The sequence below is a fragment of the Ornithorhynchus anatinus genome, chromosome 3, assembly GCF_004115215.2.
Source record: "Ornithorhynchus anatinus isolate Pmale09 chromosome 3, mOrnAna1.pri.v4, whole genome shotgun sequence".
Taxonomy (NCBI): domain Eukaryota; kingdom Metazoa; phylum Chordata; class Mammalia; order Monotremata; family Ornithorhynchidae; genus Ornithorhynchus; species Ornithorhynchus anatinus.
The window spans coordinates 17,606,239-17,658,227 of record NC_041730.1 but is presented as its reverse complement, the minus strand read 5'-3'; the positions used below and the strand labels follow the sequence as shown (position 1 = coordinate 17,658,227).

General features: G+C 52.7%; 1 protein-coding gene across 1 annotated transcript; it reads left to right on the top strand.

Annotated features, from left to right (window-relative positions):
- Nucleotides 1-23,418: 23,418 nt before the first annotated feature.
- On the top strand, nt 23,419-51,273 carry CD5 (CD5 molecule). Its single transcript, XM_029059497.1, has 10 exons — nt 23,419-23,595; nt 36,821-36,859; nt 38,254-38,595; nt 38,801-38,863; nt 42,767-43,069; nt 44,590-44,880; nt 44,979-45,104; nt 47,022-47,075; nt 49,350-49,496; nt 50,809-51,273. Exons 1-10 carry the CDS (start codon nt 23,544-23,546, stop codon nt 50,895-50,897), a joined length of 1,506 nt encoding a protein of 501 aa, XP_028915330.1. The 5' UTR covers nt 23,419-23,543; the 3' UTR covers nt 50,898-51,273.
- The last annotated feature ends 716 nt before the right edge of the window (nt 51,274-51,989 follow it).

The following is a 51,989-nucleotide window of genomic DNA, read 5'->3' as shown; positions in this document are numbered from 1 at the left end:
CCATGTGGAACAGGGATTGTTTCTGACCTAATTAACTTGTACCTATCCCAGCTCTTAGAACAGCGTTTGATAAATAGTAAACCCTAAACAAACACCAAGAGCTTCTGCACATTCAGCACTCAGTTGCCTCATCTGTAAAATGGGGATTAGGGCCGTGAGCCCCATGTGAGCTCCGGAGAGCAGAGGGGAAGCAAGGTGGGAAGGGGGCTGGGTCTGGAGGGAGGCAACTGAGAGATGCTCGGGACTCCGGGGGATTAAGTAGAGACCCAGCATGGCCTAGTGGATGGAGCACAGGCCCGGGAGTCAGAAACTCACCTCCTCCAGCAGCCCTTCCCAGACTAAGCCCCCCCTTTTCCTCTGCTCCTCCTCTCCTCCCCATCGCCCCGACTCCCACGCTTTGCTCTACCCCCTCCCCGCCCCACAGCACTAGTGTATATAAGTACATATTTATTATTCTATTTATTTTACTGATGTGTATATATCTATAATTCTATTTATTTATATTGATGCCTGTTTACTTGTTTTGTTTTGTTGTCTGTCTCCCCCCTTCTAGACTGCGAGTCCGTAGTTGGGTAGGGATTGCCTCTATCTGTCGCCGAATTGTACTTTCCAAGTGCTTAGTACGGTGCTCTGCACACAGTAAACGCTCAATAAATATGATTGAATGAAGGAATGAAGGACCTGGATTCTAATCCCTGCTCTGCCACTTTTCTGCTATGTGACCTTGGGCAAGTCACGTCACTTCTCTGGGCCTCAGTTACTTCATCTGTAAAATGGGGATTAAAATTGTGAGCCCCGTGTGGAATAGGGACTTTGTCCAACCTGATTAGCATGTATCTACCCCAGTTTAGAACAGTTCCTGGCACATAATAAGCACTCAACAATTACTGTTAAAAAAATACCATTGATTGATTGATACAGGGAGCTGCTCCGAGATGTCCCTCTCCGGGCTCCCGGGCCTCTAGGTCTGTGAGTTTGAATTTGCTGGTGACGCCTTTAATAACTGTGGTATTTGTTAAACGCTTACTATATGCCTGGCCTGTACTAAGCACTGGGGTGGATACAAGCAAATCGGGATGGACGCAGTCTCTGCCCCACTTGGGGCTCACCGTCTCAATCCCTATTTTACAGATGAGGTAACTGAGGCACAAAGAAGTGAAATGACTTGCCCAAGGCCACACGGCAGACAAGTGATGGAGTCAGGATTGGAACCCATGACCTTCTGACTCCCAGGCCCGTGCTTTATCCACTAAGTCATAACGTTTCCACGGGTGCAAGGAAGAAGAAACCATCTGATACTGATTTTCACACGAAGAGAATTTGCCAAACTGCCTCAGGAAGCTCTATTTCACAACCCTAAGGTAAAAAACACATTTTGAGTTGTTAGAAAGGTCTGGGCAGCCTCCTATTTCACCTGCTACGGTTAAGTACCTTTTCCCTACTGAGTCAGAACTCTTTCCAGCCAACACTCAGTCACCAGGTCCATTTTCCACTCAGGAAATATCGAACCCTCTACCGAAAATACAAAAGAAAAAAAAAATCCCTCGGGTCTCGACCGATTCATAACATTCATTACATTTTGATTCCAGAACAATCAGTTCGGGGTTTTCCCATTTTTCCTGGTTTCCTGGCAACCGCCAGGTAGGGACGAGGGAATGAGGCTGACTGCATTTCATCTGAAATCCAAACCGTGTTCTCGGAAGCTGGGTTTTCTGGCATTGTTCCCCCAAGCTGCCGCGACCGACATCAGAGCCAGAAAAGAAATGCTTTGTCACCTTCCACCGCCGGCACCCTGAGCAGGCTTGGGCCTCTACTCGTTGTCTTAGAGCGTCTCCTCTCTCCCGTCAAAGGATCCCCAGCCTCTGGAGACCATGGACAGTGCCCTGCTCTCTCAGGGGCTCCTCAAGAAGGCAGCAAGCGCCTCAGGTGAGAAGCAGATCTTGGAGTTAGAACCCTGCTCTGTCGCAAAATCCACTTTGTCCATTTGCAATCAAGCTTCCAGTCCTTCCTGCTTCATGCTTCCCACTGGGGGGAAGCTGCCCGGACTTCTTGGACCTCTCAGGAGGAAGGAACAAGGAGCCAGCTTGACCTAGTGGAAAGAGCACGGCCAGAGGACCTGGGTTCTAATCCCAGATCCACACTTTTCTGCCGAGAGACTTTGGGCAAGTTAACTTCTCTGGGTCTCAGTCACCTCATCTGTAAAACCGTGACTGTGAGCCTTGCTTGGGACAGGGACTGCATCAACCTGATTAGCTTGTATCTGCCTCGGGACTAAGTACAGTGTCTGGCACATAGTAAGCACTTAACAAATACCATTAAAAAACAATGGGGGAATTTCCAGCCTCGTGATTGAATAAATGGGTTTCACTCAATCACTGGTATTAACTGAGTGTTTACTATACGCAGAGCACCGTATTAATCGCTTGAGAGAGTCCTAGAATAGTGCCTGGCACATAATAAGCACTTAACAAATGCCATTTTTAAAAAATACAACAGAATTAGCGGACGTGTTCCCTGCCTTTAACCAGTTTACAGTCTAGAGGATGAGCTTACAGCCTAGAGAGTTGGACCCTGGAGCAGAATGGGAACTGAGCTCACGGCTTGAAACCCACCTACCCAATTCGGACAGGCTGACCAAGTCGTGACTGCTGGTCCAGGGGGTTTGTGGTAAGACGAGACCCCAGGGGTCCCACCATAATATGATTGCCCAAGGGAAGGAGGCAGAGATCGGGGCTACCCCTTTCCAGGTTCAGGCCGCTGCTCCCCAAAGCCGGATCAGCTCTAGCCGACAGAGCAATGGCTCCGGCCCCAGGAGCTCGGTTTCTCCCACGGTATCTCAGAGGACCCACTGTTCCGTCATTCAATCGTATTTATTATTTATCGCACTATTCTAAGCGCTTGGGAAAGTACAGTATAGTGTGGTGCTTACTGGGTGCAGGGCACTCTACTAAGAGAAGCAGCGTGTCTTAATGGAAAGAGCACAGCTTGGGAGTTAGAGGACGTGCGTTCTAATCCCAGCTCCGCCACTCGTCTGCTGTGTGACCTTGGGCGAGCCACTTAACTTCTCTGTGCCTCAGTTACCTCGGTTACCTAAAATGGGGATGAAGACCGTGAGCCCCACGTGGGACAACCTGATTACCTTGTACCTACCCCAGTGCTCAGAATAGTGATTGGCACATAGTAAGCACTTAAAAAATATCATTATTATTACTACATAGTAAGCACTCAACAAATATCATTATTATTAATTGTTCTGCTGTACGTTCCCAGGCACTTAGCACGGTGGTTTATATACAGTAAGCGCTCAGTAAATGTGATAGAATGAATGCATGATTTTATCAGGGCTCCAAGGCCGGACAGCTGGGCGGTGGGCAGCCGGGTTGGAAGGACCTAGATACTGCGAGTCTCTAACCCCGGCTGCAGCTCCAGGAGCCATTTCGTTGGCACAGTCGGGGAGAGGGGCCGCGAGAAAGGGCAACAGCCTCCCCTTCAGAGCCTGGGAAGTCACAGAAAGACGACAGGAGATTCAGAAAGGGCAACCGGGGAGAGGATGGGGTCGGGGCTCACGGGCCCAAATGGAGGGTAGGAGGGCAGTGGCCCGGGGCCGGGACCCCTGGGTCCTCTTCCCGGACACCCCAGGTACAGATGATCCAAGTGAAGTCTCTCCAACCCGGACAAGGAGAGCGGATAGAGCAAAGTCCTGGGAGACGGCAGGACCTGAGTTCTGATCCCAGCTCCACCATTTTGCTGTATGACCCTGGTCTAGTCGCTTGACTTCTCTGCGCCTCAGTTACCTCATCTGTAAAATGGGGATGAAGACCGTGAGACCGATGTGAGACAGGGACTCTGTCCAACCCGATTTGCTTGTATCCACCCCGGTGCATAGTTCAATGCCTGGCACATAGCAAGCGCTTAACAAATGCCACCGTTATTATTATTAGCCTGTCCCGCGTGCGTGGCCACCATGGGGCAGACAAGCCCACCGGCTCTGATGCCATGGGGAGCCCGGGGAAAGCTGCCCAGCCTGACCTGATGGGGTGGGAGGGGGCTGGGCGGGCGGGTGAATTAAGCCACGAATCTTTCCATCCAGCCACTGAAACCAGACAGGATTCGGTGGTCCAGAGGTGTCCGGCCTGGCCCAGGTCCCTCGAGAAGCTGGTCGGTAAAGCCAGTTGGGACCGGGGACTGAGACTCGGCCAGTTCAGATCACAGGTGGCCGGAGCCCAAATCCTTTGTCTTTCTCACTGCTATTATGAACTGCGTGTACACGTCTATGTGTGTCTGTGCGCACGCAGGAGAGAGACAGAGATGGATGGAGGGAGAGAGACACAGAGAGAGAGAGAGAGAGCGAGAGAGCAATGAGCCACTTCCTGCGGCTGCTGGCGGCTGTGGTTGCCGTGGGGAGTCAATACGCCCACCCGAGGGTGTGAACTGAGAAGACGGCAGCGGCCCGGGCCCGGCCCAGCTCCGCTGCAACCGAGGGAGACGCGTCTATGTGGGAAGCAGCGTGGCCTAGTGGCCCTTAGCCCGGCCTGCCCGGCCTCAAAGCTCTGGGACCCGGACGGAGCTCTCCGGAACCCCCCGCCCTGGGCCCCCGGAGCTCGTCCTCTGGATTCCCACGGGCTCTGCGGCCCCCGTTCCCATCTCCACAGGGAAGGGAGGCAGTCGCTCGGAAGCCTAATGTTCGAGAGGGCACCGGGGCAAAAGCTAATCACCCCCCCGTTGAGGCATCACAGTCAGAGGGCATGACACTCTGAGTCAACCCCAGCATCTCTCCAACCGGGACGAACAACAGTCCAGAGCAAGCGGCCTCACGTAAAACCAGCGAGCGTTGCGGGGGTGGAAGTTGTTTATCTCGCGTTGTTGGGACGGGGCCCGCTGTCTCTAGCGCACCCACCCCCCACCCCCCGCCCCATCTCCCCCGTCGATGGGTGGAGGTGATTTGGAGAAGGCTTCCAGGAAGAAGTGGGTTTTGCAAAGCGGGTCGGGCCCAGGGGACAGCCCCAGGCGGAGTTGAGTGCTGTCAGCCATGGGACTTCCGTCTCTCTGGGTGAAGGATAGGGATGAGGACCCCCAGCCCCCAGGAGTTGGGGGTGAAGGGCTTTGCGATTCCAAGGAACAATTCCTTGATAGCCCCCTTCTCCCCACCCCTTGCTCCTGGTTCCCCACCAGTCGGAGAAGCAATAATGATTCCATTTGGGCCTGGTCTAGAAGTTCCCCAAATTTTGAATAATAATAACAACGTTAATAATAATAGTGGTATTTGTTGTTAAGTGCTTACTGTGGGCCAACCACTACACAAACCCCTGGGTTAGATACAAGATAACCAGGTCGGACTCAGTCCCTGCCCCACAAAGGGCTCACAATCTAAGGGGAACGAGAACTGGTACTTTATCCCCATTTGAAAGATGAAGAAAGCAAGGCTGGAGAAGTGAAGTGACATGCCCAAGATCACCCAGCAGGACTGTGGCGGAGCGCGGGCCCTGGACTGAAACGTTGGGCCTAGCCTTATTTCTTTTGGCTTCCTCTTTCTCACTCTCCAGCTCTTTGATCCAAGCTCACTGTGGGCAGGGAACGTGTCTGTTTTTCGTTATACCGTACTCTCCCAAGTGCTTACCAGAGTGCTTTGCACACAGTAAGCGCTCAATAAATATAACTGAACAAATGAATCAATGAATCCCATTTGTTGAGTGTCTTCCGTGGGCAGAACACTGCACTAAGTGGTTGAGAGCAGACAATAGACTCCCCCTCTAGACTGGAAGCTCTTGTGGGCAGGGAATGTGTCTACTAACTCTGTCGTATTGTGCTCTCCTGAGCGCTTAGCACAGAGCTCTGCCCACTAAGCGTTCGATGAATACCACTGATGATTGCTGCCTTCAAGGAGCTTACAATCTAGCAGTGAAGACTGACCCCAAAATAATTTATGGAGGAGGCTTTCTTTTGCTGTTTCATTTGGAAAGTTTGAAATCTGACCTTCAAAGAAATAGGCGGCGAGCCAAGGAGGGAATCTCCGCTGTGCCCCGTAAGCGCACAATAAATACGATTGATTGACTGACCTCGCCATTTCTGCGGGGTTGTGGGTCTGCCGCCTGCCAGCCGGAAGAGGCAGCAGGGCGTAGTGGATAGAGCCACGGGCCTGGGAGTCAGAAAGTCAGGGGTTCTAATCCCGGCTCTGCTACATATTTGCTATATGATCTTGGGCAAGTCACTTAACTTCTCTGTGTCTCGGTTACCTCATCTGTAATTGAGGATTGAGACTGTGGGTCCCACGTGGGACAGGGACTGTGATTTGCTTGTAACCACCCCAGTGCTTGTAATGTGCTGGGCACATTAACAAATACCACAATTATTATTAGGCAGACAGAGGGACAAACTGACCCACCTTCATCACGTCACCCCCTCCCCATTCCATCCCTCCCTTTTCTTCCTCCCTCCTCTCTTCCCTTCTCCTGCCTTTCTCTCCTTCCTCTCTCCCTGCCTCCCTCCTTTCTAGCTGCACATTTGCTCATAGCTGGGAATATCACACCAGAGAAATGACCAGTGTGAGGCAACCCCAAACTACTCACCCCTCAAAAGCAAACTCAGTGGTTCCCCAGAGAGCAGAGCCTTATGTCCACTTGTCTCCCCCATTAGGCTGGGAGCTCCCTAAGGTCAGAGGCCATCCCCTAGGAGAAGCCGTATAGCCTAAGAGAAGCGGCATGACTTAGTGGATAGAGCACAGCCCTGCGAGTCAGGAGGTCATAGGTTCTAATCTCAGCTCTGCCACTTGTCTGCGTTTGTCACTGTCACTTGTCACTTCACTTCTCGGTGCCTCAGTTACCTCGTCTGTAAAATGGAGATTGAGACCGTGAGCCCCGTGAGGGACAGGGCTTGTAGCCACCCCAGTTTTGCTTGCATCCACCTAGTGCTTAGTACAGTGTCTAGCATTCATTCATTCATTCAATAGTATTGAGCACTTACTATTTTTTTTTTTTGGTATTTGTTAAGCGCTTACTATGTGCCGAGCACTGTTCTAAGCGCTGGGGTAGACATAGGGGAATCAGGTTGTCCCACGTGGGGCTCACAGTCTTAATCCCCATTTTACAGATGAGGGAACTGAGGCACAGAGAAGTTAAGTGACTTGCCCATAGTCACACAGCCGACAAGTGGCAGAGCTGGGATTCGAACTCATGAGCCCTGACTCCAAAGCCCGTGCTCTTTCCACGGAGCCACGCTGCTTCTCACTTACTATGCTGCTTACTATGTGCAGAACACTGTACTAAGCGCTTGGAATGTACAAATCGACAGCAGATACAGTCCCGGCCCATTGACGGGGAACAAATACCTTTATCATTATGATTATTATTCCGTGTAGGCTCCCCAGGTTCCTCTGCTGGGAGGAGAAATCCTGGGGGCGGAAGAGATGGCCACAGCTTCATCTTATCTCTTCTCAACTTTGCTGAGAGATGGCCCCACTCCACTCCTGCAAGTTTGACTCCCAATTCTTTGCCCAGTTCTGGTTTTGGCACAAGCCATTCGCCCTCCTGAAGACTGCCCAGGAGTCTCATGCCTGCCTGGAAGGCTGCACGGAGAAACAGTGTAGCCAAGCAGAGTGGCGAAGCAGGAAGGACTAAAGGATAGAGCCTAGGCTTGGGAATCAGAAGACCCAGTTTCAGGAATGTGTCTGCTTACTGTCATATTATACTCTCCCAAGCACTTAGTACAGTGCTCTGCACGCAGTAAGCTCTCAGTAAATACAATTGAATGATTGAATGAATGAATGAATCCCAGCTCCACCATTTGTCAGTCAATCAATTGTATTTATTGAGTGCTTACTGTGAACAGAGCATCATACTAACTGCTTGGGAGAGTACAGTAGAACAATATAATAGACACACTCCCTGCCCAAAATGAGCATACAGTCTAGAGGGGGAGACAGACAGTGCTATAAATAAATTAAATTATAGATATGTGCATCAGGGTGACGTAGAAGGTGGGGGGGGGGGGGAGAAGGAAGGAGGACTGAGTCAGGGAAGGCCTCTTGGAGGAGATGTACCTTCAATAATGCTTTCAGGTTGGGGAGAGTCATGTCGGATATGAAGAGGAAGGGCGTTCCAGGCCAGAGGCAGGACGTGGGCAAGAGGTTGGCGGCGAGATAGATGAGATCTATCTATCTATTTGTCTGCTGGCTAACCTTGAGCAAGTCACTTCTCTGTGCTTCCTTTGCTTCATCTGTAAAATGGGGATTCAGTACTCCTTCTCCATCTCCTACAGACTGAGCCCCGTGGGGGAGAGAAACTGTGTCTGATCCGATCAACTCGTAACTACCCCAGTGCCTAGTAAACACTGAACAAATATGATGATTGTGATTATCAACGCATCCCCTTTGTCGCTGACCCCATTTGTTTCGCCTCCCCGTTGTCAGCTGAGCCCAAAAGCAACCTGGAGTCCCAGCTCCCTGCTTCTCTCCTGCCCCACCAGAGTCCAACTTGGTCAGCTCTTCATTCATGCATTCGTTCATTCATGCGGTGACTCTAATACATTCCAAATCTCAAACTCGGTGGGCAGCAGCCACAAGAAATCTCCCTGAATCTCTGACATCAGGAAGGCTCCGGGCCAGGTCTAAGTTGGCAGGTGAGACAGCATGGCCTAGTGGATAGAGAGCAGGCCTGGGAGTCCGAAGGAACTGGGTTCTAAACCCAGCTGTGTGACCTTGGGCAAATCACTTCACTTCTCCGGGCCTCAGTTACCTCACCTGTATTATGGGGATTGTCCCACATGGGACAGGACCTTTGTCCAACCCAATTTACTTGTAGGTACCCCAGCACTCAGTATAGTGCCTGGCACAAAGAAAGCACTTAGCAAATACCACAGTCATTATTATTGTTATTATTCTTATGCGAAAGTCAAGAACAGGGGGCTCTAGGCTAGGGGATGCGGTGGAACTTAATGATGTCACGGCTATTCTGCGTCAGCTTACTGACCCTCCAGAGGCTCCGTACGGATGGGAGGATGGAGGCCCAGTGCCTGGCAAATGTTAGTCTGGTCGGCCTGCAGAAAGTCAGAGGCAGAGTGGGAGTGGTGAAGAATCCAGCAGGGGCCCCCTCCAGGTCCCCAGATGCCCACAGTTTGAACTCCCCTTCTCTCTATGGCCAGTCCCCTCTTCATCCCCCCACCCCTTCCCCACTCAGCCCCCGGAAGGCCCAGGAATTGGCTTCTGGAGAAAAGACGGTGAAACAGCACCACAGAAAGCCCAACAGCCGACCTCACGAGTGAGAGTAAACCCACACGGTCATGGGGAGAAATTCCAGATCACGGGCCATGCCTCCCCCACCCCCTCAGCTCAGGCTTGGTTTCACTCCTGCCGGAACACAAATGACACGAGCTCCGTCTCTTACACTCTGGGAAGATTGTAGTGTAAAGAATCAGAAAGCCATCTCCTCTGGGTCCCGTTGGCCCATTCTTGCTCCAAGGGCCCCAGCCAATAGATTGTGAATTCCTCCACTAGATTGGAAGCTTCCTTGAGGGCAGGGATCATGCTCACCAGTTCTATCGAAATGTGCTCTCCCAAAATATTTACATAATAAATGCTCGATAAACACCACCAATTGATTGATAATGACACAGTCCAGGGAACTGGTTACCTTAATAAGAATATCAGTTGTGGTATTTGTTATGTGCTTACTATGCATCTGTTCTCAGCGCTGAGGAAGATGCAAGATAATCAGGTCAGATACAGTCCCTCTCTCCCACTAGGCTTGCAATCTAAGAAGGGGAACAGACATTGAATCCCCATATGACAGATGAGGAAACTGAGGCACAAAGAAGTCAGGTGATTGGCCCAAGGTCCCACAGCAGACAGATGGCGGAGCCAGGATTAGAACTCAGATCATCTGATTCCCAGGCCCGGTTCATTCCACTAGACCATCTTGCTCCTCTGACTTTCCCTATCTCACGGGGGACAAAATAATAATTATAATAACGATAATTTTGGTATTTGTTAAGCGCTTACTATATGCCAGGCACTGTACTAAGCACAAGCAAATTGTGTTGGACACAATCCCTATCCCACGTGGGGCTCATGTTCTCAATCCGCATTTTACAGATGAAGTAATGAGGCTCAGAAAAGTGAAGTGATTTGCCCAAGGTCAGCCAGCAGACAAGTAGCAGCGCTGGAATTAGAACCCAGGTCCTTCTGACTCCCAGGCCCATGCTCCATCCACTATGCCATGAGCTAAATAATGTGAAAGTGCTTAGGGAACAAAAATGCCTTATAAAATTAAGGTGTTTTCAAACTGGGACGGAGCGATCCTTCCAAACCCCGCGGGTTTCGAGTCCTCCCAGGTGTACCAGCCGCGTTCATTCCGCCTAAACTCATCTCTAGTCCCTAAGCTCGTTGAAGGCAGAGATTGTGCCTGTTCCTTATTGTACTCTCCCAAGTGCTTAGAAAGGTGCTCTGCACACAGTAAGCACTCAATAAATGCGATTGAATGAATTCAGCCGCAGGCCTCTCGGGCGGTGAGCTGGTTCTCGTGTTCTCCGTTGGTTGCTAAATATGTACACAGCACTTGGGTACCTATTTTTAAACTCTGTTGCTTCCCCCTAGCTGTAAGTTATTTTGGTGCCTGTCTCCCAGGCTAAAGTGTAAGCTCTTATTAGGCAGAGGTGGTGTCTACTAATGTTACTGCATGCTCCCAAGCCCCAAGTACAGTGCTCCGCACAGAATATGCACTCAGTAAATTCTGCTGATTTATGATTGAATGATTGAATCGGTGAACCGGAGGCTCCTGCCTCTTTTTTTCTTCCTTCTTTATGGTATTTAAGTGCCTACTCTCTGCCAGGCACTGTACTGAGCGCTGGGGTAGACACAGTCCCTGTCCCACTTGGGGCTCACGTTCTTCATCCCCGCTTTACAGATGAGGTAACCGAGGCACAAAGAAGTGATTTGCCGCTGACCCTCCAGAGATCAAATCAATTAGTCAAGAGTATTTGTTGAGCTTTTACTCTGTGCAGAGCGCTGTACTAAGGTTTCGGGAGAGTACGATGCAACAGAATCAGGACACGCGTTCTCTGCCCATAGTGTCGAATGAGACTCGGAGCTAAATGTAGCTGATTTGCAAAAGAAGGTGAAGAGCGAGGGAGATCCCCGGGGTCTCTGTAGCATGGGCAGGAGGTAGGATGATCCCAGCTCCCCCGGGGAGAGAAGGCTTTGTCCACTTTACCGGAGAACTGGTTTTGGAGCTGGACCAGACTGACCTGTGGATGACTCCTGGGAAGATTTGTGTCCGTGCCCCTGGAGTTCTGGCTAACCCTAACCCTCCAGTTACACCCCAGAATCAGAGGCCTGGTTCTTTCTGGGGGGCTTGTTTGTCTGTTTCTCAATAGTATTCTTTTAGTGCTTGCTATGTGCCAGGCACTGTACTAAGTGCTGGGATACAAGGTTGGACACAGTCTGTGTCCCACAGGGGGCTCACGGTCTTAACCCTCCATTTTACAGATGAGGTAACTGAGGCATGGGTAAGTTAAAAGACTCACCCTCTGTCACACTGCAGACAAAGCGGAGGAGCTAGGATTAAAACTCTAGTTGACGGTGAGGTGATGAGGTGAGCAAAGAGGCTCGGCTTTGGCCAACTCTCACGTGCTCTCCGAAAGGGTGAAGCACCATTCCCGGAGCCCCGTACGCTCCCGACACCCGCTGAAGCCACACCTGGGAATCCAAGATCCCAAAGGAGCCCAGACGGCGCTGGTCTCCGGGGACCTCGGGGCTCTTGGCTCCCCGCTCACGTAGGCCCCCCGGGGCGGGTCCCAGGCGGCTAGGACGTGAGTTTCGCATCTGGAACACTGTCAGAATACGACAGGCAAGGCACTCTCGAGAGTGGGTGTGTAAACCACCCTTAGCCGCGAACAGGGAGCAGCACCCCCACTCTGGTGCACGGGGCTGGGTTGCACTCACGCACACCTGCAGGGATGGTCTCACGATCACCTAGGCAGTTGCACCAGCCCCAGCAGAGCCTGGCTCACCCCAGGCCACGCGGGCATGCACACGGGCCCACGTGCACCCAGGGGTCCCAGCGCGCATCCCAGTACCCCACTGGCGACCTATTTACGAGGCCCTTGGCCCCCGGGGCCGCGATCCGGGCTGCACGGGCTGCAGGCTGAGCTCGGTCTCTCAGGGGTTACGGTCCAGACGGGGAGCGGGGGCGGGGGAGAGCAAGCATGTGGCTGCACCCCTGCTCCCCAAAGGAGCTGGGTGGGTTTTCAGCGTGTGCGTCGTTTGCTTCAACATAACAGTTAATGGCAGCTAATGGAGCTGATTCACAGTTCTGTTGTACTCGCCCAAGAGTTTAGAACGGTGCTCTGCACGCAATAAGCCCTCAATAAATGCCAGTGATAGATAGATTAACCGATAGGAGCTGCAGCCTGAGCAGAGGTCGTCGCCTAATCTCACCGTCGTTGCTGAGAGGTGTGCTCCTGGGGCTGGGGGGAGGGAGTGGGGGAGCAGAGCCCTGATCTGAGAGTCCCCAACTGCAAGGCCCGGGAACCCAACTGGAAGCCGATGAAACGACACGTAGCTGAACACGGGTTTTCTGCAAAGGCTGTTATTCAAACCAAGAAACCGTGCTCCCAAAGACGACCAGATAACCAAGCCCAAACGGGGCTTGCCCCCGCCCAGGGACCACCCCCAGGGCTGTGCAGTTTTCTATCCAAATCGCAGGCTTTGGGAAAAAAGCAGGCAATGAAAATACTTTGAACCCACAGAGCCGAGCAGCAGTGCCGCCCCCACCCCATCGAACGTCCGCGTGGCCGGTGCGGGGGGCCCATCCTGGCTGCGATCGGAGGTCGGCGGCCTCGGTCTCCGCTGACCTCCAACGGGTCAAAAATAGGGCCTTCCCCGGGGCCTCCGCCAGCGTCACTCTGAGGGAACTGGGGTTGGCAGGGGTTCCCGGGCTGGGCCGAACTGCCCCGGGGCACATAGGGCAAGAGGAAGCCTTGGGGATGCCCGGTGGATACCCCAACCAGCCACCGCTTTGAACCCCGTCCAGCCAACCTTTCGGCCCGGACTCTGAAGCCAGAGGGAGATGTCGGCATTATGGCGGCCTGGAGCCGTGAAAACCGAGCTGTTCCCCTCAACCCCGAGAAGCGGCGTGGCCTAGTGGAGAGAGCACGGGCCTGCGAGTCAGAAGGACCTGGGTGCTAATCCCTGATCAGCCACTTGCCTGCTGTGGGACCTTGGGCAAGTCACTTCACTTTGCTGGGCCTCAGTGACCTCATCGGTAAAATGGGGATTGTACAGATCTGTGAGTCCCATGTAGGACATGGACTGTGTCCGATCCGATTATCTTGTAACTAACCTAGCGCTTACTACAGTGCCTGGCACAGAGTGAGTGCTTAACAAATGCCATTAAAGAAGAAAATTGATTCCCCGAAGGGCTCTCGATCTACTGAGCCCCTCTAGATTGTGAGCTCGCTGTGGGCAGCGGTTATCACCGTTCTGTTTTATTGTACTTTTCCAAACACTTAGTACAGTGCTCTGCGCACAGTAAGCGCTTAATAAGTATGATTGAATGAATGAATTGAATGAATGAATGATTCCCAGGCTTAATTTTGCTCAGCGGCTGAGTGGAATAAGCTTCCCCTGGGTAAGAGAAGCAGCGTGGCTCAGTGACAAGAGCCCGGGTTTAGGAGTCAGAGGTCATGGGTTCTAATCCCGGCTCTGCCACCTGTCAGCTGTGACTTTGGGCAAGTCACTTGACTTCTCGGTGCCTCAGTTACCTCATCTGTCAAATGGGGATTAAGGTTGTGAGCCTCACGGGGGACAACCTGATTCCCCTGTAACTACCCCAGCACTTAGAACAGTGCTCCGCACATAGTAAGTGCTTAACAAACACCAACGTTAACTTTGAAACAAAGTGACCTTATCCTGGCTCTCTCCTGGAATGGCTGTGTGACCTTAGGCCAGTCACCTAAATCCTCCCAGTCTAGTTCCCTGAGGAGAACGCTCCAAAGGTTTACGATTATTATTACTGTGCCTTTGTTAAACACCCACAGTGATCTAGACAGTGTTCCAGGGTCTCAAGTGATCTAGGCAGTGATCTAGAGATCTAGCAAGATCAGAGTGATCTAGAGAAGCAGCATGATGTAGTGGATATAGCACGGGCCTGGGAATCAGAAGGACCTAGGTTCTAATCCCAGCTCTGTCACTTGTCTACTGTGTGACCTTGGGCAAGTCGCTTCACTTCTCGGTGCCTCAGTTCCCTCATCTGTAAAATGGTGGGAGCCCCTCGTGGGAAAGGGACTGTGTCCAACCTGATTTGTTTGTAACCACCCCAGTGCTTAGTACAGCTGGGCACTTAGTAAGCTCTCAACAAACAGCACAGTTATTTTTATTATCAGACACTGTATCAAACAGGCAAATCCTCAGGACCAGCAGGGCCTAGTGCAAAGAACACAGGCCTCGAAATCAGAGGCTCCTCCACTTGTCTGCTGTGTGACCTTGGGCAAGTCACTTAACTTCTCTGGGCCTCAGTTCCCTTGTCTGCAAAGTGGGTATTCAGAACCTGTTCTTCCTCCTACTTATACTGTGAGCCCCATGTGGGACTTGATTACTCTGTATCAACCCCGGCACTTAGATAAGTGCCTAACGAATACCACTATCCCCATCATCGGTCAGGAGAGATCAGTGAATAAGCTGTACATTACTAACCCTAAGTACGCGTGTTTATTGCGCAGGTGGTGGGACTACCTCTCTCCCAGAGAAGGGGCGGGTCAGGCCCCGGTGTGTGACACAAAAACCGCAGTTCTCCATTGGACCTGGGCTCTGACCCATCACCTCCAGCACTCAACCTATCCCCATCGGCTCAACCCCGACCCTGACCACTCTGCCAGTCTGACCCTCCCCCAGCAAGCACCTGGAACAGCTTTTCATCCCACCCAAGACCACTTAAAGGCCAGAGCCCCAGCAGAAGGCCTTTAGGATGATCCCCAGATCTCTCTCTCCAGCCCTGATCTCTCTCCCTCTGAAGTCTGGTATTTCCTCCTGCCTTCAAGCCATCCTACTTGGATGTCCCCCGGCACCTCAAACTTAATATCTAAAACAGAACTTCTTATCTTCTTACCCAAACCCCATCCTCCCCTGCCCCTCCCGACTCTTCCATCACTGTAGATGGCACCACCATCCTTCCTGCCTCACGGAGCCCGTAACCTTGCCGTTGTCCTCGGTTCCTCCCTCTCATTCAACCCACATATTCAATCCATCACTAAATCCTGTCCGTTCCAACTTCACAACATCGCTAAAACCTGCCCTTTCCTCGCCATCCAAACTGCTCCCACGTTAATCCAATCGCTTATCCTATCCCTCCTTGATTATTTTATCAGCCTCCTTGCTGACCTCCCATCCTCTTGTATCTCCCCACTCCAGTCCATACTTCACTCTGCTGCCCAGATTATTTTTCTACAAAAAGGTACAGAACGTGTTTCCTCACTCCTCAAGAAACTCCAGTGGTTGACCACCCACCTCCACATCAAACAAAAACTCCTCCGTATTGGCTTTAAAGCACTCCATCAGCTTGCCTCATCATAACTCACCTCAGTACTCTCCTACTACAACCCCGCCCGCACACTTCGCTCCTCTACTGCTAATCTTCTCACTGTGCCGTCTCCTCTATTTGGCCACTCATCACTCACTCATGTCCTGCCTCTGGTCTGGAATGTCCTCCCTCCTCCCATCCAACAGTCAATTACTCTCACCCCACTTCCAAGCCTTATTGAAGGCACATGCCCTCCTTTCCTCTTCTCCCACTCCCTTCTGTGTCACCCTGACTGGCTCCCTTTATTTATACCCCTTCCAGCCCCACAGCATTTATGTGCATATATGTAATTTTTAAATTTATATTAATGTCGGAATCGCCCTCTAGACTGTAAGCTCACTGTGGGCAGGGAATGTGTCTGTTTATTGTTTAATAATAATAATGATGGCATTTGTTAAGCATTTACTATGTTCCAAACACTGTTCTAAGCTCTAGGGTAGATACAAGGTAATCACGTTATCCCACGTGGGGCTCACAGTCTTAATCCCCATTTTACAGAGGAGGTAATTGAGGCACAGAGGAGTTAAATGACTTGTCCAAAGTCACACAGCTGACAAGTGGAGGAGCTGGGATTAGAACCCACAACCTGACTCCCAAGCACTCTGCACACATGGAAGCAGCATGGTATAGTGGATAGATCACGGGTCTGGGAGTCAGGTCATGGATTCCAATCCCAGCTCTGCTGTGTGACCTTGGGCAAGTCACTTCACTTCTCTATGCTTCTGTTTCCTCATCTGTAAAATGGGGATGGAAACTGTGGGCCCCACTTGGGACAGGGACTGTGTCCAAACTGATTTTCTTGTATCCAACCCAGTGCTTGGTACAGTGCCTGGAACAGAGTGAGTGCTTAAAAATATCACAAACATTATTATTATTATTATTGTTATAGTAAGCGCTCAGTAAATACGATTGACTGATTGGTCAGCAGTGCTCAGAGGGGGAAGGCAGGAAGTAGTCAGAATCCCGCCCCTACCCCTCCGTGAGTATTAAAGCATGGGAGAGATTGGAGAATAGATGGAGGTAGGAGAGGAGCAAGGGGCAGGAAAGGGGACTTCCCCAAGATCCTGGAGACTGTTGTGTACACCTAGCTCCTTCTACTAATCAATCAATCAATGGCATTTATTGAGTGCTTACTCTGCTCAGATCACTTGGGAGAGTGCCACAGTGTGACTCTTCCCCAGTGTCCATTAGCATAGACCTCAAGACAAACTCACCAGGAACCCTTCTGAGTCCAGGTTTCTCATCTAGACAGTCAATCATATTTGTTGAGCGCTTCAATAAATTCTGTATGCAATAAATACTTTGCTTAGAGCACACTCATTGCCCATAACAAGCTTATGGTCTAGAGGTCAGTCCACAGTCTACTAAAAGGATCGTCAAATTTATTCCTCTTCACCGGGCTGGGATGCTGGGAGGCGATGTCCGTTAAAATGAATTAAATGCAAGAAACGATCACTATAAGAATGGCAATGCTCCTCCAGTTTAATTATGCATTTAATTGCTATTACTATTACTATACTCTTCTGTGCCTCAGTTACCTCACTGTGAAATGGGGCTTGAGATCGTGAGCCCTATGAGGGACAGGGACTGTGTCCAGTCTAATTTGCTTGTATCCACCCCCAGGGTTTAGAACAGTGCCTGGCACATGATAAATAGTTAACAAATAATACAATTATTATTATTACTATTACTGTTACAAGAGCTGAGATCTCACCTGCCAGTAGGTCAATCTCCCCGGCACCAAGAAGCAGGGTCTCTGTGAGGAGATGGTCCCGTCTAAACCTGCCTTTCTGTTCTGGAGAACCAGACCCTGTCCTCCTCTCCGGCCCCCGAGGCTGCCCAGTGCTGGGCCCTGTTCCGATCAATCAATTAATCAGTGGTATTTATTGAGCACTTACTGTGTGCAGAGCACTCTGCTAAGCACTTAGGAAAGTACAATACAATAAAGTTGGTAGACATGAGGGAGACCTGTCCTGGATTGGATTGCGAGCCCCATGTGGGACAGGAACTCTGTCTGACCTCATTACCTCATACCTACCCCCACCCCCCACCGCCCGGGCAACGGTGTTTGGAACACAGTAAGCGCTTAACAAGTGCCATAAAAAAAAGCTTACAGTCTACAAAGGGAGACAGACATTAAAAATAAATCAAGGAGAGGGGAAATAGTAGACTATAAGAATATTTACAGAAGTGCTGTGGGGCTGGGGTGAGTACGAAAGTACTTATGGGGCACATAGCGGAGCGTAGAGTTATAGCAATGGGGAGAGCTGTTAGGGGAAATGAAAGATTGATTCTGGGAAGGCTTCCTGGGGGAGATAATAATAATAATTACTATGGTATTTATTAAGCACTTACTATGTGCCAGGCACCGTATTAAGCGCTGGGGTGGACACAGGCACATCGGGTTGGACAGTCCCTGTCCCACATAGGGCTCACGGTCTCAATCCCCATTTTACAGAAGAGGCAACTGAGGCACAGAGAACTGAAGTGACTTAATAATAAATATGGTATTTGTTAAGCGCCTACTATGAGCCCAAGGTCACACAACAGACAAGGGGTGGAGCCAGGATTAGAACCCATGACCTCAAGACTCCCAAGCCCATCCTCTCTCCACTATGCCATGCTGCTTTTCGGTGGGTTTTGAGCCTGGATAGAGTGGTGGACTTTCAGATGCGATCAGCCCAGGAAGCCCAGGCTGCAGAGAGCCTACCAGAAAAACAGGGGGGTAGCAGGGGCAGAGAGTTATTGACCCTTGTTTGTCCTGGAAGTCAGGGTTACAGTTTCCCCCAAGGCAGTCCCAGCCAGCCATAGCAATGCCCCATTCTCTGCCCCACATACTGTCCACACTATCTCCAGTCTCTGAATCAAGTGAGATCAATAGGAAATCAGATCAAGTCAAGGTCTCTCTCTCTCTCTTTCTTTCTTTCTCTCCTCTCTCTCCCTCCCCCTTTTTTCTCTCGCCTTTCTCTCTCTCTCTCCCCTCTTGTCTTTCTCTCCCTCCCACCCCTTCTTCATCTTTCTTCCTCCCCCTTTTCTTTCTTTCTCTTCTCTCTCTTCTTTTATCTCTCTTTCTCTCTCCCCCACTTCACTCCCTTTCATTCAATCACGTGTATTGGGGACTAACTGTGGCGAGAGCACTATACTAAACGCTTGGGATAATACGACGTAACAATAAACAGGCACATTCCCTGCCCACATGGATCTCACCGTCTAGGTGAGCTTACACCTCTCCCTCTTCCCTCCTTCTCTCTCTCCATCCCCCAATTCTCTCTCTCCCTCCCCCTTCTTTTTGTCTCTCTTTTAATAGTATTTGTCAAGCACTTAGTATGTGCCAGGCACTGCACTGAGCGCGGGGGTAGATACAAGCTAATCAGATTGGACACAGCCCCTGCTCACGTGGGGCTCACAGTCTTAATCCTCATTTTGCAGATGGGGTGATTTATTACTATTAAGTGCTGTGTGAGATAACTGGGGCACAGAAAAATTAAGTCACTTGCCCAAACTTACACATTAGCCACATGGCAGAGTCAGGATTTAAAGACCTCTGACTCCCAGTCCCCTGTGCTTTCCCTTAGCCCAGACTGTGTTCTTTCCCCCTCTCTCTCTCTCCCTTCCCCCTTCTTTCTTTCTCTCTCTTCCCCCATATCTCTCACTTTCTCTGCTTCCCCCATCTCTCTCCCTCCCCATCTCTCCCTCTCTCCTTCGCCCCTCATTCTCTGTCTTCCCCATATCTCTCTTTCCCTCCCTCCCCCATCTCTCTCTCTCTTTCTCTCTCCCCCCTCTCCCTCCCCATCTCTCTCTCTCTCTTTCTCTCTCCCATCTCTGTCTCTCTTTCCCCATCCCTGTCTCTCCTTCCCCATCTCTCTCTCTCCCTCCCCCTGATCTCCCTCTCTTCCCCCATATCTCTCTCTCCCTCCCCATCTCTTTTTCTCTCTCTTCCCCATCTCTCTCCGTCCCTCCCTCCCCCATCTCTCTCCCCCCATCTCTCTCTCTCTCTCTGCCCTTCCTCCTCCTCCTCCTCCTCTTCCTCCTGCTCCTCCTCCTCCACTCTTCTTCTGTCCCTGGCTCTATTCTCTCTGCCCTTTTCCCCGGAGGGGCAGGGAGGGGTGAGCCGGGCCGGCGCATGTCCCGTCCCCTCCCCTCCCCCCCCCCCCCCCCCGCCCAGCAGCTCCGCCCCTCCCCGGGGTTGAGGAGGGGGCTGCCGGCCCGGAGGGCTGCTCGGAGGCGGGGGCGGGCCCGAGCGGCGCGGCGCCGTTACCTGCTGGCCGAGCCGCCGTTGCCCGCCGATGGCCGTCGATGCCCGTCGATGGCCGCCGATGCCGATGCCGCTGCCGCCCGGCCCCGCGCCCCGACCAAGCCCCGCCCGGCCTGCCAACTCCCTCCGCCCTCTCTGCCCTCTCCCGTCTCCTGCCCTCTGACCCCCGTCCCCATCCCCTGCCCCCTCCCCTGTCCCCTATCTCCTGCCCTCTGCCCCCTGCCCCCCATCCCTGTCTCCTGACCCTGCCCCCTTCCATCTCTTGCCCTCTGTCCCCTGCCCCATCCCCTGTCCCCTGTCCCCCGCCTCCTCCCATCTCCTACCCCCTGCCCCCGTTCCCATCCCCTGACTCCTTGACCCCGCCCCGGTCCCTCTGCCCCCTTTCCATCTCCTGCTCTCTGCCCCCTGTACCCTATGCCCCGTCTCCCGCCCCACCCCCTGCCCCGTGTCTCCTGCCCCCTCCCCTCCTCATCTTCTGCCCTTTGCCTCCTGTCCCCATCTGCTGTCTTCTGACCTTGCCCCCTGCTCCTCTCCCATCTCCTGCCCCCTTCCCTGTGTCTCCCTCCCATCTCCTACATTCTGCCCCCTGCTCCCGTCCCGTGTCTCCCGACCTGCCCCCTACCCTCCTTCCGTCTCCTGCCCTCTGTCCCCCGCCTCCCATCCCCTGTCTCCTGACACTGCCCCCGTCTCCTGTCCCCTGCCCCCGTCCCTTGTCTTCTGACCCTGCCCCCATCCCCTGCCCCCTCCCATCTTCTACCCCCTGCCCATTGTCCCCATCCCCTGTCTCCTGACCCTGACTCCTCCCCCCACCTCCTGCCCTCTGTCCCCTGCCCCCTGGACCCTATGCCTCCATCCCCTGCCCCTACTTTATGCTCCCTGCCCCCCGTATCCTGCCCCAGCTAAGGCGAGCTCCAGGACACGGGGTTGGTCACAGAAAACTCACCCCTGGCGGCCCAGCTGACTTCCTCTTGTGTCATGGAAAATCTCGAGGGCTGAGGACGGCTGAGGGTTGAGGAGAGCTGAGGGCCGGGGCAGGAAACTCCCGGGACAGAGCGGGGCTCCGCAGAGGCAGTGCTGGAGAGGGGCCAGCCGAGGGGGTGGACGACACACCCCGCAGGGGATGGAAGGGACCAGGTGGACGGGAGGGAGGAGGGAGAGAAAGGGGGTGGGGGAGATGCGAGAGGGAGAACCATGGATTGATTGAGAAGGAAGGAGGGAGGGAAAGGAAGGCCCAGTGCAGTTTGGGGTAAGGGGAGAGAAGACATGGAAGACCAGGGGACAGACGGTGCATAGGGACCGGCCCTCTGGAGAAAGGGAAGTGTCTGGTTGGGACTTGGAGCCAAGCCCGTACCTCCGGAAACGCACCTCTTCCAACTGAAGAACGTCCAGGGCTCGTGGGAAAGGTTTTCGTCAGTCGATCAATGCCATCCATTGAGTGCTTACCTTGCGCAGATCACTGTGCCAAGCGCTTCATCAAATACGACTGATCCATCGATTGATTAGGCCTCAGTGAGCGGCATCCCACGTTGGGAAGAGAAGTGGCCCTGCCTCCTGGGTCCCTGCAGCCTTAACCTCTCCCTGCCTCGGTTTCCCCACTTGGGATCAAGTGCCCTACGGGGATACGGTCTAGTTCACATTGTCCAGAGATTCCAGGTGCTTCTCCCGCCTGCCTGGAGATGAGCTCTTCCCCTCCTCCCACCTGGGGCAGGGCTCCGGACAGGGAACGGTCCCCCGACGTTGCTCTCGTGGCTGGTTTCTTGTTGCCGTTGTTTTAATGGCATTTGTTAAGCGCTTAGTATGTGCCAGGCACTGTTCTAAGTGTTGGGGTAGATACAAGCTAATCAGGTTGGACACGGTCCCTGTCCCACATGGGGCTCACAATCTTCATCCCCATTTTACAGATGAAGTAACTGAGGCTCGGAAAAGTGAAGTGACTTGGCCAAGGTCTCACAGCCGACAAGTGGTGGAGCAGAGATTAGAACCCAGGTCCTTCTGACTCCCAGGCCTGTGCGCTACCACTAGGCCACACTGCTTCTCCGCTAAACCTTCCGGAGGCCCAAGCATCTCTCCAGATCCAGGCCTTCCCACCTTGCTCCGGGGGATCCCCTCTCCTCCCCGGAGCCCCCAACAAGAAACCCATCATAGGTGAGGGTGGGACTGATGGGACATCCCAGAAGGGTAAGGGCGGGGCCCAAACGGAAACGAGGTGGGTGGACCGGAGCCTGGTCCCTAGGCCCGCCTGGCTCCATCCGGACAGGCTCCCCTCGCCTTCTGCCTCTCTGACCTCAGGGGGTGTCCAGGGGAAGGAAGGGAATGGGTGCCCAGTGCTCGAACCCGCTCCCCAAAGCCCCGGCAAACGGAGGGCGGCCCTGGGCGGGGCAGGGACCGGGGCCAGGCTTTAACCTCATTAGCAGGACGGGACGCGAGCCCCGCTTAGCGGCCCCCCTGGTTCTGCAGTGACAGCCCCGCCGCCCCCGGTCCCACCGTCCCTGCCCCTGCCCCGCTTCCACCCCCTCCCTCTCCCCAGAATGCCCTTCCCTGACTGATTATTCAATTCTTTGCTGAGACAAAAAGGACAGGTTGCTAGTTTCCTGCCACTAAGTAGCAAAACTTCTCACTTAAAACACCAACCACAGAAGGAGATAAGGGACTTAAAAATAGATCCAGAAACACACAAGACACACACACAGAGACACACACCACTCTCACACACACCCCCCAAACGCACCCTGGCACTTTCATTCACACGTGCTGAAGGACCTCTAGACTCGTTGGGAGCAGGAAACGGTGTCCACCCGCTCTGTTGCATTGAGAGCGTTTAGTACAGTGCTCCTCCGCACACGATAAGCGCTCAACAAATACCACGGATTGACTGACCGGCCCGCTGCTACTCGGCCCTAGCGTACGCACCGTAATGCGAGCCCGCGCCCTCGTTCGTATGGTAGTTAGACATGTGCCCGTGCTCCGCAGGCATCCTGCCGATGTCGATTCCCATCCAGTCTGGGAAGGTATCGACCGAAGCGGGGCGAGGGGTCCCATGGCCCACTTCCCTCCCCAGCTGTGAGGGGACCCCCGTTTCCGTGTCCCCGTGGTAACAATGATAATAATGATAATCCTGGTATTCGCGAAGCGCTTCCTTTGTGCCAGGCACTGTACCAAGCGCTGGGGTGGATACGAGCAAATCAAGTTGAACACAGTCCCTGTCCCACATGGGGCTCAAAGTCTTCATCCCCGTTTTACAGATGAGGTAACTGAGCCCAGAGGAAGTGAAGCGACTGGCCCGAGGTCACACGGCAGACAAGTGGCGGAGCCGGAATTAGAACCCAGGTCCTTCTGACTCCCAGGCTCATGTTGGGAGTCCACTACGCCATGATGCTTCCCCGTGGTCTGCCCAGGGGGTCCCAACCCAACTTTGGAGCTCTGGACGCCCCCCATCCTCCCTGCCCCGGGGCCTGCTCCCCTCGGGGGCTACGTGTGGGCTGCTCCCCTCTGAGGGAGGGGAAGCAGAAGGCACTATGGGAACTGCGAGCAGGAAGCTGGGCTACCTCGCTCAGGCGCGGAAGGGTGGTTTGTTGGGAGGAAGTTGGCAGTTCAGGCTTCAAACACAGGTGACGCACAGCCCCGCTGCCGGGAGGGCCACTGCCTGCTCCTTCTCCCCGGTGCCCCTCCGTCCTCGCCCTCTGGGTGCCGAGCCCCTCACTGGCACCAGCGGCCCCGACCCCATGGGGCTCCTCCGGCCTCTTCTGGCTTTGTTGCTCCTGATGGGGTTGCCCGGTGAGTACGTCGCGGGGGGCGAGGAGGGAGGTGGGGGTGCGCGGGGCCAGGGGAGCCTCCGAGCCTCGTCAGAGTTCGCCCTCAGAAAGTCCCAGGGGCAGCCGTCCTGTCCCCCTCTGGGGAAAGACAAACCTTCAGGCTCTTCCTTTTACAACTCAGAAGTTTCTTTTCCACCCCAAGGTACTTGCCTGCTCAGCCCGAGCAGGGGAGTGTCCACCTCCCAGCCCCGTCTCCTCCGCCCACCCTGCCCCTCACCTTGACCCTGGATGTGACCCTGACCCTAACCTAGGCCCTGGCACTGACCCCGCCCCTGGACTTGACCCTGGGCCCAGCCCCTGCCCCTGGCTCTGGCCCCAAGCTCTATAAACCAAGTGAGATTTTCCCCGCGGAGCTGCTGTGGGGCTCAGCTCTGCTTGCCGGAGCTTTCTGCAACCTCCCGGCCCTGGTCCGTCTTAATTGAGGCCTCTGACCCATCCGTGCACACGTCTCTCCCCCAACTGCATTTTTCCCTTGACTCCAGCCTCCGGCTCCACCTCCGGCTACCGCGGCCGGGGAGTAGACTGGGACGGGGAGGGTCCGGGACGCCAGAAATCCCTTTCGGCCACCACTGGGCCGAAAAAGCCTGAAGGCTCTCTGACCTCTATGCCCCCGACTCTGGGTGGCCAGATCGGCTAGGGGTTTGGGTCTCCACCCGGCAGCAACAGCAGCAGTAGTAGTAATAATATTTATTAAATGCCTACTGTGCGCAAAGCACTCTACTGAACACCGAGAGTGAACACATGGGAGAGAATTAGTCAAGGTGACCCCTCAGGGGCTCACAATCTAAGCCTGATAAGGGGGCTCTGGGATCCCCGGCCCTACCCAGAGAGCAGCCCAAGACCACCTGGCCTCTGGAAGAGGGAACAGAAGAGAGGGAGGGGGTCCTGTTCAGTTCCAGGCTTGCCGTTCCCTTGCACTGTTCGGTCGGGGTCCCGCGGGCTGCTAGTGTCTCGGCCACAGTTTGGGGAAGAAGCGACGGGGGAGGGCTCGGGGGTCCCCGGGCTGTCTGACCCTTCGGGTCTCAAGAATCCAAGGGGCTGAGCACTCGAGGATAATAATAATGATAATGGTATTTGCTACACGCTTACTACATGCCAAGCACCGTTCTAAGCGCTGAGGTAGATACAAGTTAATCAGGTTGGATACAGTCCCTGCCCCACATGGGGCTCACAGGCTTAATCCCCATTTTACAGATAAGATAACTGAGGCCCAGAGAAGTCGCCCGAGGTCACAGAGCAGACACGCGGCGGAGCCGGGATTAAAACCCGGGTCCTTCTGACTCCCAGGCCCGTGTTCTATCCACTAAGCCACGCTGCTTCTCAGGATGAACACTGCCCTTAAAAAGGCTGGGAAAACACCTGCTCCCTGCAAACCAGCCGCTTCGGGGGAACGCTGAGAGAGGGAAAGGCAAAGAGGAGGAAGCTGGTAATCTAAAGTGAGGTCGGTTTCTTAAGGAGAAAGGAGGCCCTGGACAGCGGCGAAGATCCCCTGCCCCAATTTGAGCCACATCCAAGGGCTTTTCCAAAGGTGAAGGGAACCAGGGGACCACGCAGGTGCCTATGCACGTCCGTATCCATGTGAGCACACATGGAGATCTTGGACGTAAGAACACGTACGTGTATTCGCCGTGCAGGCCGATGATGGAGTGCAAGTGTGCAAAGGTGTGTCCGGCTGTATCACGGGGAACGGTCCTCTCCTCTGCATGAGCCATCTGAAAGACCCTGCCAAAATGCCATGTCTGCCGAGGGTGCTTCCTTCAATAATAATAATAATAGAGATGATGATGATGGTACTTGTTAAGCGCTAACTACAAGTCAAGCAGTGTTCTAAACGCTGGGGTAGATACAAGATAATCAGGTTGTCCCACGTGGGGCTCACAGTCTTAATCCTCATTTTACAGATGAGGTAACTGAAGCACAGAGAAGTTAAGCGGCTTGTCCACACAGCAGATAAGTGGTGGAGCCAGGATTAGAACCCACGTGCTCTGACTCCCAAGCCTGTGCTCTTTCTACTAAGTCACGCTGCCCTAAGGAGAGAGTCCTTTGGGAACCCATTCGCACTGACCCCCTTTGAGGCTGTACCTTAGTCTCGAATTTTCTCTCCAAGTCCCATTTGCTTTCACAGAAGTTCTGGGAGGATGGGAACAAGGATTACGTTCCCATTTTACAGATGGCAAAACTGAGAATTCAAGGGTGTCCCGGCTACATGCTGTTACTCTGCTCCATCCACCGCTCTGATTCCTGGGTACCCACCCGCGGGTCAGCTCCCCAAGCTTCTCCCCGACTCTTTGTTGACCCCTGGATTCTCTACCTATCAGCCCAGCATGGCCAAGCTAAACGAGAATCAATTCAGCTTTTCACATCTTAAACCATCTCCCAGCCCCGCCTCGCCATCAGGCTGTATTTCATTTTGGCGCCTGACTCCGGCTAGACTGTAAACTCCTCGAGGGCAGGAATTATCTCTATTTACTCTACTGTCTACTCTTTCAAGCCCTTAACATGGTGCTGTGCACACAGTACGCGCTAAATGAATACCACTGGTTGATTGACGGCAGCGCTGTCGGAGACCAAACAGACTCGTCCGGGTCCTTGGATCCCGGGTCACCCCGCCAATCCCCCTACCACTGAGCTCACCCTCCTAAAACCGGCCTCTCGGGCTCGGGGTTCCAGGCCCGCTCTGGAGCCCTCTCGGGTGCCCAAAATGGCGGAGATGGAGTAACGGCTCCTTCCTGCCTGCCCTCGGGGAGCACCAGGCTGGGTGCTGACACTGAGGCTCACTTCCGCCTCCTTTCAGGTCTAGAGGGGCAGAGGAGACCGAGGAACAAGCCCGTCGTCTCCAGAGAAGGCCCTCCCCAGGCCGAGGCGGGGTCTGAGGAGTAAGGCCGGGGATGGCGGGAGGCAGAGGGGTCCCCCCGATAGGGCACTTGCACATCTCTGGGTTCCACTACAAAGGAACGGGCAGAAAGTCTGAGGCTCTGCTTCCATCTTTGACCTCTCCAGAGAAAACACTCCTTGTCTCTCCGGTCGCTGGGGAAACAAGCGTGGCCCAGCGGATAGAATCGGGCCCGGGAGTCAGAAGGACTTGGGAGTCAGAGGTTTCTCTCTCACCAGAAATGGAGGATCTGGCTTTCGGGCCCAGGGGCCGCAGGCAGTGGGGTAAACTCTGGAGGATGGAGCCCCCTGCACCCTGGGGACCCCCAAAGCACTGCCCCTAGCCAGCACCCTGCGCCCAGGAGGCTGGGGGCACACGGTGGAGGGGACCTGGAGGGAGGGAGAACAGAAGTCGCCCGCAAGAGCTGTCGCACTGTCCTCCCCGCTCTAGATCTCTGGAGTGACGGCCGGATGCTCCGCCCTTGCCCAAGTGCCCCCGACACATACAAGTGGGCATGAGCCTTGGGTTCTAATCCCGGCTCCACCACTTGTCTGCTTTGTGACCTCGGGCAAGTCACTTCACTGCTCTGTGCCTCACTTATTTGTAAAATGGGGATTAAGACTGTGAGCCCCACCTGGGACATGGATTGGGTCCAATCTGATTAACCTGTATCTACCCCAGGGCTTAGAACAGTGCCTGGCACATAGTAAGCGCTTAACGAATACCATCATCATCATCATCATCGTCATCCTGAAGGCCCAGAGGGTAATGGGGAGATCAGACCACATGTAGGGATGATGATGATGTTGGTATTTGTTAAGCGCTTACTATGTGCAGAGCACTGTTCTAAGCACTGGGGTAGACAAAGGGGAATCAGGTGGTCCCACGTGGGGCTCACAGTCTTCATCTCCATTTTACAGATGAGGGAACTGAGGACAAGAGAAGTTAAGTGACTTGCCCACAGTCACACAGCCGACAAGTGGCAGAGCTGGGATTCGAACTCATGAGCCCTGACTCCAAAGCCCGTGCTCTTTCCACTGCGCCACGCTGCTTCTCATATCTCACTGATGTGGGATTTGCTGTGGAGGCCCCTGGAGGTGGTTAATCCTTCAGGGTTCTAGCTTGGCTTCCGAATTGGCTTTCTGGGACAGCAAAGCCCAGGCTGGGAGCTCAGAGGCCTGGATTCATTCAATCAATCAATCAGATCATCAATCAGTGCTATTTACTGGTTGCTTATTGTGTGCAGAGCACTGTACTAAGCACCTGGGAGACTATGTTAGAGTAAGTAGCCATGATCTCTCGAAGATCTTAAGATAATAATTGTGATATTTGTTAAGCGCTTGCTACATGTCAGGCCCGGTAATAATAGTAATAATTGTGTTTTTTGTTAAGCGCTTACTATGTTTCAGGCACTGTTCTAAGCGCTAGGGTAGATACAAGCAAATTAGGTAGGACACAGCCCCTCTCCCGCATGGGGCTCACAATTTTAATCCCTATTTTATAGATGAGGTAACTGAAGCATAGAGAAGTGAAGTGACTTACCCAGGGCCACTCAGCAGACAAGTGGAGGAGCCGGGATTAGAACCCATGACCTTCTGACTCCCAGGCCCGTGCTCAATCCACTACACCAGGCTGTTTCCCCAAGCACTGCTTCTACTAAGCGCTGGGGTAGTTAGGAGGTAATTGGATGGGACACAGTCCCTGTCCCATCTAGGGCTCACGGTCTTCATCCCCATTTTACAGATGAGGGACTTGAGACGCAGAGAAGTGAAGTAACTTGCTCGAGGTCCCACAGCAGACAAGTGGTGGAGCCGGCATTAGAACCCAGATCCTCCTGACTCCCGGTCCGTGCTCTATCCACTAGGCCACAACAATCTAGTCCGGGCTCTGCCCCTGACCTGCAGGACGACCCCGGGTATATGTCTAACAACAGTCCCCCACGGGGGGGGAGGCCCTCAAAACCCCAGCAGATGGTGGTGGGAGCTGGTCTTTCGCCCAGTGCGCAGATGGAAAGGGCAAGGAACGGGCAAGGTGGCGGTGGGCAGTGTCGGGGGAACCTCAGAGAAAAGCCACCACCCCACTTCGCCCAGCTCCCCAACCCCGGCCGTTCAGTCGCGGCTGCCCAAAAGGTGCCATCTTTCAACCAGTCGATCAATTTCATTTATTGAGCGCTTACTATGTGCAATCCCTAAATGCTTGGGAGAGTAAAATACAATAAGAGTTGATGGACATGACCTCTGCCCTAAAGGAGGAGCCAGACTAAATTACAGATGGGAAAGAGGCGGCGTCATTCTGAGGGTGATGAGTTGTCGTTCGATTCTCCACAGCCCAGTTTTGCTAACTCTGTTGTTCTGTACTCTCCCAAGCGTTTAGTACAGTGCTCTGCACTTAGTAAGTGCTCAGTAAATACGGTTGGTTGATTTTGTTCCTCAGTTTCCAGATCTGTAAAATGGGGAGAAAAAATTACTGCCCCTCTCCCTGCCTCGTCAGACTTCCGCGGGGGAGTGTGGAAATCCTCAGCAGGGTTGGGCTCTGGAGACGAGCCACTGGATGAATTCCTGGGGAAAAGCGGTACCTGGGTCTGTCTCCTCCTCCTTCCTCTCGCTAAACGGGAAAGGACTCGGTGGCCTGGTCTCAAATTGGTTCTGATCCCGGCTCCGCCATTTGTCTGTTGGGTGATCTTGGGCAAGTCACTTCACTTCATTGTGCCTCAGTTTCCTCATCTGTAAAATAAGGATGAAGACTGTGAGCCCCATGTGGGACATGGACTGTGTCCAACCTGATTATTTTTTATCTACCTCAGTGCTTAGAAGAGTGCCTGAGACATAGTAAGTGCTTAACCAATACCGTTAAAAAAAAAAAGTTGGGCTGTTCTCAGCGGGATCAGTGAGGCCAGAGCAGTCACCCTGAGCATTTCCACCTCCCTCTTTGACCCAGGGCCCTGCAGCTCTAGTCGCCACTAGGCCCGTGCCCATTTGTACGTCGCGGAGCATCTGGGCAAGGACCGCAGGCGGCCCGCTCATCCCCGCAGAGATCTAGAGCGGGAAGGGCAGGGCGGCAGCTCTAGTGGGCGCTTTCCTGTCTCGTGTGCCCCCGGCCTCTTGAGTGCAGGGTGCTGGCCTTGGGCAGTGCTGGGAGGACATCCCCCAGGGGGCAGGGAGCTGTGATAAGGGTGGCCCTGACAGGGGACTCTATTTTCCAGAGCTTACCCCCCCGCAGCATCCCCCCCGAAGCCCGAACGCCAGATCCTCCATTTTAGCGAGAGAGAACCCGCCGGGCCAGGACTGAGCGGGTCCCAAGATGGCAGCCAGTAGGCCTGGCCCACTTTAGTTTCCAAGGGACACGGCTGCCCCCTCCCTGCTTCCTGACGTGGGTCAGTCGGGTGATGGCCACAGAGGGACGGAAGCCAGAGGGGCTGCTGGTAGCTCCCGCCCATTCTCTCCCCCCTTACCTCATCTCACGCAACGCCCCATAACTGACCGTGTCCTCCTCCCGCAGTTGCGTTAGCCTCGGGTCAGCACTGGAGGTGAGCCGATAGGCAGTCGGAGCCCTCGATGACCCCTCCCGGGGCTCCTCTCTCTCTCTTACCCCTCCGCTCCCGGACGGTACGGTTGGTCTCAGACTTCAAACTCAGAAGTAGGAATTGGCATGACTTATCCCGACCCCGATCCCTCCCTGTCTGGTGAGTTAAGCCCTTGGGCATCCAAAGCAAGTGGGGCGGGGGTCCCGGGGCCACTCCCAGAACAGGCCTCTGCCCGGTGGGTGAAGGATGGCCGGGAACAAGGGGAACTGAGTGCTGCTGGGAAGGGAGCGGGGGGTGGGGAGGGGGATGGCAGTGCCCCCAGGCCTGGGGGAGAGCTCCTTCTACCACTGTGGTGGGGTCTCCAACCTCCGGCCTCAGTTTCCTGCTGGAATCCCTGGTCCGCGCTCCCCGGCTGGGCCTCCCCTCCAGGGCCGTCCCTCTCCTAGGGAGTGAGGTCCGCGGCCCCATTCAAGCTGCCACGTCCCGGTCCCGCCCCAGACGGCTGTAATAATTATAATAATAATAATTGCGGTATTTGTTAAGCACTTACTATATGCCGGGCACTGTACTAAGTGCTGCGGTGGATACAAGCAACTCGGGTTGGGCGCGGTCCCTTTCACACGTGGAGCTCGCAGTTTTAGTCCCATTTTATAGACGAGGTAACAGGCACAGAGAAGTGAAGTGACTTGCTCAAGGTCACAGAGCAGACGAAAGGAGGAGCCGGGATTAGAACCCAGGTCCTTCTGGCTCCCAGGATCGTGCTCTATCCACCAGGGCACGATCCTTCTCGGTGTCTACCGCCTCTGGCCCCCATCCAGGGACGGGCCTGACAGAGGCCAAGGGGCTTTTTCCCCAGCTTTGAGGAGAGAATTGCTCAACCATCTTCTCAGGACTCATTAGCGGCAGGGAATTGTTGTAGTGTACTCTCCTAAGCATTTAGTACAGTGCTCTGCACACAGTAGGCGCTCAACAAATACAATTGATCGACTGACTCTAAACTTCCATCTTACCCGCTAGACTGTAAGGTCTTTTTGGACAAGGACCCGTCTACCTACTCTGTTATACTAAACTTTCCTGTGCGCTTAGCACAGTACTCTTCACACAGTAAGCACACAATAAATACCATCGACTGATCTCTGACTACCAGCCACCATAAGAGAAGTGGCATGGCCGAGCTTGGCTTAGCGGAAAAATCCCGGGTTTGGGAGTCAGAGGTCACAGGTTCTAATCCCGGCTCCGCCGCTTGTCAGCTGTGTGACTTTGGACAAGTCACTTCACTTCTCTGTACCTCAGTTGCCTCATCTGTAAAATGGGGATTAAGACTGTGAGCTCCACGTGGGACAACCTGATGACCTTAGAGGAGCAGCGTGGCTCAGTGGAAAGAGCCCGGGCTTTGGAGTCAGAGGTCATGAGTTCGAATCCCAGCTCGGCCACTTGTCAGCTGTGTGACTGTGGGCACGTCACTTAACTTCTCTGTGCCTCAGTTCCCTCATCTGTAAAATGGGGATTAAGAGTGTGAGCCCCACGTGGGACATCCTGATTCCCCTGTGTCTACCCCAGCGCTTAGAACAGTGCTCGGCACATAGTAAGCGCTTAACAAATACCAACATTATTATTATTGTATCTACCCCAGTGCTTAGAACAGTGCTTGGCACATAGTAAGTGCTTAACAAATACCGGCATTATCATTATTATTGGTAGTAGTAGAAAGAGCATGTGGCTGGGAGTCAGAGGACCTGGGTTCTAATCCCGGCTCCACCGCATACCTTCTATGGGACCATAGGCAAGTCATTTAATTTCTCTGAGGCTCAGTTCCCTCATGGGCAAAATGGGGTTTTAGTTCTCCCTCCTACTTGACTTTGAGCCCATATGGGACCTGATTATATTGTGTTATATTGTCATGGGTTCGAATTCCGGATCTGCCACTTGTCAGCTGTGTGACTCTGGGCAAGTCACTTCACTTCTCGGTGCCTCAGTTACCTCATCTGTAAAATGGGGATTAACTCTGAGCCTCACGTGGGACAACCTGATGACCCTGTATCTACCCCAGCGGTTAGAACAGTGCTCTGCACATAGTAAGCGCTTAACAAATACCAACATTATTATTATTATTATCTACTTCAGCGTTTAGAACTGTGCTGAAACCTAGTGAAAGCTTAACAAATACCGCAGTTATTATTAATAATGATGATGGTATTTGTTAAGCGCTTACTATGTGTCAAGCACCGTTCTAAGCCCTGGGGCAGATACAGGTCAACGAGTTGACCCATGTGGAGCTCCCCATTTTACAGATGAGGTAACTGAGGCACAGAGAAGTGAAGTGACTTGCCCAAAGTCACACAGCTGACCAGTGGCGGGGGCAGGATTAGAACCCAGGTCCTTCCGATTTCAAGCCCATGCTCTTTCCACGGAGCTACGCTGCTTAGTATGTTGAGGTGGAAGATCTCCCTGTTCGAGGAGAGCCGTGGTGTGGAAGGGGCTGACAGCACCGTTGTACAGAGTCCAATCTAGTCCCGCTAGATTGGAAGCGCCTTGAAGGCAGGGATCGTGCCTACCAACGCTACCGTATTGTACTCTCCCAAACCACATGGTAACCGCTCAATAAATTCCACTGATTAATCAATTGAGCCCAAGGGCAGCGTGATCTGCAGAAAGCAACTGGGCTTTCTAGTTCTGCCTATTCCCCTGAGGATCTATGTCTTTGGGGGAATATCATTTATTTGTGCTCCAGTTTCCCCATCTGAAAAAGATGATAATCCCTCTCTGTTATGATAGGACAAGGCTAAAATTTGCAAGTCAATCAATGGAGTTTACTGAGGGCTTATTGTGCGCAGAGCACTATCCAAAAGCTTGGTTGAGTACAATGCAACGGAGTTGGCGGACACATTCCTTGCCTATAAGGAGCTTACAGTCTCGAGGGCCAGACAAACATTGAAATAAATTACAGATACAGGAATGGCCGAGCATAAAGATATGTACACAACTCCTCATTCCAGGGGGGAAGAAAGTATCAAAGTGGCTAAGGCCATGGAGAACACATGGCAGTGTCCTTTGATTTTTTTGGAAAATAAGGTGCTCTAAAAGGTCAAGCTATTATTTTCAATGAGTGCTCGATGCCCAGTAAGCACTTTTTAAATACCATCATTTGCTACTTTATTCTGTCCTGTTCTGGGGACGTATGAGTTCAGATACACGAGGGCGTGAGGAGCAGAGTTGTCATGAACTAGATAATAATCGTGATTTCCCAAGCCCAGTCCTGCAGAGCTGAATTTACACCTCCTTCAAAACCTGGGAGAATCGGAGAAGCAGCTTGGCTTAGTGGAGAGAGAGCCCCGGGTCTGGGAGTCACAGGATCTAGGGCCTAATCCCGGCTCCACTGCGTGTCTGGTTGTGTGAACTTCGTGCCTCAGATATCTCATCTAGAAAATGGAGATTAAGGCTCGCGAGTCATAAGACTGTGTCCGTCCTGATTACTGTGTATCTGTCCCGGAGCTTAGTACAGGGCCTAGCACATAGTAAGCACTTAACAATTGCCATTAAAAAAAAAATTTGGTCCCAATAGAGGAAGAGGCTGTCTGGAGCTCACGTCCTTAGAAAAGACTCCCTTGGTCTCTGGGTGAGAGACAGTTTGGGAGGGAGGGGTCGGAGAGTGAGGCTGGGAACGTGTTCTTAGGTGGCGGAGGTTGGAGGGCACCTGATCCCCTTATCTGACCAGTTGAGCCTGGGGGGTCTGCTGAAATTTAGGGACCACTGCTTTGCGCAAAGGGTAGTTGAGACCCACCATGGGGGTTCACTGGAGGGAAACTGTACTAACCATCTCTGGCTGAGGGGAGGAACATGGATGAGGCATTTTAGTGCCTGGGGAAGAAAGAAATCAGGTCTCCTGCACCTTCTACAGATCAATCAATCAATCGATCGATCGATGCTACTTATTGAGCACGGCGGGCAGAGACTGTGCTAAGTGCTCAGGAGAGTGCGACAGAGTTGGTAGACGTTCTCTGCCTACGAGGAGCTTACAGTCTCGCGGGGGAGACAAACATTAAAGTAAATTATGGATAGAAATAAGTCAATAGTATTGCCTGAGCGCTTCCTATGTGCAGAGCACCATACTAAGAATTTGGGAAAGTACAATCACGATAATAGTAATAACTGTGGTATTTGTTTAGTGCTCACTGTGGGATGGATACAAGCAAATCGGATTGGACGTAGTCTCAGTCCCACCTGGGGCTCCCAGTCTCAGTCGCCATTTTACAAATGAGGGAACTGAGGCCCAGAGAAGTAAAGTGACTTACCCAAGGTCACACGGCAGACAAGTGGTGGATCCGGGATTTAGAACGCACGACCTTCTGACTCGCAGGCCCGGGTTCTATCCTCTATACCAGGCTGCTGCACAGTACAACAGAATTAGCAGAAGTATTTTACTCTCCCAAGTGCTTAGTCCACAGCTTTTGAGGGAGCCACAGGACCACTTCAGTGGTTCAGATGCTTTCCACCCCCAGCTCAGCTCTGCTCCTGGTCTCTCTCCCACCCAGCCAACAGTTACCTCAGAAATGGGCGCGGCGGGTGGAGAAGCCTTGGGCCGTGGGGTCTTTGCCCTTCCAGTGCCAACTTGGGCCGGGAGCCAGGGAACAGAGATAATGATAACAATAATAATAATGATACTAATAATGGTATTTGTTAAGCGGTTCTTCTTTGCCAACTACTGCACTGAGCGCTAGGGTTTGACCTTGGGCAAGTCGCTTCACTTCTCTGGGCCTCGGTTACCTCATCTGTAAAATGGGGATTGAGACAGTGAGCTCCACGTGAGAAAGGCACTGTGAACAACCTGATTTGCTTGTATCCCCCCAGTGCTTATTACAGTGCTTGGCACATAGTAAGCACTTACCAAATACTATTATTATTATGGTAGAAAAAAAGATAATCGGGTCAGACATAGCCCCTGTCCCATACAGGGATCACAGACTAAAGGCAAAGGAGAACAGATTAATCTTCATTTAATCTTCATTTTACAGATGAGGAAACTGGAGTCCGGGGAATTTAAGTGATTTGCCCAAGGCCACAAGGCAGGCAAGTGGCAGAGCAGGGATTAGAACCCAGGTCCTCACCTTGCAGGCCCGAGCTCTTTCCTTTCAGTCATGTGACTTCCCAAGGTGGGAAGTGGGAGCTGGTGGCCCAGGGAGTTGCCGGAGATGAGATTGCTGCCAGTGTTGGCCTGGAGCAAGAAGCCTCTTTAGTTGCCACTGTAGCTGGCAATGTAATAATAACAATAACTTTGGTATTTGTTAAGCTCTTACTATGTGCCAAGCACTGTTCTAAGCGCTGGAGTAGATACAAGGTCATTAGGTGGTCCCATGTGGGGCTCTCAGACTTAATCCCCATTTTACAGACGAGGGAACTGAGGCCCAAAGTTGAAGTGACTTGCCCAAGGTCACACAACTGACAAGTGGCGGAGACGGAATTAGAACTCGTGCCCCCTGACTCCCAAGCCCGGGCCCTTTCCGCTAAGCCACGCTGCTTCTCGGATGTAGCGAGTGCCCCACATGTGATCGGACCCGTACCCAACCTGCATACCACGGGGCCCTTGCCCTCTAAGGGCAGCCTTTCTAAGGGCAATCACAGACAGGGAAGGAGGTGCTTCGGAGCAACGTTTTCTTATTTGGGGGCCATTATAGCTTTTTTTAAAAAGGTGCTATTTGTTAAGTGCTTACTATGTGGCAGGTACGGTACTGAGCGCAGGGGTAGATACAAGCTAATCAGGTTGGACACAGTTCATGTCCCATGTGGGGCTCACGGTCTTAATCCCCCTTTTGCACCTGAGGTAACAGAGACACGGAGAAATGAAGTGACTTGCCCAAGGTCATACAGAAGACAAGCGGCGGAGCCAGGATCAGTCAGTCAGTTGAGCGCTTACTGTGCAGAGCACTGTACACGGTGTTTGGGATAGTACATTATAACAATAAACGGACACAGTCCTTGCCCGCAATGAGTTTACAGTCTAGAGGGATTAAATAAATAAATAAATAAATAAATAAATAAAGATGGCATTTGTTAAGCGCTTACTATGTGCAAAGCGCTGGGGGGATACAAGGTGATCAGGTTGTCCCACATGGGCCTCACAGTCTTGATCCCCATTTTACAGATGAGGTAACTGAGGCTCAGAGAAGTTAACTGACTCGCCCAAAGTCACACAGCTGACAACTGGAGGAGCCGGGATTAGAACCCATGACCTCTGACTCCCAAGCCCGGGCTCTTTCCACTGAGCCACGCTGCTTCTCTGGATTAGAACCCGGCTCCTCTGATTCTCACCCTGAGTATTTTTCCACGGGGCCACACTGCTTCTCTGCCTTACTGAATTTGATTCTCTCTTCAATGCTCTTTTTTTCCAAAGTTTTACTGCAGAGGCCACCTGAGAAGTGGGCGCCCCCTCCCAACCTTCATAGCGGTAGGGCGAAAGGGTGAAGACCCTTCTCCCCATTTTACAGACGAGGAGACCGAGGCCCAAAGGGTAGAGCTAAGGAGAGCCTGGGAAGCGACGGGGCCGCTTATCTGACCTCCCACTGGCTGCACGGGTCTCGATGCTGCTTTCCGGCAGGAGGAGAAGGCCGCGGCTCGGGCTGGGGGAAGGGGAGCAGGGGGGGAACGGGACCCTCAGGGACCCAGAAGCCATCGACGGGAAACCCGTATGGTGCGAACGAGCTCGAGAAGCCCGAGAGCAGCACTGCGGGTGGCGAGCCTGACGTCCCGGCAGCCTCTCCTCCCTCCTCCTGACTCTCCTTTGCCTTCTCTCCGCAGCCGCTTCGTGCCATAGAAGACCACGAGAGGATGGCTCAGGTCAGTAGCAGCAGCGAGAGTCCTGCTGGGTGATAGGCAGGTGTGGTCATCGTCATCCTCAACGGTCACGAGCGTTCTCCGGCCACTGCTCTGGACCGTCCGGGGGGCCGGTTCCGGGGGCCGGTTCCCAGGGGGGTGACTGACGCCCTCGCCCACATTTGCATAAACAGCAGACGGGGCACATCGAGGCCCCGGGCCCCACATACACCCCTCCGCGAATACCGCAGCCTCGCATCTCTTCCCTCCCCGCCCCCATGAACACCCAGCTCGTATTCACACATTCACACTGCACCACCCCGTACACTCCGCCTTATTCTCATTTGGCTTTTTTTTGAGAGAATCTGGAAATATCAGCAGCTCACATAGGAGCAGAACCTGGTTTGTGCAAGTGCTCTGCCGGGATTCGGCCCCGGCACCTAATGCTCCAGTTCTGGCACCTATCACCCGAGGCCGGGGAACTTTTTTAAATGACTTGCGTTACGGTCTCTACGTTAGGTGAGACGCTAACAGATCCCCGAGACCCAAATACCCCAAGACCCAGGGAGCAGCGTGACCTAGTGGATCGAGCCCTGGCCCGGGAGTCAGAAGAACCTGGGTTCTAATCATGGCTCTGCCATTGTCTGCCGGGGGACCTTGAACAAGTCACTTAACTACCTTGTGCCTCGGTCACCTCATCTGTAAAATGGGGATTAAGACTGTGAGCCCCATATAATAATAATAATAATGTTGGTATTTGTTAAGCGCTTACTATGTGCAGAGCACTGTTCTAAGAACTGGGGTAGATACAGGGGAATGAGGTTGTCCCACGTGAGGCTCACGGTCTTAATTCCCATTTTACAGATGAGGTAACTGAGCCACAGAGAAGTTAAGTGACTTGCCCACAGTCACACAACTGACAAGCGGCGGAGCCGGGATTCGGACCCATGACCTCCGACTCCCAAGCCCGGGCTCCTTCTACTGAGCCACGCTGCTTCTCTATGGGACATGGACTGTGTCCAAATTGATTAGCTTGTATCAACCCCAGCACTCAGAACAGTGACTGGCACATAGTAAGCGCTCAACAGATACCATCTAAAAAAATTAAAAACCCAAAAACGTAAGGCGGCAGATGGCACATCAGGCAGGAACAGTAGAACCTTCACTCTTCAAACCTCCCTACCTCTTCTCCTGCCCCACCCTTAAGATTAGGAGCCAGAGGAGAAGTTTCGGGGCCTGACCCCCTCCCTCCTAGTAAAAATCACATTTTGCACAGTGGGTGGAAAAGGAGGTCGAGAGGAACAGCAGAGTGGGAGGAGGAAATAAAGCAAAAAAAACCTAAGTCGGTGAGCGGATGAAGGTGGGAAGAGAGAGCCAGATGGGGATCCGTGATCTTCCGACCTGTTTTGTCTCCTCAGGGTCGTTCTCAGTCAGACTGAGAGGCTCCAGCTCCCATTGTCAGGGGGTCCTGGAGGTGAAGAAGGATGGTTCCTGGAACAGTGTGTGTCTGGAATCCTGGAAGCAGAATACTTCCCAGAACGACCAGTATCTGGGGTCCTGGAATCGGACTGGATGGAATGGTGTCTGCAAAGAGCTGAACTGTGGGGAGGCCTTGATTGTGGGGCACCCCCTGGATTTCCCCGGTTACGAAGAGCAGTCCCAGCGAATCCTCTGCCATGGCCAACAACTTTCCTTTTCTAACTGCAGCTACCAACCCCCAAAGAGCAGCTGTCCCAAGCATCTCACCCTGGTCTGTCTAGGTACGGTAACTGAAGCTCTCCCCTCACCTGATCGCTAATCTCTGAGCCCCGTGTGGGTCAGGGACCGGGTCTGATCTAATCGTATTGTATGATTGTACATGCCAAGCGTTTAGCACAGTGCTCGGCAAATAATAAGAGCTTAACAAATGCCACAGTTATTCATTCTTTTTCCCCATTCGCTCACCTGATCTTCTTCCCATTTCAGAGCCAACTCCTGCCTCACCTTCGCCCACAAGCCCCCAGCCCACCACCCAGCCTAAACCCACCGGTAAGAAAAGTCAAAGACTCCTTAAACCTTAAACCGTGAGCACCTTTTGGGACGGGGACTGTGTCCCACTTATCTTGAATCTACCCCATTGCTTAGTACAGTGCTCGGCACATAATAGGTGGTAAACAAATACTTTATGGTTATTATTATTAGTGTTATTATCATTGTTATTATACCCAACAGGAGGGCGTGAGCGTGGCGTAGTGGTTAGAGCCCGGGCCTGGGACTCAGAAGGTCCCAGGTTCTAATCCCGGCTCTGCCGCTTGTCTGTTGTGTGACGTTGGACTTCACTTTTCTGTGCCTCAGTTCCTTCATCTGTAAAATGGGGATGGAGACTGTGAGCCCCATGTGGGACAGGGACCGTGTCCCACTCGCTTTGCTTGGATCCACCCCGGCGCTTAGTACGGTGCTTGGCACTTACAGCTTAAAGAATACCATCATTATTATCGTTATTCCTGTGTCTGTCTTATGGTCTCCCAAGCGCTTAGTACAGTGCTCTGCACACAGCCGATTGCCTGTCATGACCTGTAAAGAGGAGGTGAGGGAGAGCCGGGCAGACACTTCCCTCCCTTCCAGCAGGGGGCAGCAGGGGGCAGCAGGGGGCTGTTTTCACGGTCACTTCCACCTCCCGCCTGGAGGGGCAGCAGAGGCCGGAGGAGAGGCGGAGCCGCTCTGCCCCCTCATCATGGCTATTAATAATAATAATAATAATAATTTTGGTATTTGTTAAGCGCTTACTATGTGCAGAGCACTGTTCTAAGTGCTGGGGGAGATACAGGGTAATCCGGTTGTCCCACGTGAGGCTCACAGTCTTCATCCCCATTTTACAGATGAGGTCACCGAGGCCCAGAGAAGTTAAGTGACTTGCCCACGGTCACACAGCTGCCAAGCGGCTATTCACGAGCGAGGGGACCCTAGCGCCTCAGATCACCCCATTCGGCCGTTCTAAGGGCCTCATGGGTCCCCGCGCGGGTCCCTTGGAACTTGGTTCTGCCTTAGCCTATAAAGGGGTCAGGCCAGATCTGACGCCAGAGAGAGCCAGTTGAGTCACTGTAGGCTCAGCCCTAGGGCCCGCAGGATGGCAGGGTGGCATTGGAGGAGAAAGGAGAACATTTTCCACCCACTCACTTGAGGCGTTTGAGCCGAAGTCATTTCCTGTCAACAAATCATAGAGCTGAACAGCCTCATCCGGCACCAGAAACCTTCGCCTTCGTCGGGGGAGGGGGTAAGGTCGCTTTCGCCGAGGGTACCGGACCACCGCAGGCCAGGAGCGGATCTCCAGGGGGTCCCTCCGGTGCTTCCCCTTCCGCTTCTTCCGCTGCTGCAGATACTTCTGGCTCCCTACTTATTCGGAGGTGAAAGCAGGCGGGGCTTCTGGTGGAGGAGCGAGAGGGCTGGGGCACGGTCATTAATCATGGCTGGCAAGGAAGGTGTCACCAGCTTAGCGCGTCAGAAAGGCCCGATACCGGGAGCTTGTTGGATACTAGGGTGGAGCCAGTCCGGCCTCAAACCGAGGCCGGTCCAAAGCACAACAGGAAGCCAAGGGGGTTCACCTCCAACTGGAAGCCCACCCAGAGCCTGGCAAGCACCAGGCTCCTGGGGTCTTTCTCCCGACAACGGCAAGGACAACGAGAGACAGATGGACAGGCTAGCTAGGATAGGAAAATAGATGGATCGGTAGATAGATAGACACACTGACACGGATAAGCAGATGGTGGATAGGAGGACATTCATTCAATAGTATTTATTGAGCGCTTACTATGTGCAGAGCACTGGACTCAGCGCTTGGAATGGACAAGACATATGGATAGTGATAGAGGCACATTGACAGATGAATAGATGAATTCATATAGTTACTGACAACAGATGATAATAATAACAATGTTGGTATTTGTTAAGCGCTTACTACGTGCAGAGCACTGTTCTAAGCGCTGGGGTAGATACAGGGGAATGAGGCTGTCCCACGTGAGGCTCACAGTCTTGATCTCCGTTTTACAGATGAGGGAACTGAGGCCCAGAGAAGTGAAGTGACTTGCCCACAGTCACACAGTTGACAAGGGGCAGAGGTGGCATTCGAACCCATGACCTCTGAGATATATAAGTAGGTGGTGGATCGGTAGGTGGAGAGGTGGGTAGGTGGGTAGATGGATAGATATATAGACAGGTAGACCCACATCCATTCATTCAATCGTATTTATTGAGCACTTCTTGTGTGCGGAGATAGCTAGATGGATAGGTGGGTAGCTATAGAGTGGAAAGAGCATGGATTTGGAAGTTAGTGTTTGTGAATTCCCAGCTTCGCCACCCGTCAGCTGTGTGACTGTGGACAAGTCACTTAACTTCTCTGTGCCTCAGTTACCTCGTCTGTAAAATGGGGATTGAGACTGTGATCCCCAAGTAGGACAAACTGGTAACCTTGTAGCTATCCCAGCGCTTGGCACATGGTAAATGATTAACAAATACCATCATTATTATTATACAGATGGATAAATAGGAGGATCATGGATAGGTAGGTAGATAGGAAGGTAAACGGAAAGGCAGATGGATAGGCAGGTAGATGAAGAGAGAGGTAGACAGAGAGAGACGGATCGTTATGGGCGGGGAAAGTGTTTGCGAATTTGGTTGCATTGTCCTCTCCCAAGAGTTTATTACAGTGTTCTGCGGGTAGGAAGCGCTCAATAATACCATCGATTGATAGGTGGATAGAGGTAGACAGGCAGGCAGATGGGTAGATGGTGGATAAGTAGGTAGAGAAATTCATTCATTCAATCGTATTTATTGAGCGCTTACTGTGGGCAGAGCATTGTACAAGCGCTGTGCGATGCAAGAAGTAAGTAGGAGAAGCAGCGTGGCTCAGTGGAAAGAACACGTGCTTGGGAGTCCGAGGTCATGGGTTCGAATCCCTGCTCTGCCACTTATCAGCTGTGTGACTGTGGGCAAGTCACTTACTTCTCTGTGCCTCAGTTCCCTCATCTGTAAAACGGGGATGAAGACTGTGAGCCTCACGTGGAGCACCCTGATTACGCTCTATCTACCCCAGCGCTTAGAACAGTGTTCTGCACATAGTGAGCACTTAACAGATACCGACATTATTATTATAAAATAAATGAGTAGATCCACAGACATAGAGATGGACAGGTCGATAGATGGGTAGGTGGGTGGATAGAGACAGACAGGTGAATCATATATAGGGAGGTAGAAGTGGATAGGTAGGTGGGTAGGCAGTGGATGAATAGAACAGTGCTTAGCACATAGTAAGCGCTTAACAAATACCGTTGGTATTATATCTAGTCTAGACACGGCGGCAGATAGATGGATAAGAGACTGTGAGCCCCAGTTTAAGTATGGAACAGGGAATGTGTTGGGCTGATGAACTCCTATCTCCCCCAGATTTTAGAACGGTGCTTGACACACAGTAAGAGCTTGGCCCTGACTTGCTTCCTTTGTTCTTCCCCGCTCCAGCCCCACAACTCTTAGGTACATCTCTGTCAGTTATTTATTTGCATTAATGTCTGTCTCCCCCCATCTAGACCGTAAGCTCGTTCGTTCGTTCATACAATCGTATTTCCCGAGCACTTACTTTGTTCAAAGCGCCGTACGATATAACAACAGACGGACCCATTCCTGCCCTCCGCGAGCTGACGGTCTAGAGACTGGGGTTGTGGGCAGTGCAGGGAAGCTCGCCGTGGGCAGGGAAGGGGTCTGTTTATTACTGTAATGCACTCTCCCGAGAGCTGAATACGGTGCTCCGCCCTCTGTGAGCGCTCAGCAAATAAAATTGAATGAATGAATAAATACTGGTTAAATCTCCTTGCTGATCTGAGAAAGTCCAGCCAGATCTCTGTCCCAAAAGCACATCAGCCACGGTCTCCCTCGGCCTCTCCGTCCCTGTATTTCTCCCAGGCAGCCCGGGGCTCTGGCTGATGAGGGGAGACCACCACTGCATCGGAGAGGTGATCTTCTACGACGGAACCACCGTGGGCACCATCAGCTACATTAAAAACGCCTGGAACCCAGCCCGGTTGGACTTCATCTGCCAGAAACTGGCCTGCGGGAAATACCTAGAAGTCTTGGAGGATAAGGAGGCGAAATCGAGCTTACCGATCAGTTGGGAGATGGTTAATGGGCCGTGTTGGAACCTCCGCACCTGCTTCAACAAAAGCAGCCCCCAGAAGGGCACCCGGTCCCTGGCTGTTGTCTGCTCTAGTGAGTGTGGGGGCCCCTCTCCCATTCGCATCTGGGAAACTCTCTCTCTCACCCACCCCGGGGGTTTCGGCGGGACACACGGGTCCGTGGATCCTTACTACTTCTCAGTATGGTGTAGTGGGTAGAGCACGGGCCCGGGAGTCAGAAGGTCATGGGTTCTAATCCCGACTCTGCCCCTTGTCTGCTGGGTGACCTTGGGCAAGATACTTCACTTCTCCGGGCGTCAGTTACCTCACCTGGAAAATGGGGATGGAGACCGTGAGCCCCAGGTGGGACAGGGACAGCAACCCGATTTGCTTGCATCCATCCCAACACTTAGTACAGTGCCTGGCACACAGTAAGCACTTAACAGACGCCGTAATTATGATTATTATTATTACTCCATTTAGTTTCAGGATCCCACAGTTGCTGAGGAAATCAGGAGGGCCCTGGGACCGAGCCAGTGCCGTGTCACAGGGTGGGGAAAGGATACGCTCTGGGAAATGGTGGCGGGGGGTGGCTGGGCTACACCTCCAAGGGGCAAAACTCTGCCACTTGTCTGCTGTGTGAGCTTGGGCAAGTCACTTCACTTCTCTTTGCCTCAACGCCATCATGTTAACCTTGTATCTACCTCAGTGCTTAAAACAATGCTCGATACAGAGAAAGCATTTAACGAATACCATAAATAATTACTGGGAACTGCAGCTTCAACAGCTGAGAAGCAGCATGGCCTTGTGGAAAGAGCACAGTGCTGGGAGACAGAGGATCTGGGTTTTAAATCCGGCTTTGCCATTTGACTGAGTGACCTTAAGCAAGTCGCTTCCATTCTCTGGGCCTCAATTTCCTCATCTGGAAAATGGGGATTCAGTACTGCTCTCTGCTTCTTAGACCGTGAGCCCAGTGATCACCTGACCTGAGCTTTTATCTACCCCAGGGTTTAGTACAGTGCTTGACACATAGTAAACACTTTAACAAACACCACCATTATTATTAGAGGGAATAATACTAAATTATTGTTGTTATAGGGAAGCAGCATGGCCTAGTGAATAGTCCAAGGCCCCTGGAGTCAGAAGGACCTGGGTTCTAATCCCAGTTCTGCCATTTGTCTGCTGTGTGACCTTGGGCAGATCATTTCACTTCTCAGTTACTTCATCTGTAAAATGGGGATTAAACCTGTGAACCGCATATGGGACAGGGACTGTGTCCAACCTGATTACCTTAGAACAGTGCCTGGAACATAGTAAGAGCTGAACAAATACCACCACCATCATCATCATTATTATTATTATTAGTTTTATCAGCCATAGGGTGGGAAGAGCTGACCAGGGCCAGCGATTACCCCGAAGGCCGGAGGGCAAAGGCCAGTAGGTTCCCTTCCCGCTTCTCAAGAAGCGGGTGCCCCATACTGGGCTGCCATCCGGGGTACAGAGATGGGCTGGAGAGCCGGGGATCAGGGGCCGGATGATTGAGCCAGTGGAAGGAAACTCAACCCAATCCCCCTCGCTCTGGTCCTCTCCATCTCCGCGCTTTCCCCTTCTCAGATTTCCAGCCAGAAGTGAAAAGCAGGCTGACGGGTGGAACCAGCCACTGCAGCGGAGTCGTGGAGGTCTTTCACAAGAGCAACTGGAAAACTCTGGGGAAACTCAACGGTGCTTCATTGTGGGCGGATGTGTGTCAGCGGCAGGAGTGTGGAGCCCTCATCTCCCAAAAGACACTGCAAGATTCCAGCAGAAAATTCCAGGAGGTGGTCAGTTGTCCGAGAAAAGAAAACCTCTCCCAGTGTTACACCTTCGAGGCTTGCCCCTCATCCTGCCAAGGCGTCATTGTGACGTGTAAGTGCCGGCCCCGCTCCCGGGTCGGTTCTGGGGCTCTTTGCTGAGGGGTTGGGCGGTGGTCCCTTCGCCGGACGAGCTCTGTTTCCTCCTCCCAGGTCAGGATCCGAACCCAGCCCCCTTGGGCGCCGGCACCGTGATGAGCATCATCTTGACGTTGATTCTCCTGGGGCTCTTCTTGGTCATCTGCGGCCCTCCGGCCTACAGGAAGATCGTCAAGAAGTGTAGGTGGCCACGACGCCCTCCTTTGGGGCGGCAGCCTCCTCGTCTCTCCCTTCACCGGATGCTTTTCCCTGCCGTTGGCGGGGAGGGAAGGGGGAAGGCGGCCACAGCCCATCCTCGGAGAGAGGTCTCCGAACTCTCCGGACAGGGGCGGTGACCCTGGGAGACCGGAGCGGCTCCTGGGCGGATGCTTCCTTCCAGTACTGTGCCAACCCTAACTCTATCCCTGGACTAGGGCCATAAGTTAGGGCATAGACCCCGGGGCCCTTCTTGGGTGGGGAGATGCACGTAACGCAGGAGGACACAACTCTAATGGCTAGAGCACAGCCCCGGGAGTCCGAAGGACCTGGATTCTAATCCTGGCTCTGCCACTTGTCTTCAGCGTGACCTTGGGCAAACCACTTAACTTCTCTGCGCCTCAGTTACCTCATCTGTAAAATGGGGATTACGACTGAGAGCGCTATATGGGACAGGGACTGAGTCCAACCCCATTACCTTATATCTACCCCAGCGCTTAGTATTCTGCCTGGCACATGGTAAGCGCTTAACAAAACCACAATTATTATTATTATTATTATTATTATTATTCAGGCAGGAAGGGATACGGGTTGGCCACGTTGTAGGATGGAAAGAGGGAGGAGAGTCGTTTTTCAGGAGGAATAGAGTATTGACTGCATGAGGAAAGGCAGCTCAATCCAAAAATCAATTGCTACTGTCCCTGCCAGGATTCTTGGATTCAGCTCCAAACTCTGTCATTATCATGCTGTGGGGCCAAGGGACTTTCCCTTGCCCTCTCTGTGCCTCCACTTCCTCCTTAGGAGTATAGGTCGCAGTAAGTAGGGACTGAGCTTTGGACACCTTTGGGATGTAGTGGAGTGGTGGATTAATCAATGGTATTTATTGAGCACTTACTTTTTGCAGACCACTATACTGAGCACTTAGGAAAGTACAGTATAATAGAGTTGGAGACATGTTCTCCCCCTCTAGACTGTAGGCTCACTGTGTCTATTATTATATTGTTCTCTCCCAAGCGCTTAGAAAACAATAAGCTCTTTGCTCACAGTAAGCGCTCAATAAAGACGATTGAAAGAATGAACAAACACGTCCCCATCCATAAAGAGCTTACAGTCTAGAGGAATGATGGAGGGTAAAGGATGGAGGAAATAAACACATCACGAGTAGCGCAGAATATTCTCTAGCATAGGGAAGAGGTAATTGAAGCCTCCAGAGGGCTTAGATCGATTTCTGGACAACAGCTTCATGGGCTAAAGGACTGGACGGGGGGTATTCAGTGTTGTTCCTCCGCTATACCTCCGCTAGACAATGAAGCACATGGGAGACAGGGATTAACTTGGATCCACCTCAGAGCTTAGTACAGTACTCTGCACACAGTAAGCGCTCAATAAATACGATTGATTTAGGGGAGGAATTCCAGATGGTTCATCCATTATCATGACAACAGATAATCGCTCTCCCCCACTTCAAATCCTTATTGAAGGTACATCTCCTCCAAGAAGCCTTCCCCGACTAAGCCCTCCTCTCCTCCCGCTCCCTTCTGCATCGCCCTGACTTGCTCCATTCATTCACCCTCCCTCCCATTCGCACAGCACAGATATATATCTGTAATTTATCTATAATTTATGTATATTAATGTCTGTCTCCCCCCGTAGACCCTGAGCTCGTTGTGGGCAGGGAATGTGTCTGTTTGTTGCTGTATCATACCCTCCCAAGCGCTTAGAACAGTGCTTTGCACAGAGTAAGCGCTCGATAAAGCCGACTGAATGAACGAGCGAATGAACGGATGTGACTTCGATGCTTCCTCTAAGCATCTTTGGTCAGCCCGGGACTGTGGGCGGGATGGACCATCGGGGAGGCTGACTGGAGCACCTGCTTATTATGCTCTTATGTTCCCCGTGCAGTTCGCCAGAAGAAGCAGCGTCAATGGATCGGCCCCACGAGAATGAACCAGAACGGTAAGCGAGCTCTGAACGCCGGGCCCCTCGCTTTCGGGGAGGCCGTCCTGGGCCCCGGACGGTGCCCCGTGATGGCCTCCGGTGGGCCGGAGGTGGGGGGCCACCGGGGTGACGTTGCAGCTTTGACCCAAGTCGGCTCCGGAGAATGCTCGGGGCCTTTTGATCTCCGCCGCTCCTTTGACGAGTGTTTGCCGCTCAGTTGTGGTCATTTGAAGCTCTGACACCTGCAGGAGTGGTTAAGTGGTTTGTGGTCACTAAGACCTCAGATGCTGAGGTGTAAGGGCTGGCCCTCCATCTTCCTTGTCACGGTCTCTCGGCCTGACGCTGTCCACCGAGGCACCCCACCCGACTCTCTCCAAGGGGCCGATTCCTCTTCGTCGTCATCTTCGTCATCATCAACGGTATTTATTAAGCGCTTACTATGTGCAGAGCACTGCGCTAAGCCCTTGGGAGAGTATAATACGACAGAGTTGGCAGATACCTTCCCTGCCCACAACGAGCTTGCGGTCTAGAGGTGGAGACTGACATTAATATAAAAGAATAAGAATAAGAATGTTGGTATTTGTTAAGCGCTTACTATGTGCAGAGCACTGTTCTAAGCACTGGGGTGGATACAAGGTAATCAGGTTGTCCCACGTGGGGCTCACAGTCTCCATCCCCATTTTCCAGATGAGGTCACTGAGGCCCCGAGAAGTGAAGTGACTGGCCCAAAGTCACACAGCTGACAAGTGGCGGAGTCGGGATTTGAACCCATGACCTCTGACTCCCAAGCCCGAGCTCCTTCCACCGAACCACGCATGACCTAGTGCATAAAGGACAGCCCTGGGAGTCAGAAGGACCTGGGTTCTAATAATAATAACAATAATAATAATAATAATGGTATTTGTTAACCACTTTCTCTGTGGCATCCACTAATAACAATGTTGGGATTTGTTAAGCGCTTACTATGTGCAGAGCACTGTTCTAAGTGCTGGGGTAGATACAGGGTAATCAGGCTGTCCCACGTGAGGCTCACAGTTAATCCCCATTTTACAGATGAGGGAACTGAGGCACCGAGAAGTTAAGTGACTTGCCCACAGTCACACAGCTGACAAGTGGCAGAGCCGGGATTTGAACCCATGATCTCTGACTCCCAAGCCCGGGCTCTTTCCACTGAGCCATGCTGCTTCACTACTGGGGTAGATACAAGCAAATCAGATCGGACCCAGTTCCTGTCCCACATGAGGCTCAGTCTCAATCCCCATTTTACAGGTGAGGTAACTGAGGCACAGAGAAGTGAATGACTTGCCTAAGGTCGCACAGCAGATAAGTGGCGGAGCTGGGATTAGAACCCAGGTCCTTCTGACTCCCAGACCCGTGCTCTAGCCGCTAGACCACACTGCCGCCACTTATCTGCCGTGTGACCCTGGGTGAGTCGCTTTTCTGTGCCTCAGTTCCCTCACCTGTAAAATGGGGATTGAGACTGTGAGCCCCATGTGCGACTGTGCCCAACCTGATTATTCTGTTTCTACCCCACTGCTTAGTACCGTGCCTGGCACGTAGTAAACACTTAACTATCATAAGAAAAGAATAATTTATAATGTATAACTCTCTAGCATCCTAGAGAGAGAGAGAGAGCGCATTCACGGTTAGAAGTCAGCATTTCAACACTGTGGGAAATCTTCTTGGATATTTTACCCCCAAATTCCACCCTTTCCAGCTTCTCCCAGAGACATATAATGCCCAGAATCTGCCCGCTCCCCGACCTCCGCCCCGAGACCTCGCCCCACAACAGTGGAGCCAGCGTCTTCCTGCCAAGGACAAAGCACCTTCCCTTTTCCGCCGGGAGAAGAGAGTGATGGGAAAGAACAATGTCCAACAGACCAACGGATTGGTGGAATCCAACCCCTAAGGGGCTGGAGACTAGTCAAGAAGCGGCATAGTCAGAAGGTCACGGGTTCAAATCCCCACTCCACATCTGTCTGCTGGGTGACCTTGGGCAAGTTACTTCGCTTCTCTGGGCCTCAGATACCTCATCTGTAAAATGGGGGTTGAGACCGTGAGCCCCTCCTGGGCCAGGGATTAAATCCAACCCGATTTGCTCATATCCACCCCAACGCTTTCTCTCGTGGCTGACACGGCGTCAGCGCTGAACAAATACCATTACGATGATTTATCGAGTGCGTACTCCATGCGGAATTAGAAGACGGGTTCCCTGCCATAACGAGTTTACAGTCTAGAGGGGGAGATAGTCTAGAAGGGGAGTAATAAACAGCTCTTCTCGCTCTCATTCAGTGTCGTTCCATCGCAACCAAACCATGACCGTCCGGCCCCAGGTGGAAAACCCCGGAGTGTCCACCACAGAGAACGACTACAGCCACACACCCAGGAACTCCAATCTCTTGCAGCCTCCCAGGAACTCCAGCCTCTTAGCCTATCCAGGTAAGAGTTGGTGAGACTCGCCGCCCACGTTGTTAAAAGCTTCTATTACACGTCTCAGCTGGACCTCAGGCGACGCGTGGGCACTAAGACACTGAGGCGGAGGCGCCGCCCCTTCGCCTTGCTTGTCACGGTCCCTCGGCCCAACCCCGTCCCTCGTGTCAGTGATGTCGACCCCGAAGTTGCCCAGACCGTGCTACGTTCTCAGAAGCCCCGTTCACCCCTGATAGAAAGATCCCCTCTCTCAATCCGTCTGTTCTAAGGGCCAGATCGAGGGAGGCTTATCCTGCATAATATTTATATGTATTAATATCTGTCTCCCCCTCTAGACTGTAAGCTGGCTGTGGGCAGGGAATGTGTCTGCTTTATTCATTCATCCAGTCGCATTTACTGAGAGCTTACTGTGTGCAGAGCACCGTACTAAGTGTTTGGAAAGTACAATTCACAGAGAGAGACAGTCCCTGCCCACAACCGGTTCACAGTCTAGACGGGGGAGACAGACATCAAAACAAGTAAAGAGGCATCAGTATAAATAGAATTAGAGATATATCTGTACACATCAGAACAAGTAAAACCAGCATTAATTCATTGCTGTTTACTGTTGTATTGTACTCTCCCAAGTCCTAAGCACAGGACAATACAACAAGAAACAGACAAGCCCTGCCCACAATGAGCTTACGGTCTAGAGGGGGAGAAAGACATTAATATGAATAAATAAATAAATAACAAATATGTACATAAGATGGAATAATAATAATGGAGAGAAGCAGCGTGGCTCAGTGGAAAGAGCCTGGGCTTTGGAGTCAGAGGTCATGGGTTCAAATCCCAGCTCGGCCACTTGTCAGCTGTGTGACTTTGGGCAAGTCACTTCACTTCTCGGTGCCTCAGTTACCTCATCTGTAAAATGGGGATTAAGACAGTGAGCCCCACGTGGGACAACCTGATTCCCCTGTGTCTACCCCAGCGCTTAGAACAGTGCTCGGCACATAGTAAGCGCTTAACAAATACCAACATCATCATCATCATCATTAATTGTGGCATTTGTTGCAAGACACTGTACTAAGTGCGAGGAGGAATACAAGCAAATTGGGATGGACACAGTCCCTGTCCCGCATGGGGGTCGATGTGATTTTAGGAGGGCTTTGAGGGACAGCGGCGACCCATCAGATATGAAAGGGGAGGGAGTTCCCGCTCAGAGAATGTGGGCAAGGGGTAGGCGGCGAGATAAATGAGATGGATCTGCTGCTGATCTGCCGCTGCCTCCGGATCTAATAGCCCGAATACCCCCTTGAAAAATGGTCTTGGCCTTTTCCAGCTCTCGAGGAGGCCCTGACGCAGACCTCCAACGCCCAGGACAACTCCTCCGACAGCGATTACGACCTGCACGGGGCCCAGAGGCTGTGACTGGAGACCTCCGCCCTGGCTCGGGGGCCTGAACGAGGACCGAGGCGGGCAGAGGCCGAGCCCGGCCCCGGCTACCCTCAGGCCCGCAGCTTCCCCCTTTCCAGGTAGACCCTTCTCGGTACGGCACGGAGGACGCACGGCAGATCTCGCTAATTTTCAGGGCAAAAGTCAGGAAATGCAAAAGAGCGGTGAGGTGGGCGCTGGACTCGGCTGAAGGGATGGATCGCTTTGCCCCACCCTGAAATGTTTGCCACCTGACAGTTCCCCGGCGACGGATTGGGTCGAGGAGCTGGGATCCAGGGGAGACAGCAGAGGGAGAAGCAGCGTGGCTCAGTGGAAAGAGCACGGGCTTTGGAGTCAGGGCTCATGAGTTCGAATCCCAGCTCTGCCACTTGTCGGCTGTGTGACTGTGGGCAAGTCACTTAACTTCTCCGTGCCTCAGTTCCCTCATCTGTAAAATGGGGATTAAGACTGTGAGCCCCACGTGGGACAACCTGATTCCCCTATGTCAACCCCAGCGCTTAGAACGGTGCTCGGCACATAGTAAGCGCTTAACAAATACCAACATTATTATTATTAGGGAGAGCAGTCAGCAGCAGCCCCTGAAGGGCAGGCTCCTGTTGATTTTTCAGTCTTTCGCTCCCTGACACTGCTCCTCGGGGGGAGTTTGGCCTTCACGTGCACCCCGAGCTGGGGGACAGCAAAAGGAACACGAGAGAATCACCCGTTTCTGCACTAATCACCTTGAATGATTTTCCAGTCTACTTAGAGCCCTCAGGTTTCTTCCCCAAGCATAAACCCATCCCCCCTTGTCCACCTTCAAATACGTCTCTGTCCCATGTAACCGGAGGCAGCCCAAGCCCCACCTCCACCCCCGAGTTCAGGATATCGAACCCCATCCCTTGAAAAATGCAGAGAAAACCTCTCCAATAGACTCCCCGAGTTGCTCGCCTTTCCGCGGGTGACAAGACGAACGAAGATCATAGGGAGGAAGAGAATTCATTCTCGTTCCTTCCTCACCGAGTAATCGACTCCTCTGGAGGCCCAAGAGGAAATGCCCCTGTGCAGGCGTGAGGAGAGACTTTCAGGAGG

What these genes read in the sequence shown, in the direction of transcription:
- CD5 (XM_029059497.1), top strand. Translation starts at nt 23,544, where the DNA reads ATGGGGCTCCTCCGGCCTCTTCTGGCTTTGTTGCTCCTGATGGGGTTG. An exon ending in CACCCAGCCTAAACCCACCG is followed by an intron (nt 38,864 to 42,766) that starts GTAAGAAAAGTC and finishes TATTTCTCCCAG; the next exon opens with GCAGCCCGGGGCTCTGGCTG. An exon ending in CAGCCTCTTAGCCTATCCAG is followed by an intron (nt 49,497 to 50,808) that starts GTAAGAGTTGGT and finishes GGCCTTTTCCAG; the next exon opens with CTCTCGAGGAGGCCCTGACG.